At 51.6% G+C, this 67,403-nt stretch overlaps 6 protein-coding genes across 13 annotated transcripts; 4 read left to right on the top strand and 2 right to left on the bottom strand.

Annotated features, from left to right (window-relative positions):
* Positions 1-270: 270 nt before the first annotated feature.
* KDF1 (keratinocyte differentiation factor 1) lies at positions 271-8,369 on the top strand. Of its 3 annotated transcripts, XM_057305334.1 has the most exons (5): positions 271-358; positions 1,529-1,568; positions 5,622-6,689; positions 7,140-7,214; positions 7,768-8,369. In XM_057305334.1, exons 3-5 carry the CDS (start codon positions 5,654-5,656, stop codon positions 7,848-7,850), a joined length of 1,194 nt encoding a protein of 397 aa, XP_057161317.1. In that variant the 5' UTR covers positions 271-358; positions 1,529-1,568; positions 5,622-5,653; the 3' UTR covers positions 7,851-8,369. The 3 variants fall into 3 exon arrangements, with proteins under 3 accessions (XP_057161317.1, XP_026372722.1, XP_057161316.1); XM_026516937.4 differs by lacking the exon at positions 1,529-1,568; XM_057305333.1 differs by lacking the exons at positions 271-358; positions 1,529-1,568 and adding an exon at positions 363-420.
* Positions 8,370-9,667: 1,298 nt separating this feature from the next.
* NUDC (nuclear distribution C, dynein complex regulator) lies at positions 9,668-24,863 on the bottom strand. Of its 2 annotated transcripts, none has more exons than XM_057305335.1 (9): positions 22,884-24,863; positions 20,376-20,453; positions 12,853-13,056; positions 12,691-12,756; positions 11,761-11,880; positions 11,490-11,684; positions 10,543-10,626; positions 10,329-10,447; positions 9,668-9,946 (listed from the first exon to the last, which is right to left on the bottom strand). In XM_057305335.1, exons 1-9 carry the CDS (start codon positions 22,884-22,886, stop codon positions 9,895-9,897), a joined length of 921 nt encoding a protein of 306 aa, XP_057161318.1. In that variant the 5' UTR covers positions 22,887-24,863; the 3' UTR covers positions 9,668-9,894. The 2 variants fall into 2 exon arrangements, with proteins under 2 accessions (XP_057161318.1, XP_026372723.1); XM_026516938.4 differs by lacking the exon at positions 22,884-24,863 and adding an exon at positions 22,573-22,786.
* An 8,882-nt stretch (positions 24,864-33,745) lies between these two features.
* Positions 33,746-40,117, top strand: NR0B2 (nuclear receptor subfamily 0 group B member 2). Of its 2 annotated transcripts, XM_044390588.3 has the most exons (4): positions 33,746-34,323; positions 35,089-35,358; positions 36,053-36,089; positions 36,184-40,117. In XM_044390588.3, exons 1-4 carry the CDS (start codon positions 33,783-33,785, stop codon positions 36,185-36,187), a joined length of 852 nt encoding a protein of 283 aa, XP_044246523.2. In that variant the 5' UTR covers positions 33,746-33,782; the 3' UTR covers positions 36,188-40,117. The 2 variants fall into 2 exon arrangements, with proteins under 2 accessions (XP_044246523.2, XP_026372724.2); XM_026516939.4 differs by lacking the exon at positions 36,053-36,089.
* A 1,045-nt stretch (positions 40,118-41,162) lies between these two features.
* GPATCH3 (G-patch domain containing 3) lies at positions 41,163-49,620 on the top strand. Its single transcript, XM_026516942.4, has 7 exons — positions 41,163-42,919; positions 44,239-44,660; positions 46,435-46,609; positions 46,929-46,988; positions 48,048-48,169; positions 48,285-48,412; positions 48,862-49,620. Exons 1-7 carry the CDS (start codon positions 42,484-42,486, stop codon positions 49,076-49,078), a joined length of 1,560 nt encoding a protein of 519 aa, XP_026372727.1. The 5' UTR covers positions 41,163-42,483; the 3' UTR covers positions 49,079-49,620.
* Positions 49,621-49,810: 190 nt separating this feature from the next.
* Positions 49,811-57,141, top strand: GPN2 (GPN-loop GTPase 2). 4 transcript variants are annotated; one of them, XM_026516943.3, is made up of 5 exons: positions 49,811-50,430; positions 51,004-51,160; positions 53,304-53,464; positions 54,474-54,604; positions 56,301-57,141. In XM_026516943.3, exons 1-5 carry the CDS (start codon positions 50,020-50,022, stop codon positions 56,371-56,373), a joined length of 933 nt encoding a protein of 310 aa, XP_026372728.1. In that variant the 5' UTR covers positions 49,811-50,019; the 3' UTR covers positions 56,374-57,141. The 4 variants fall into 4 exon arrangements, with proteins under 4 accessions (XP_026372728.1, XP_057161300.1, XP_048077924.1 ...); XM_057305317.1 differs by having other exon boundaries at positions 54,474-57,141; XM_048221967.2 differs by lacking the exon at positions 51,004-51,160 and having other exon boundaries at positions 49,825-50,518.
* Positions 57,142-65,518: 8,377 nt separating this feature from the next.
* SFN (stratifin) lies at positions 65,519-66,970 on the bottom strand. The gene has a single exon (XM_026516945.4). It carries the CDS (start codon positions 66,855-66,857, stop codon positions 66,111-66,113), a length of 747 nt encoding a protein of 248 aa, XP_026372730.1. The 5' UTR covers positions 66,858-66,970; the 3' UTR covers positions 65,519-66,110.
* Positions 66,971-67,403: the final 433 nt, after the last annotated feature.

The raw sequence follows: 67,403 nt of genomic DNA, 5'->3' as shown, positions 1-67,403 counted from the left end.
GAGAAGTCGTCCCGGGAGATAAATGCCCTTGGAGCTGCGCCTTTAAGAACTGGCTAGCGCTCCCCAGGTGCACAGAGACCGCTGGGACTACCTGCCCATTGAGCAGAAGAGGAGACTGAACCACCAGCGTCGGTCTACCCTGCCCGCCTCACTTAGCCAGACCAGACTGAGCGCGGTTCCGAGTCCGTAGGCCGAGCGCCCCAGCCGAGCCGCGGTGCCCACCCCCCTCCCTCCCGCGCCCGGGGCGGGGCCTCGGCCCAGGTGCGCGGCGGCCGCGGCGGAGCTTCGCGGAGGCAGGAAGTGTGTCCTCAGCGGCGGCCCGTGCAGCGCTCCCGCGAGACGCTCACCTGCGCTCCAGGTGAGCGGCGAGGGGGGGCGGGGGGAGGGGCCGAGCCGGAGGCGGCTCACCTGGCGGCACAGGTAAGCCCCGCGCGGGCCCATGGGGGCGCGAAGCACGGCGGCACTGGTGTGGAGAGACCCCCGAGGCTACGCCTGGGCGGGGGAGGGTCCCGGGGCCGGTTCCTCGGGCGCCACCCTCCCACTTCCGGGGTGCGCGGGCCGGGCCGGGGAGCGGCCAGAGCGGGCGCCCGGGCTGAGCGGGAGAGTGGGGGGCGGGGGACGCCGTCGCCCTCAGGGCTGCGCTGGCTGGGGGCGGGAGCCGTGCTGGCCCGGGGAGGCAGGGTCGGGAGAGGGCGGGGGGCCGTGCACACCCGGAGGAAAGGTGTCAGGGCGGGAGAGGGGCTGCGTCTGCCCTCGGGCGGGGGCCCCTGCAGCTGGAGAGGTTGGTGCTCGCCCCGAGGGCACTGCTGCGGTAGGAGCTGTGCTGATCCGAGGGGCAGTGCCGGGGTCTGGTTCTCCCTTGCCTCGGGAGTAGGTGCTCCCGGATGCCGGAGGCGCGAGCTGAGCCTTTGGGGCAGGAAATAGAGGGTGCGGGGATGCCGGGTGGGAGAGCAGAAGGCTGTTTCCCGAGCAGGGCTGGGGCGCCCCTCTCGGCTGGGTGTGCAAGACTAGGCTGGGTACGGGGGCGGGGCCTGTCCTGGGGACCTTGTGGGGAGGAGGATGGTACAGAGACGGACCCCTGGGTGTGTGTGTTCTCAGGGACTAGGGGAAGGGGAAGAGCATCAAGAGAAGTTTGGTGAGGGCGGGCTTAGGACCTTCTGACTCTGAGGAAGATCCCTGCAGTGACTTGGGGCGCCCAGTGTCCAAGCCCCTCCCACGAGCCAGGCACCACGCTAAGCAACCTGCACGGAATATCTCATTTAAACCTCACGGTGGCCCAGGAAGACACTGCTGTCTCCCCTTGTTAAAGAGGAGAAAACTGAGGCCCAAAGTCTTGCTCCAGGCCACAATAGGAGCCGGGCCGTCCCCTCACTCAACCAAGTGACAGGGTTCTTAGGTTTCAGGAGGTGGGGGCAGCAGCAGCTAGGGCAAGATAGAGCCTGGAAAAAAGGGGCTGAGTTTGACTTCAGGAGGGTTCTGGACCTAGAGGTGTGGGGGAAACTGAGACAAGCTATTGTCCTTCCTCTAGGTCTTGCTCCCCACGTCCCTCCATCTCACCCGCATTCCAGGTATGTGGCACAAAACAAAGTACGTGGGCTCCAGAGTCTGGTAGACCACAGTACAAACCCCGTTCCCTCCCGTTCCAGCTGGGTGTCTGGGCAAGTCACTTCTGAGCTCAAGCTTCCTGATCTGTAAAGCGGAGATACAATGCTTACAGAGCATTGTGACTGTTAGGTAAAGTGAAAGTCCTCTTGGGCTGGAGCCTGTTTCTGGACCATTCACTGCTGTTTCCCCAGCATTTAGCACGGTGCTGGGCACATAGTAGGTGCTCAGTAAATATTTGGTGGGTGAATTTAATGAATAGTAGCAAATCCTTAAGCCTTGGAGGTAGAGAAGGAGTGACCCAGACCATCATCAGTAACCCTTTGATGTTTTTACAAGCCCCGGGTACCCCAGAGCTCTGTGTGGTTCAAATAGTATAGAGGCACCCAACCTCCTCATCCAAGGCCTGAGCCTGGAAGACTCAGGGCTTCCTATGTGGTCCCTGCATGGGTACAGGCTTGTCCAGGGAGCTGGCAGCTGGCCACTTTGCCCCCTTCCTCCCAAGTAATAGATGGGATGAGGTAGTGGGTAAGAATCTGGGCCAGGCTGCTTGGGTACAAATAGATGTGTGGCTTGAACAACTTATTTAACCTATCTGGGCCTCTTCGTGTATAGTAATAATAATAACAACAACAACAACAATACCTACAAATAAGGTTGTGAGAATCGGTTTAATACAGTCACAGCACATAGAACAATGTAAGCCATCAATAACTCATTCACAAGAATGCAGACTCCTGAGATTAGGGAATTTTGTCTGTCTTATCACTGTAGCCACCACATTTAGAACAGTGTCTGGCATTCAGTATGCCCTCGCTAAATATTTGTTAATTGAGTAAATGAATGAGTCCATACTCAACCCCACATTCCTCAAACCAAGGCAACATTTTTTTGTTTTTGTTTGTTTGTTTTTTAGATTTATTTATTTGACACACAGAGAGAGATCACAAGCAGGGGGAATGGCAGAGGGAGGAGAAGACCAAGGGACCAAGAGCAGGGACCAAGGCAAAGGTTTTTAACCACTTGCCTGTCTGGATCATGAGGGACTTCCAAGTCACCTGTTACAATCTCCGCGTACACACCTTTGAGGAGGGGATTTCATCCTCTTTCCCTGAGCCTGCTGCTGTCCCCACTCTGGTCAGCCCAGAGCCTAAGTCCTTCTTCTTCCTACCCAGTGGTTCTGATTCTACTCTGAGGTCACACAGAATGTGTCAGCCCCCTGCAGCACTTACTGTACCCAACCCTGTTCCGACACTGAGGCAGAAAGGAGTCAGACGCAGTCACTGCCCCTTGAGGTCATGTAGACTTCTCTTCAAACAGTGGGTTCAAGGCCGTCCCAGCTGACAGAGCCCAGCAGAAAGCTGTGGGGAGAGGGGCTCCCATCTGACTTGGGGAGCTGGAGGGGCCTTGGAGAAGGAGCGCTGAATGGGGCTGAGGGGGTGGATTCAGTAATTGCAGGAATAAAGAACTCCTGTATCTTACCAGCAGCAGTGGCTAACATTCCTTCCCTCCCTCCCCTTCTCTCTCGAGACACATGCACCTTCTGATTTTCTTGGGAAACTTGAGATGAGCTTGCTGACATCATGCCCCAGTGTATATATACTTCCTGAGAATAAGAACATAGTCTTATGTAACCATGGTAATCAAATTCAGGAAATTTAACATTGGCATATTACTATTAGATAATACACAGTCTACTTTTAAATTTCACCACTTATCCACATTATCCAGTTTCCCATTTTTCCTCTTGATCCAGGATCCAATCCAGGATCACACATTGCCTTTAGTTGTCATTCCCTTAAGTTGGACTTGTCTGGTGTCTCCTCATGATTACATGCAGGTTCTGCAGTTGGGGCAGAAATACTTCTTACTGATGTAGTGTCCTTCTTAGTGCAGAGTGTCAGGAAGCACATGACGCAGTTCATCCCGTTGTTGATGATGTTAACTTCGATCATTGATGACAGTGGAGTCTGCCAGGTTTCTCGGATTTTTTAAGTTCTCCCTGGCTGCAGCAAGTAGAAGGGAATGGAGGTGGCCAGAATGGGAGCCTTGACAGTACCTGGGTGAGAGATGATCATGGCCCTGTTTAAAGAGGTGGCATTTATTTGTCCAAAGCACATTGTCTGTTAGAGCCAGAACCGGGACTAGGACACGGATACCCTAATCCCCACTCCCAGGGTCCTCACACATCACCAGTTCTAGGACCTCCAGTGCCATTAAATCGGGGATAAAAGGGTAAGGGATCAGTGTTGCAGAAAATCCAGGTTATTGCCTAGCAAACCCCCACATGGGATCGAGGACCTTCCACATATCACTGCATAATGTTCCCTGACTCCGTCAGGCATAGTCGTTCACTCCCATAATGCCTCACATATCCTACATGCTCCATCTTAGGAGCTTTTAAGCATCTGCTTTTCCTACAAAACCATGAGTGAATCACAAGAACAAGGTCTGTAGTTTATTCATCTTTGGTTTTACAGCACCTAACATGGGGCCGGGCTCAGTGATTATGGAATGAATGAAGTCTTCGCTCTGAGCTTGCTAGCCACCAAGTCAAGAAGGGAAAGAAGGTGTATTTTGTGGCTTGGCTTTCTTGTCTAATCAAAGGAAGCAGAAGAGTGCTTGGTGTTAAGTATTGGTAGGACAGCAAATCTGAGCCGGACTGAAACACTGATAGGGAGCTGTCACATTCCCATGACTGATTTGAAGGAAGAGGGGAAGGGAAGGTCGTAATGGTCAGACTCTGTAGCAAGTCACATGGAAAGGCATTTGTTGAGGGCCTCAGAGATTCTGTTGGGTAGGCTTACCAACAGAGGGAATAAACTGGGGGAGACCATTCCCCAGAAAGTGAGATCTCAGGAGACTTTTCTTTTCATGTGGTAAAATATACACTTCATAAAATTTACCATTTTAGTTTTTTATTACCATTTTAACCATACAGTTCGGTGGCATTAAACACATTCACATTGTTGCGTGTTGGGTAACCATCACCACCACCCATCTCCAGAACCTTTTCATCTTCCCAAAGTGGAACTGTACCCATTAAACACTAACTTCCCGTTTCCCCACTGCTCCCAGCCCCTGGTGACCACCATTTTACTTTCTGTCCTAAGAATTGGACTAGTCTAGATATTTCGTATAAGTGGGACCATACAATATGTGTCCTTTGTGTCAGGTTTATTTCACTTAGCGTAATGTCTCAAAGCTCATGTGCTGCGGCACGCATCAGAATCTCATTCCTTCTTAGGGATGAAAAATCCATTGTATGTATACATCATGTCTTTCCACCTTTTGCCTATTGCAAATAATGCTGCTGTGTGGACACTGGTATACAAATGTCTATTTCAGTCCCTGCTTTCCGTCCTTTTGGGGGTATTTACCCAGAATTGGGATTGCGGGGTCACATGGCAGTCCTGTGTAATTTTTGGAGGTGCTGCCGTGCCGTCACAGCGTCCACACCATTCTCCGGGGGCTCCTCCGTCTCCATATCTCCATGCCTGTCATTTTCTGCTTTTTCAATAGTAGCCATCCCACCACATCCCTGGGTGTGAAGTCCCAGGACATTTTTTTCATTTTTTAAAATATTTATTTAAATTCAATTAATTAACATATAATGTATTATTAGTTTCAGAGGTAGAGGTCAGTGATTCATCAGTCTTATATAATACCCAGGACTTTTTTTTTTTTTTAAGATTTATTTATTTATTTATTTATTTATTTATTTGAGAGGGAGAGAGGGGCAGACAGAGGGAGAGAGAGAATCCCAAGCCGACTCTGCACTGGGCATGGAGACCAACGCAGGAATTACTCCCAGGACCCTGAGATCATGACCTGAGCCAAAACCAAGAGTCAGACACTTAACCTACTGAGCCGCCCAGGCACCCTCTCCCGGGAAATTTTGACATGTAGGTTAGACCAGAGAGAGAATTTCTTCTTCGGGGAGGGAGGGACCCTAGGTGAGGGTTCATGGGTATAACTGCACCCTTGAACATGACTCCTTCCTGGCCTCTCCTCTACAGGTGCCTGGCTGCAAGAAACCATGCAATGAGCCATGCCCCGCCCTGGACACCCCCGCCCATCATCTGGGCCCCCACGCTTGGGACCCTGGGAGCGGCCAACAGAACTATGCCTGGAGACTTTTGATGAGCCGCCCCAACCCCCACCAAGCCGCCGCACCCGCAGGCCAGACCCCAAGGACCCTGGCCACCATGGGCCCGAGAGCCTTACCTTCATCTCCGGCTCTGCTGAGTCTGCTGCTGAGCCCCCGGCCTGTTGCCCGCTCTGGCGACCCTGGGTGTGGGACTGGTGCCGGGCCGCCTTCTGCTTCCGCCGCTGCCGGAGTTGCCTCCAGCGTTGCGGGGCCTGCATGCGGGGCTGCAGCCCCTGCTTGTCTGCTGGGGACTCCCCTGAGGGGGCTGCCGAAGCCAGCTGGGCCAAAGAACACAATGGAGTGCCCCCCAGCCCCGACCGAGCACCTCCCAGCCGGCGGGATGGCCAACGGCTCAAGTCAACCATGGGCAGCAGTTTCAGCTACCCTGACGTCAAGCTCAAAGGCATCCCTGTATATCCCTACCGCAGCGCCACCTCCCCAGCCCCTGATGCGGACTCCTGCTGCAAGGAGCCCCTGGCCGAACCCCCGCCTATGCGGCACAGCCTGCCCAGCACCCTTGCCAGCAGCCCCCGTGGCTCCGAAGAGTACTACTCCTTCCACGAGTCGGACCTGGACCTGCCCGAGATAGGAAGCGGCTCCATGTCCAGCCGAGAGATTGATGTGCTCATCTTCAAGAAGCTGACAGAGCTGTTCAGCGTACACCAGATTGACGAGCTGGCCAAGTGCACATCAGACACCGTGTTCCTGGAGAAGACCAGTAAGATCTCGGACCTCATCAGCAGCATCACCCAGGACTACCACCTGGACGAGCAGGACGCCGAGGGCCGCCTGGTTCGCGGCATCATCCGCATCAGTACCCGCAAGAGCCGAGCCCGCCCGCAGACCACGGAGGGGCGCTCCACGCGGGGAGCGGCCCCTGCTGCTGCCCCTGACAGTGGCCACGAGACCATGGTGGGCTCAGGGCTCAGCCAGGATGGTAGGTGGGGCTCCACGTGGCTGAGGGGCAGCGTGGTGGCGGCTCTGGCCAAGGGAGGGCTGCACTGGGTCTGTGGCCACTGGGGGTCCGCCCCTCAGCCAGTCCCTGCTCTCCTTTGTCCTTTTCCTCCCTTTTCTCAATCCTGTGTCCCCCAAAAGGCCCCTCTGTCCCCCGCTACCACCTGCCAGAGCTTGCCTAGCCTGGTTAACAGGACCCAGGAACCTGTATGAATTTGGACCTCGGCCCTGGCCTCATCGAAGCCCCCACCCACCCACCACTGCACAGACACAGACACACACACACACGCACGCGCACATGCACACGCAAGTTATCTTTGTTTTAAGCATTGCTTCTCAAGCCCAGCCCAGGGGTAGGAGCTGGGAGCTGAAGTGGGGGGTAGGGTTAAAAGGATGTGATAATGACCACTGACCCCTCCTGTTCCCTCCCTAGAACTCACAGTGCAGATCTCCCAGGAGACCACTGCAGATGCCATCGCCAGGAAGCTGAGGCCTTATGGAGCCCCAGGTTTGGTCCTGACCTGACGAGTAGAGAGGGGACTGCCCTCAGGCCCCCCTCCCCCCTGCCATGCCCCTCTCCCAGCTTCCTCCGGGGTGGGTGAGGATGGTTTCAGAAGGGGACCAGAAGCCTGAGCAGCCACAGACCCCCACCCTAGTCCTGCAAGCAGGCTTAAAAGGTTCATTTGGGAGACATTCAGGGGACTGCCCCTGAACCAGCAGGGGGCAGGTACCCAGAAGTTACATTTAAGCCCCCCCAGTCACTGGGGAGGACAGTGAAGGGCGGAGGCCATCCACTGGTACTGAAAAGGCACCCTGCGTGCGTTCTTCTGCTGCCTTCTTGGTCTTCCTAAGCCCCCAGGAGTGGGGTCATTACCCTTTAACAGACAGCAAGGCTGGGGCTCAGAGAGGTCAAGCAGCTGAGTGGGTCACCCAGCTAGGATCAGACCAACCCAGGCTTGAGTCCCACTCGGCTCCTTCTCAGCAGGTTTCTCCCTGTCCATGGTACCTGGATGAGCTCCTTCCCCTCTCTGAGCCTCTGCTTCCCCCTCCCTTCCCCTCAGGATACCCAGCCAGCCACGACTCATCCTTCCAGGGCACAGACACAGACTCGTCGGGAGCGCCGCTGCTCCAGGTGTACTGCTAACCTCGACCTGGCCCAGTGGCTGCGACTCCTTCTGGGAGAAGTACACCCCACAACATGAAGAGGGGCAGCAGGACCCCCTTTGGAGGAGGCTGGGCCACCCTGGCTCCTCCCACCTCAGCTGACTGGTTCCTGGACCATGTGCATTTCACTGGGCCATGGTGCCCACATCACCCTGGATCCCTTGCTGGCCTGACCCCTGCCTGGGTCTGTTCCTTTCCACCTGCGGTCTTCACGCAGCCTGGATCAGAGAGAGCAGACTTAGGAGTTACCTTCTGGGATTGAATCCCGGCTCAACCCCTGTAACATACACCCCATAACCAGTCATGCAAACTCTCCCCTCCCCAGGATGAGGGTGGGGGGAGAGGGTGGCAGCTCAAAGCAGCTTATCTTAAATGGACTGGGTTGGGGGCAGGCAGGGCCTCTGTCTGGAATTCTGTGGGCAGTGCCCACGCTCCACATATTCTGTTGGTTCTTAGCCGATGTTGTATATGCTAACATGACCATAGTTTCAAGTACAAAGAGAGTAGATGACTGCCTGGTCATCTCGGCTGTGACACTGCCCTTTCTATCCCATCTGCTTGACTGATAAGCAGAGGAGACAGGATAGAGCACCCGGCTTGCCTTCGTGTTGTGGGGTCAAAGTCAGAAGGCTAAAATGAGAGCAAGAATGTCCACCTCTCAGGTTCACTGTGAGTTCCAGACAAAAAGCCAGTTTCTGTAGTTTCTGTACCTGAGAAAGGTCTGACAAGAGGTTTCTGTTGTGGAGAGGTGGTTCTAGGCAGGCCTACCCGGACTCCTGCTGCCTCGGTTCACCGCCTGCAGGCTGGCCTGCTTTTGGCCACCCCTGCAGTTTCCCCAAATCCTTGTGCACGGGTTAGCCCCCACCCAGCCTCAGACTTGAAGCTCCCTCCACCTCTCCCTGGTTTTGATAGAGCACTTGGTCTACTGGGACCTTCTTGACCTTCCCAACAACCCTGGAGTGGGATCATCCTTTCGTGGACAGGGAGGCTGGGGCTCAGAGGGGTCAAGGAACTTGTCATATAGCTAGTAACTGGCTCTGGACCTGGAAGCTGGCCTCTTGGCAGTTCTGCCCCAAAGCTGGCAAGCTGACCTTGGAGCAGAAGCAGGGTCCTCCTGTTTGGACACAAGCCCAACAAGGGTTCAGAAAGATCTCACTTAGCTACTCCTCATATACAGGAGTGTCTTGTTAGTGCTCTCAGCCGCGAGGACAGAGCAGGCCCACCAGCCTGTCCTTGACTGAACAAATTAGGTGTCCAGGATCCCCACCTCCTCACCTAGAGCCCCCGTCTCACCTTTTTATTGTCCCCACAGGCCCTTTTGGCAAGTGACTACTAGACAAACTGTACTTATCCAGCTCCCCATCAGACACACAGGACGGTCCCCTTGGGGGCTGTGCCCACAAGGCCCCAGTACCAGTGAGAAAACTGGCCCCTTTCCTTCAGCTCTGCTATCTCATTCAGGTCAAGGCCGCTCCAAGACTGAGAATATCCACAGTGAGAAACTGTCTTAAGAGATGAAAATGGAATCAAGTCTAGCTGGTCTTAAATTTTGCTGAGTCATGGGCCCCTTAATATATTCTGGTCCCTGTAACCAGAAAAATTCACCTTTGCTCAGTCACACACAGACTAAAAGCTTAGTTTAATTCTTCCTTTAGGTAATGAAAAACTGCCCCACAGAGCTGTAAGGACTTCCTCTGGATCACATGGTAGAATCTGGGCTAGAAGCCGAGCCCCCAGCAGCAGCAATAAGAGAGGCCTGTCCCCCAAGGAAAGGCCAGAGGGAAGAGAAGACACAGGTGGAGTAAGTAGGTTTAATGTGTAACAGCAGGCCAACTGGGGAAGATAAGACACCCCCCCCCCCCAAGGCCCCAGCCCTTCTCCCATGATGCCCTGGGACCAGTGTGCCTGAGCCAGTCCCACGCCTGCCCCAGCCCTGAGGCCCCCCAAGTCCCAGGGGAGGGTAGGAAAAGAAGGTGGATGGCTGGGGGCTCAGCCCCAAGAGTTCAGGGAAGCAAACACGGGGGCTAGTTGAATTTGGCCTTTGAAAAATCCATCTCTGGATGCTGATCCATGAACCTGGGGAGGGAAAGTAGGAAGGAGATAAAACAGGCTGTTCCCTCTCCCAGACCCCCGATGTCAGGTCTAGTTTCTTGAGAACCCTGAGCAACTTGGAGCCAGGTCAGGCAGCAGTAGGGCCTCAGGGTCTTCCTGTAGGTGGCAATGACTGCTTGTGTTAACCCCTTTCTACCCTGAGGTGCCTTTGCCCTCAAGATGACCTCAGAAAGTGATGAGGGTAGGCAAGCTGAGGCCATAAATCCATAAACTTGGCTGGCTCATCCTGGAAGGGGCAGGGCGACTCCTGTGTCCTGCTCAGTGACCCACTGACCCACTCACTGCTATCACCCAGGTCCAGGCCCAACACCCACCTCCCCCACACCCCCATCTCCGCATTGCTCACTTCTTCAGAATCTCCTGCTTTTTCTGCTCATCCGAGGTGGGCAGCCCCATGGACTTCTGCCTCTGGTCGTACATCATCTTTTCCACCATGCTGCGGGTCTCACTGTCCAGGTCTGACAGCTGAGGGCAGGCGGTTAACAGGGACGGGTAAGGCTCTGGGGCCACAGACACCCTCACCTCCCAGCTGAAGCCCCCCACAACCAGCCAGGGCTCACCTTGGAGTTCTCAGGGTTGATCTTCTTGGTATTGATCTCAGGGTCACTGGACACCAAGCGGCTCCACCACTCCATCTTGTTGATCTGTGAGGAGGGGAAACGCGGGGGATGGGAGGTAGCTCCCTCAGTGCCCCAGGATCCCCCCCCAACCTTTCCAGAACGCAACTCACTCCCACCCACATCCTGCACCGGGTACCCACAAAGACCCGTGCAGGGACCTAGGGTGCACATGGCCAAGGCCTCTGCCCTCCCCAGGAGCTGGGGGAAACGGAGGTGGACAGTTACAAATCAGTGTCATCGGGGCAAAAATAAAGTACAGAGGGAGCTATTCATCCAGGGTGGAGAGCGAGAAGTCAGAGCGGCACCGGGGCTGGCCCTGAGCGACACACAGTCCGCCTGATGAAAAAGCACGGCAGGGATCCCGGCTGGGAGGGAGAGCAAGTACAAGGGCACAGAGAGGTGAGGGGGAGGCAGGTAGGCGAGGACGGGCATGGGTTGCAGGGGAAGCCTTCCCTGGACCCAGGGCACCTTACAGAGCCATTTATTTACATTACATGTGTTGCTCCATCTCTCTGAGGGAGTGAGCGGAGACTTTCTGAGGGCAACTCTACATTTTGTCCACTGCTCTCTCACCAGCACTTAGAAAAATCTCTGGCACGAAGCAGGTATGTACATGTTTGCTGAACTGAATGCATGTACAAACCAAAGGAAGATGCGTTGGTACCAAAGACTTTCGATCTTGATTCCATCCCTACCTAGAGGGAGGAGCCCGGCAAATCCCTGAGTTGCCATTTTCCTGACTCTAAAATGGGACAGACCTACAGTAAAAATCTTGCGCAGATTAAACACGTCTGCTAGACCCCCAGCGATGGTCCCCGAGTGAATGAGCAGACACCCTCCCTCCTTTCTCCATCAAGACGCAGGCCAGGAGGCCAGGCTTCTCGCACCTTCTCCAGATGCACCGTCACCACCTTGCCGTCCTCGATGAGCCACGAGCTCTCCTCCACCTTCACCTCGTTGTAGAGCTCCCCGTCAATGACTGCTGGCTGCCCCTTGAGCCCCACCCGGAGGTGCCGCCGATGGATGTCCACCACCACATCCTTCCCCTTCAGCCGGAAGTTCACGTGGAAAGGCAGTGCCAGCTGCATGGGGCAGGAGAAGTCAGAAGGAGCCCCAGGCTGGCTCCCTAACCTCCTAACGCCAGCCCTGGCCACTTACGTCCAGCTCTGACAAGGTCTGGGTCCAGCGGTAATTGGGCAAGTCGGCCCCATTGCCAAGGTTGGGCTTCAGTTTCCCTTTGTCTTTCTCGTCCTCCTCCTCCTCGTCCTCCTCAGCGTCCTGCTCACAGTTGGGGTGCTCAGCTACTTACCTGACAGGCACAGACTGCACCCCACTGAGCCAGGCCCGGGGCTGGCACTGGGCACACAGCCACGAGATGGAACAGACACGGTCCCTGCCCACTCCATAGCCCACTGGGAGCCAAAGGTTAAAAAATGGTCCTGATTGCTGCCTGAGAGGAGCAGCTTACCATGTGACAAAGGACACAGCTGGGGAACAGTGACAGTCAGAGATGGACCCATAGAACCTAGCTGGGGATCCAAGCCAAGGGACTTGGAAAGACAGTCCAGCACAGAACAGAAGGTCACAAGGTAGCCATGTGCAAGATTGTTCTAAGATAAAACCAGGCTGCCCCACAATCAAGTTTCTTCTGTGTCTGCAGGGCTGAGACCCTAGCGTCAGACCAGAAACTCTGGAAAGCCAAATGAGTGCCCCAAATGAGTGTTTGGAAAGCTGGACCTGAGTCAGAGGGAGGAGCCTGAGGGGCACATCCCCCAGATATACCAGAGTAGCCCACCACACAGGGCCAGGCTGGGCCCACAGACCCCAGCCCACCTGAACGATGCCTGTCCAGGCACTGCCCTCTTTGGCTCTTGGACTTTCCTACCAAGGCTTTAAGGCCAGTGGGTTGTTTTTTTTAAACCCGGTCCTGTGGTCCAATGTCTGTGAGTGGGATCCTGAAGTGTGGGGAGGACCCCCAAAGTTGAGGGAGAGGGCATGGGGGAGGCATTCCAGAGACAGAGAAAGGCTAGAAGGTCCCTGGAAGTTCCCAAGCCCTGACTAGTCTCAGGCACCCCCAGTCCATCTCACCTGCTTCCCCGGTGAGCCAAGGCTGCCATTCTTGAGCTGGGCCTCATGATTCTCTGCGTCCTTTTTCTGTGGTGAAGGGCACAGCAGTTGGCAAGTGCGTCCTCGCTGCCGGTACCAACCGGGATGGCGACAGGGGCGGGGGGGGGGGGGGTCCGCTCTCACCTGGTCAATCTCCAGCTGCAGCCTCTCTGCCTCCTCATCAGTCAGCTCCTTGATCTGGGGCCCAGAGGCCTCGGACTTGGCCTCCTTGGCCAGCCTGGCTGCCCGCTCCGCTTTCTCCCGCCGCTCCGTCTCCTGCCGAGCTCTCTTCTCCCGCCGGGCCTTCTGGGCCAGCTGGTTATGGTGGTTGAAGGTCTGTGTGATGAGCTGGGGAAGGGAGAGGCGGCCATGAGGCACTGGGCCGGTGGCCAGTGTCCCAAGGCCTGGAGTCCAGCCACCTCCACGCGCTGGGCGCCTGCGCGCGGCACTGTACTCAGACCCTCACCTCCTCATCTACGAAACGGGCATCACGCCGCACACACTGATCTCAGACCTATCGTGAGAACACCTGCAAAGTACCCGGCGGGACAAACGGTGGCTATTTAAAAAGCAGTCTAGTGCCTAAAAACACGGACAGCGAAGCCAGACAAGCTGAGCTCTCACCCAGGCTGCCACACACTAGCTACCGTATTTTTGGCAAAGGACCAGCCTGGAAGCGCTTCGGAGCCCTCATCTGTGAGGACGAGTCCCTACGGTGCACAGCGAGGCTGTGCTCGGAGCCCTCCCTACAGAGCAGAGCCAGTAGAAGCCCAACTCCAGCCTCCACGCAAGCGGCCTCTCCTGAGCTCGCAGGCCTGCACTGCCCTGCTCCCGACTCATCTCTTCCTGACACCCGCCTGCAGGACAGCAGAGCGGCCTCGCCGCACCGCACGCAGAACCGCCACATTAGCAGGGAGCCGGACAGAGCTTTCTTGAGGGAAGAGGCTAGACTCCTCTCCTCAGCCTGCAAGCTTTCACCGTCAAATCCCTCCTCTTCCACGGTGCCTCCCCAGGACGCTTCCAACCCACGTCCTGGCGCGGGCCTCCCTGCTGCCCCGGAGCCACCACAATACTGCTGTCCCTGTCACTACCCGGCCGTGTGGCCTTGGACAAGTGAACGACTCTGACACCTTTTAAGCCCTGTTTTCTCACCTGTCATGAGGATCAAACACAACAGACACTTACAGAGGCTGGCACAGTCCTCGCCACATCACAGCTGCATACGAAGTGTTAGCTTCCCAACACCCCTTGCCTGGCTGAGGCTAACCCAGTGGCAGCTGGTGAGGGGTGGGGACAAGTACATTCTCTGCTATAAAAATACAATGGGAGAGATGGCTCACCTGTTTAACCAAAAGGACTCCGAGTGTGGTTCTCCAAGCTCCCCAAGGAGCTACAGCACCAGCATCACCCAGAATTTGCGAGAAATGCTAAACTTCAGCCCCACTCCAGACCTACTGAATCAGACATTCTGGGGTGGGGCTTAGCATCCTGTATTTTTTTTTTTTTAGGATTTATTTATTAATTTGAGAGAGAGAGAGAGAGAGAGAGAGAACATGCATGTGAGCAGGGGGAGAGGTGGCAGAGAGAGAGAATCCGGAAGCAGACTCCCCGCTGAGCACGGAACCCAATGCAGGGCTCCATCCCAGGACCCTGAGATCCTGACCTGAGCCGGAATCAAGAGTCGGCCAGGCCGCTTCACTGCCTAACTGAGCCACCCAGGCACCCCGGCAGTCTGTATTTTTAACAAGCCCTCCTGCCCAATTCTCAAGCAGACTGGAGAGTCACACCTAGATTAGAGTTCCCAGACTACTCTGTCTACCTGTGTGATCCTGAGGTCATCAGTCTGTGCTTCTATTTCATTATTTTCAAAAACAATCTTGCATAAGCTGTTCTTTGCCTAGAACGTCCTTGTCCCTACCCCAGGTCACCTGGCAATCTCCTGCTTATCCTCCAGGACCAGCTCCAGTGTCTCTGGAGCTTCACCTCTTTACCTTCAGCAGGCCCCGAAACACACCCAACTCAGGAAACCCAACCGTGTCCGCCCACACACCTGAAAGAGGCCTTGCGGGGCACTCACCACATGAGCAGTGGTCAATTTACCATCTTCCAAACATCTCTGAGCCAGAGCTGGAGGGACGGAAGGGTCTGCAAGAACTGAGAGGTCTACATGGGGCTCAGGGTCACCAAAGTCACCCATGGGCTCCTAGACCTAGGTTCTGGCAAATGTCCCATGGCTGCTCATTCATTTGATGCCAATTCCTCCTGCTAGCTCGGAAATCCCAACCTCACGACACAGCGCAGCAGTTCCATACTCTACAGGGCTGAAGGGCACCAAAAGCATCCCCTAAACTAAATGGGTTAACAAAATGGGTTGTATGTGAAAGGGAAGTGAGTCACCCGAAGGCCATTCTGCTGTCAATAGAATCAGTCATGAGACAATTACGCCAGCAGAGGCTGTTCCACCATCAGGCCTTGGTCCCAAATCCCTAATCGGGAAGACCTTGAACTCAAGTCATTTGCCAACCAGTGGCCAGGGGGAGGCGGGAGCAGGGCCCTCCTCCCTCCCAGCTCCAGTGAGTCATGTTACATCCCATTTGTCCTGTTCCTTCCTAGCTCCTGGAGGTTAGGTGAGGGCAGAGCTGAACCACCAGACACAGTCAAGGCCAATCACAGCAGCCTCTGACCCCTCCTCCCAATCTCCTCCTTCCAACTTTACCCAGCCCCAGGCAGAGACCCCTGGGAGTAGGGGGTAGCCTACTCTGTGGTGCCAACCAGCAGGCTGTCACAGACCCAAGCATCTGTCACTGGACACATCGTCGGGAACCACATCCCAGCAGAGTGGGAAAGGGATGAGAACAGTTGCTCTAGGTCTAGAAGACAGGTCCCAGACTCGTCAGTGGGCATACCCGAACACAGGCTTTCCCTGACCTAGGCTGGGTGACTGGGCAAAGAGTGGTTCCCACCAGCCTGGCCAGGAGAGACACTGAGAGATACTTAACCTGAACATGGCAGGGGCTGGGGGGGCGGGCAGAGGGGTATAGCCCAACCCATCTCAGAGAGACCACACACTCCTGTTCTAGAATTTCACGTAAGTGAAATCATTCAATAAATACTCTTATGTGTGCGTCTTCCTTTAAAAGGCTGACCAGTACTCCATTAGCTCCGTTATACGTATATATGACACTATTTCCCCCTCCATCAGTGGATGCTCGGACAGCTTCCAGCTTTTGGCTCTCGTGCACAGCGCTGCTGTGAACACGGTGTACGAATCTCTCAAGAACCTGCTTTCAATTCTTTTGCGTGTGTACCCAGAAGTGGGAATGCTGGACCATACAGTAGTTCTATTTTTAATTTTTGAGGAAGTGCCATGCTGTTTCCCACAGCAGCTGCACCATTTTATATTCCCATCAACAAGGCACAAATGTGCCGATTTCTCCGCACACTCGCCAACACTTGGGAGATTTCTGGTGTTTTATGGAAGCCGTCCTAATGGGTGTGAGGTGGGACTTCAACGCGGTTGGATTTGTATTTCTCTGATTAGTGACGTCGAACATCTTTTATAATAAAAAGTGTTTAAAGGGCCACAATCGGGGCGCCTGGGTGGCACAGCGGTTAAGCGCCTGCCTTCGGCTCAGGGCGTGATCCTGGCGTTATGGGATCGAGCCCCACATCAGGCTCCTCCGCTATGAGCCTGCTTCTTCCTCTCCCGCTCCCCCTGCTTGTGTTCCCTCTCTCACTGGCTGTCTCTATCTCTGTCAAATAAATAAATAAAATCTTTAAAAAAAAAAAAATAAATAAAGGGCCACAATCATTTACTTTTATCAGAAATAACTGAAGATTACCCTTTTTCCACATCCCTGTAAGCAATGGGATTTTTGTGGGTGTTTTCTTTTTACACTTTCATCAGTTTGTAGGAAAAAAAGGGCATCTCACTGTTTATTCTCCTGGATTTCCTAGATGACTGCTGAAGTTGGACATCTCTTAATATGCTCTTTGGATAGGCTCTTCTTGGAGCTGCCTGTTTTTCTGTTTATTCTTTTCTTGTCAATTTACAAGCTCCTGCATATTAAATTAGTCATTAAATTTTCTGTCCTCTGCAGCACTGAACATTTTTTTCTAAACCTACGGTCTTTCAGTTAACTTTGTATGTTTCTTTTGCCAGACACACACAGTTTTCAATGTTTGAAGAGGCAAAGAGCTACCTTTTCTTTTATAGCTTCCAGGTTTCTAATCTTGCAAGGCCTCTTCCACGCAAGATCATATGGTTTCCCAGCTTTCCTTACCACACTCGTCTTGGTCTGCAATTTATTTTTACATATGAGTAAAAGAGATGGTATACTTGTGGTTCTTTACAGATAACAGCCAGCTGTAGCAGCAACGAATTACTCAATCAACCATTGTCTACAGAACTGAATTACTACATCAGACACATACTGAATTCTCGTGTGCTAGACTTTGTCTGGGTTCTCTATTCTGCTTCACTGTTCCGTTCGTCTCTTCCTATGTCCATAACACACTGATTTGATCATTATGGCTTTCCTCAAATCCACAGTCCCTTATCCATAATGCCTAGCCCCCGAAGCTATAAAACTGTAAAAGCGTTTTTTGGACTTACAAGTTTGTGGCATGAAGGTATTTATAGTCTTCGTATCTCCCACTCGGTATGAATATTGATATACATTCTCTCCAGAAACACTAACGCTTCATTGCAGGACGCTGCCGACTCGCAGAGCATACATTACACGCATTACGGTGTGTACAGTACATACTTGTTACATACGCACACTGTAGCAAATTTATGTAGAGTACACGCACTGTATCATCTCCTGAAATCCAAAGAATCCAAATCTCAAAACACATCAGGCCCTAAGAAGTTCAAAAAAAGGACCATGGGGGCGCCTGGGTGGCTCAGTTGGTTAAGCACCTGTCTTCAGCTCAGGTCATGATCCCAGGATCCCAGGATCGAACCCCAAATCGGGCTCAGGGAGCCTGCTTCTCCCTCTCCCTGCCACTCCTGCTGCTTGTGCTCTCTCTCCCCTTCTCTGTCAAATAAATAAAATCTTTAAAAAAAAAAAAAAAAGGGCCATGAACTTCAGGCACTTGGGTGGCTTAGCTGGTTGGATGTAGACGCTTGATTACAGCTCAGGTCACGATCTTGGGGTCATGGGATCAAGCGCACTGCATCAGGTTCCCCACTCAGCAGGGAGTCTGCTTCTCTACCTCTTCCCCTCCCTCTGTCCCTCCCCTCGTGTGCTTTCTCTCAAATAAATAATCTTAAAAAACAAAACCAAAAAAATCACCACAAACTTGTATTCTCAAATGCCAGCCATTTCACCTACATGACCTCTTTTTATCCTACAACAGCCCTGTGAGATAACGGTTAAGACCACTTTACAGGTAAGATGAAATGAGGCTCAGAGAAAAAATGATTCACCCAATGCCGCACAGTTGCGGGGGGTGGGGGGGTGGGAAGGACCGGGGACTGGGATTCCAACTCACATAGGCCTGACTCCAGAGCCCACGCTCCTAACCAGTGCACTTGAAAATGACGTCTCTGGGGCCTGTGCACAGTAGGCACTCAATATAAAAGTTACTGTGGGGGCGCCTGGGTGGCTCAGTCGTTAAGCGTTTGCCTTCGACTCAGGGCGTGATCCCGGGGTCCTGGGATCGAGCCCTGTTTCGGGCTCCCCCCTCTCGCTGTCTCTCTGTCCAATAAATAAATAAAATCTTAAAAAAAAAAAAAAAAGTTACTGTGTTCAAATGGAGACCAGATGGGAAGGCTGGACAGGTTTCTGCCTGCCCATGGGTCTGACCAACCTCCTGGGGAAGAGCTTTGTTTCTAAGGAACAAAGAACCAAGGAACATGACAAGGTTTAAGAGGGGATCAGCAGACATCCAATATGTGGCAGCTACCATCACCCCCATACTTGTATGATACCTTTTTTTTAAAGATTTTATTTATTTATGGGGGGGGGGCAGAGGGATAGGGAGACAGAGTATGTCAAGCAGACTCCGAGCTGAGCACGGAGCCTGATATGGACTCAACCTCACAACCCTGAGAGCACGACCCAAGCCAAATGCAAGAGTTGGACACTTAACTGATTGAGCCACCCAGGCGCCCCAATACCACTTCTTTGTATCACTCACCTCCCTCCCTTCATCCAGCTATCTCTTACTCATCCTTCATACTTCCAGCACCACTGCCTCACGAAGTCTCCCTTGAGCCCCCAGCCTAGGTTAGTCCCCATTTAATGCTCCCAAAGCTTCTCCCTAACACCCATGACTTCATTTTTTAGGGGGCAGGGTCAGGGTGCTACACTGTGAGAACCATGAAAATGAAGACCACGTCTGTATTCACCTCTGTAATCCCAAAGGGTCTGGCATAATACCTACCACAAACAAAGCATTAAGTGTTCGCTCAACACTCACTGAACGAATGAATGACTATTACAAGGCAGTCTGGCCCACAGAAAAACAGGAGGTGCTGGTGCTAACGCAGAATATTCGAGCCAGAGGGTCAGTCAGTACATCCACCTTCTTCCATTTCGCAGACACGTAGATTGAAAGAACCAGAGAACTAGTGGGAAATCAACCAAGCCGCACAGCTGGGCCAAGATCCCGGGACGCTCCACTCAGAGGCCAGTGCGTCTATGACGGAGTAGCCTCAGGTCATGGTGGCATGCACGCATAGAGCATTCCAGCTTGGCAGAGCCCTGAAGCCACAGAAAGCAGTTTGCAAAATGTCTCCTTCTTGTTACTACGTCTCTTTAAGTGAAAACAAATATCAAGGTCCTAAAAATCACTGTTCAGTGAGGTAACGTTTTCATGACTTACCAATCTTCAAAAATATAATTACAACCTAAGGAATCAAAAGGAAGTTCAAGGTCTCAAAGCCTGTAACACAAAATCCAATTCCCAAACCAGTGAACTTTGGGTCACAGTGTCTGAGAAGGCTGGGACTGGCTGGCTTTAAGTTTTCCTGTATTTGTTTTCTAAGCTCAATTTCTAACATTTACCCACTCTCATCTCCAGCTAGGTAATTAGATAAAACCTCCTCGATGGAAAAGGAACCAAGACGCGTGGTGTCAGGGGCGGAACGCAGTTTTACAACGGACTCTGGTTCCAACCCTGGCTCTTCTACAACTTAGCTCAGGACTTCGGACAAAGTCCCACTGCCTGGGTGGCGTAGTCGGTTAGGCATCCACTCTTGGTTTCTACCTCAGGATTCTGAGATCGAGCCCAGCGTCAGGCTCCGAGCTCAGCTTGGAGTCTGCTTAAGACTCTCCCTTTCCCTCTGCCCCTCCTCCCTGGCACATGCGTGTGCATGTGTGCACGCTCTCTCTAATAAATCATCCATCTTAAAAAAAAAAAAAAAAAAAAGACTTTGGACAAAGTGCCAAACACTCCGAGCCAACTTCCTCATTTGCAAAATGGGAATAGTAACACCTGCCCTGCTCAAGCTGCTGAAGGATCACGGGAAACGGGCAGATAAAGCACCTGGCAAGGAGAGGGGCTTCAGTACATGAATGCTTGCTTCCTGTCCCCCAACTCTTCGCCCTTGGCATTTTACTTCTGCTGAAGGTTATTATTATGCCAAAGGAAGATCAGACGAACTTTTCTCCTGAAGAAACGCAGGTTCCAAAGGGACAGCAGGCTGCAACACTCACCTTCTCTGCCATCCCCTCTTCTCCTCCAACAAAAAAGTCTGTTTTGCGTCGAAGGAAGCTGAAGAAAGTATTCACAAGCTGAAAGACAGAACGAGACTGAAGCTGTGGAGATGTCGCACTGGGAGCCCCTCAACTGCACAGAAATCATTTTCTAGTCCAGGAGGGAGCTTGAGACGTGACGGTTTCACCCCGAGCCTCTCACCCGAGGAGACGCCTCCCCAACAGGCCCTACCTTAGTCACTCCCCCAGGAAGCCTAACCTAACCTCATTTAGATGCCTAAGAGGCAGATTTCTCATTTCTCCTGTGTATGTGTACATGTGTTTCACACTCCTTGTGGCTCTATAAACAGCCTACGGATATAGGAACACTCCTCTGCATCCAGGGCTTGAAATACCTAGGCCCAGCTTTCCTTCCAGATAGTAAAAAGTCCATCCAGACTGGCACTGGCTGAGTTACCAGGGCAGAGTCAAAAACAGGGGAGCAAATGAAGCCACTTCAAAGGTTAAAACCAACTAACTCTAGCTGGCATACCAAAGTCTCCAAGTGGTTAAGCACATGGGTTTGAGTTATCAGACTGATATATATTAGCTGTCATCCTGGGGAAGTTTCTTAACTCTAACACAGAAATAGCAGCAGGACCTATTTCTAGGGACCTAGTGAGGATCAAATGAGATAATGGAGGTGAGGGCCCTTAGCTGTGTCTGGCCCAGACCAAGAGACCTCCTGCCAGAGTTAACTCCTCACACGCAGGTACCATGAACTGTGGCTTATTCATGCCAATTCATGCTTGGCACGAGATCCAGCTCAGCGTACATCCTCAGTAAACGTCTGTGAATGAAAAGATCTAGTGCTGACCTAGAGTTAGCATATACAAGCCCTTTTATTTGCCCAAATGAGTGGTTCTAAGGCTGATGCTAGAACTTATCTTCATGGTTTTGAGTTTCTACTTCTAGATACTTTTTTGATTCACTCACTCACTCCCAAATACAATTTGGGGTCAACAATTTAGGAGGATGGGGAGGGAACCTTTACACACATGCAAATTAATAACTCTCTTCCCACCTCCAAGGGCCTAGGAGTCCACCGGCACCTGGGTAAAAGAATGGAAAGCTCAAAGAAAACTTGTTCCCAGTGAGACACAGAATCAGTAATGGACTGTGGAAAGCACACAGGCCTAAGGAATCTGGTCCTGTCTAAGCCAGGAACCTGCTGGGTGATTTGGGGCAAGTTCCTTTGGGTTTTTTTCAGAATCAGCGTTCTGGAACTGATCTTGATAGGCTTTCTACTTCTGACTTTCCACACTTTTGGTCCAAAAAACCAACTCCAGAATCTATACCAGTTGGTCTATGTGTTACTGTGTGGTCAGTATGCATGAATCATGCTTTTGAAAAGCTCTTTTTAAGCTCCATCAGGGCAAGGACAGACTTCTGCTCACATCTATATACTCAGGACCCAGTCCGGTGAGTGTCTGGCACACATCACTCAACAAATAGCTGTTGAAAGAACAAACCTGATTATTGAGAATTTCTTACTATCCTTCACTCAAGACACTACTCTCCTCACTGCTCAGAAAATAAGGGACTCGTAGCTCTGCCTCAAAGACAAAGGAACTGAGGCTTCCTGACGTGGAAATGTCCCTTGTTGGTAGGTGGTGGAAACAAATTGTAAACCCAGGCTTCCTAGTCCCCATTCAAGACCTGAAAGGACCACGTGCTAACATCACCCCGCTCCACCTCCACCCCTCCACACACATTCGTCAGCTGGGTCCAGGTCTTGGTAGATGCAAATCCCAAAGTCTGGGATGGTTCATTCAAAGAACTGCCCTTCGGGGGCGGCCATCACAGGGGAAACGAGGCCGGAAGCATGTGTGAGACTGGGGGACTCGCCACGGGCGGGGGCGGGGGGGCGCTGCGGGTTTTCCAGGGCCGCGTTCGGAGACGCACGAGTTGCTAAAAGAGAACTACTGAGCGGCGCCGGGGGCCCGGGACAGAAACGAACGGGCGGCCTGAAGTGCGGAGGGGAGGCCAGACCGGAAGCTGGGGCACGATGAGAATGGAGGGGCATCCCAAGAACCCGCGAGGCCCAGGGGTGGATCTCGGCCCCCGAAGCCAAGTAAGTGGAGTGAGCGTGGCTAGGGCCGCGCGGGTGGGCGAGCGCCGCAGAACCAGGCCAGGCCGACGCCTCGCGGGCCGTTACCTCCTGCACGCCGCCCTCGTGCTGCTGCGCCATGGCCAGCAGCATGCCGTCGAACCGCTCCTCCTCCTGCTCTCCGCCCATCGCGCCTGCCCCTAGCCACGCTCCGAGATCTCAGCTCCTCACTCCCGTCCCGCGCTCTCCCTGCTCCTTCGGGTCGCGCCCGGCCCAACGGCTCCAGTCGTCCGCCTTCCGCAGCGGAGCCGGAAACACGCACGCGCCGCACCGCCCAGGCCCGCCTTCTCGCGCTCTCTTCCCGCCTCCCTCCCGGTCCGCGACCATTGACCGCGCGACAAACAGCCCGCTTCACCGACCATTGGTCAACTCGCTGAGCCAATCGACGAGCGCGTCCAGGAGGCGGTGGGTGGAGCCGAGGGTCCCGGAGTTTGGCGTGAGTTGCTATGGTCACCAGATGCTTTGGAGCCTTCCAGAAAACGTTGAGCTACGGTCTGGCGGGGTTGGTAATTAAAAAGGGACAAACGGCGCCTCCGCCTCGAGAGTGACTTTCAGTTTGTAGAACGGTGGAGCTGAAGATGTCCTTAGTTATCTGCTCCAATGCGTCCATGAGGCAATGGAGGCCCAGAAAGAAGAAGGGGCTTGCCCAAAGGACAGCCTGCTTCCGTCATCATCACATACTCGCCAGGACCAGCTTCTTGGAATTACAAACTGCAGTCGCGCGGGCCTCGGTCTGGGAAGTGCACCGTGCTTAGTTTTAATGTTCTTTTGATGTAGTCCTGAAAATCTTAATTTTTGAACAAGAGACGACACGTTTTCCGCTGGGCTCTGCAAATTATGTAATGGTTGCTGTATTCGACCTTCACTCCTGTTAATGTGGGGAACATGTCCCAGCCATCTAAGGCCAGCCTCTCCACTTTTGCAGTGAATTTCATCATCTTAGTCTTTTTGGGGATTCTACCCTTGTTATTACACTTTTTTTTTTTTTTTTTTATCTCCTGCATCACAAATTTCTTCTGGATCATTCCCTTCAACTTACAAACATGCTCTAATGTCACTTATTTTTTACTATTCTGTGACCCCCTTTTCTCCTACCACCCTAATTTTCAGTTCTCATTTTCAACAAAAGTTGAAAAGATTGCTATACTTGTCTCTTCCCTTTGTTATCTTCCATCTTTCCTCAATTTATTCTAATTAGTCTTTTCTTAAAAGACTCTAGCCAAGGGTACAATGACCTTGTGTTGCCAAAGCCCATGGACCACTCTTATCTTCCTCAACTTCTCAACTGTATTTGACAGAGTTTGCCCCTTCTTCTAGAAACACTTTTATTGGGGCACCTGGGTGGCTCAGTTGGTTAAGCATCTTGGCTTGGGCTCAGGTCATGATCCCAGGGTCCTGGGATTGAGCCCTGTGTCAGGCTCTCTGCTCATCGGGAAGCTTGCTTCTTCCTCCCCCTCTGCCTGGTTCTCCCCCTCCCTCTCCCTCTGCCCACTGCTGCCCCTGCTTGTGAGCTCTCTCTCTCTCTCTCTCTAATAAACAAAATCTTGGAAAAAAAGAAATACTTTTTTTTTTCCTTTAGGCTTCTGATACGGATGGAATTGTGTTCCCAGAAATTCATATGTTGAAGCCCCCAGTGTGACTTTATGGAGAAAGGGCCATTTAAAGAGGTAATTGAAGTTGAATGAATTCATAAGGGTGAGGCCCTATTCCTATTTGAAAGAGTGTCCTTACAAGAAGAGGAAGAGATTCCCGGGAAATCATGGGTACACAGAGGAAAGGCCATGGGTGGCCCCCTTCTGCAAGCCAAAGAGAGGCAGCGGAACAAAGCAAACACCTTGATCTTGGACTTCCAGCCTCCTGAACGGAGAAAATAACGTTTCTGTTGTTTAAGTCACACGGTCTGTGGTATTTTGCGATGGCAGCCCTAGCAAACTAATGAAGCTTCTGTGTCACCACACTGACCTGGTTTTCTTCCCACTGCGCTTTCTCAGTGTCCTCTTCTGCCTAGACTACTAAATGTTTGTGGCCCTGTGCTTTGCTCTCCCCTCTTCCCTCTCTACACTTTCTCCTTAGGTGATCTCGTGATATCTCTGGCCCAGACCTCGCCTGAGCTCCTGGTTCTTCCATCTACCTGCTGGACAACTCCACTTGATGACTGATAGATATCTCAAAATCCACATGGCTTTGGGAAGATGAAAAAGTTCTGGAGATGGATGGGGGTGATGGTCGCACAACAACGTGAATGTATTCAATGCCACTGAACTGTATATTTAAACATAGTTAAAATGGTAAATTTAATGTCATGTATATTTTACTACAATAAAAAATGTATAATTTTATGAGACGATTTGAAATTTGAACTCTGACTAGATATTTGATTATATTGAAGAATTAGTTTTGGGAAAAAAACACGGCCAACATCGATATTCCCCCCCACACACACAAGTTAATTCCTCCCAAAGTCTTCCCCACTGAGTCAAATGGCCTCTTCTAGCACCAATTCGCCAAAGTCCAAAGCTCCACTCATCCACTTATTTGCACAGGCCAGAATCTAGTCTCATCTAATCCACTGGTAGTCTTGTCAGCTCTTCCTCCAAACTATATCCTCTGTCCCCTTCTCACCTTGCTGTGTGAAGCAAGGTGCTGTTGTTACTCTGGTCCAAACCAGCATCATCTCTCACATCCTAGCTTGTCTCCTTACCTCCTTTCTTGTCCCTTTCTGGTCCATCCTCCATCCAGCAGCCAGAGCAATTCTTCTAAACGACAAGCCAGACCTTGTTACTGTTTTGCTTAAAATTAGCTCTTATGGATTGTCACTGCACTCAGCATAAATTCCAAACTCCCAACCATGGCCTCTGAGGAGTGACACCATCATGGCCCTGCCCGCCTCTCCAGACGTCTTTTGTCCCAGGTTCCCCTTCACTCATGAGTCTCCTTCACTGGCTTCTTTCACATCCTCAAATGCTCTGTCCTAGTTCTGAGGCCTTTGCCAGTCAACTCTTTCTATCCATCAGGTCTCAACCGAAATGCCACTTTTTCTGTGAGGCCTTTACTAACCCTGATATACAGATTAAGTCTCTACCTCCATGATTCCTGCTTTCAAAGTACCTTGTGCTCATCGTCTGTAATTACTGACCACATTGAAACATACAATTAAGAAATTTTGATTCATCTCCTCTCACTGAAATATAAACTTCATGAAACATAGCACCTGCTTGATTCATCTGAGTATTCAGCTCAGGACTTCAAACATTGTAGAGCCTCCGTAAATATTCAGGGACTGAATAAGTGGTCTTTGCCTGCTACCATTGAATTTCATTATAAAACTTACAATAAATACTGGTAAAAATCGGGGTGCCTGGGTGGCTTAGTCTTCAGCTCAGGTCATGCTGGGATCGAGCTCAGTGGGGAGTCTGCTTCTCCCTCTCCCACTCCCCCTCTCTCATCGTCTCTATCAAATAAATAAAATCTTTTTTAAAAACTGGTAAAAATTATTGACTTAAGTGCCCAGGGCTGTACTGAACACTTGATAAACGTTATTTGACTTAACGCCCTATGTTATTGTCCCCATTTGGGGGATGAGAAAACAGAGACAGAGAAGTAAAGTCATGTGCTCAAGGTCACACAGCTGAAAGAGTAGAGCCAGGGTTCAAACCCCTGAAGCCAGACTCCAGAGTCTACACACATCTCCCGCTTCACCTCAGAGATCTGCCTCCCTGAATTAGCACTCCGGTTTTATGAATCATTCCCAGATGCTTGTTTGCTATGACTCCTCCCTGAGAAACCAAAACCTGATCTTGGACCCTGGTGAATTCATTGAGAGAATAAACGTTGCCTGGGAAGGCCTCTTGGTGACCGGTCAGCACCACCACTAACAGCACGTAGGTGGGTGACCATACCGCCATGTGCTAAGCACTCTATGAGGGGTGTGGGCTGGGTGACCTGGGAAATCAGAAAGGGAGCAATTTAGTCTTTTTTTTTTTTTAAGATTTTATTTATTTGACAGACAGCCAGCGAGAGAGGGAACACAAGCAGGGGGAGTGGGAGAGGAAGAAGCAGGCTCCCAGCAGAGCAGGGAGCCCGATGTGGGGCTTGATCCCAGGACCCTGGGATCAGGCCCTGAGCCAAAGGCAGACGCTTAACGACTGAGCCACCCAGGCGCCCCGCAATTTAGTCTTCTGAAGAGGTGGAGAGGGAAAGACGTGAAGCCTATGCTAGAGAAATAACACTTGTTCTAAGACCATGAACGGAGGCGGGAGCTGACTACTCAGACAGGGTAAGGGAAAGGTATTCCAGGCGGGGGGAATAGCATGGGCAAAAGCTCCAGGCACAAAGATAGGTGACATGTCCTGGGAATGAAAAGGCGCCTAGTGCTGCCTCTCTGACTCCCAGCTGTAGTCCCTAACCCAGGCCCTCTCTGTCCCAGGATCTGGTGGCTGGCGCCTCAATAGTCTGAGGGCTCTGTACACGACAGGAGCAAACAGGCGCACCCCGGCCACAGGCTTGCAAAGTGTTTTCACATGCTCCTCCTACGGGGTACGCACAAACTTCACAGATGACACACAGCCCGGTGCCTGACACGTAGCAGGTGCTCAATGAGCGTCAGTTGTTATGATTCTTGGGACGATGATGATTGTCGTTCCTGCTGGGGTAGGAACACCTTCATCCCTCATCGCTGGAGGATTCACTGGGATCACTGCAGTGAAAGCACTTTGTAAACTACAGAGATCTGTACAAGGAGAGCATTGGCAGGGACTTTTCCTCCAGAAAGCCTTCCAAATTCAGCTGCTGCTCAGCCCAGCTGCCCCATTTTAGCATCCCCGTCCATCGTTGACGTGGGGGTCCCACATCCCCTGTTGGAACTACTGAAAGCAGGACTGTCTCTCCCTCCTCAGAACGGGGATTCCTCAGGGCTGGCCTGTGTCTCCCCAACAGGCTGAAGACTTCCCCTCGAATGGGGACTCCTGAAGGTTGACTGGTGTCTCTGCCTTCAGACTGAAGAGCGGGCCTGGAAAGAGGGCAGCTGGAGGCCCCCCCCCCCCCCGGCCGCAGAAGCCTCCCACCTCCCTGAATGAATAGCCTGTCATGCCCCAAGCTGAGAGATCCCTGCTGAGGCTGTTCCTTGCCCTCTGGGACCTCCACGACTGACACCTTGGCCTTCAGGCCACACACAGGGCTCAGAAAACAGTTCTCCACGGTGCAAAAAAAAACAAAAACAAAAAAAAAACACAAGAAGAAACCTGGGGGTCCAGCTTTACCATGACACCCCCACCCCCGACCGAGAGATCTCCTCTCTTCTCTGGGTCTCCTCCTCCTCCTCTGCCTCCTCTAGAAAATGGGGGTGACAGCAACAACGACAATACTGACCACTGCCCCTCCTTTACAGAGCACTTGCTGTGTGCCAGGCTCTTTGTCCCTCGGTGTCCTGACAAACACCTAGGAAAGATGCTGTTAGAGGCAGAGTTTCTGTGAAGGTAATGACACTCGAACCTCCAGGCTCTTCACTTGCACATGCGAGGCCTTGAGAGCAGCCCAGCAATGTCTTCTTCTTTTTTTTTAAGATTTTATTTATTCATTCGACAGAGATAGAGACAGCCAGCGAGAGAGGGAACACAAGCAGGGGGAGTGGGAGAGGAAGAAGCAGGCTCATAGCGGAGGAGCCTGATGTGGGGCTCGATCCCATAACACTGGGATCACGCCCTGAGCCGAAGGCAGACGCTCAACCGCTGTGCCACCCAGGCGCCCCCCAGCAATGTCTTCTTACACAGATAGACAGACAGAGATAGAGATAGATTTATTCTTATATATTATATGTAGTATTTTATATATTCTTTTTAATTTGCAAAAATAAAATTTTAAAACTACAATTGCTTTAGACCACTCGTTCTCCCCACTCGATCCCACTTCCCAACATGAATGATTACCAAGACACCTGGGAGTACGCGGCTGGGGGAGGAGAAAGGAGGCTACGTAAAGAGCAAGCAGCAAACCTGTGCAAAATTCTTTCAGTCGTCACTGATTGTCTGTCATTTCATAGCGACACCAACTCAAAAAGGAAGTTCTCTCCTATAAGTAATATGCAGCATGTGCGATTATAAATACTCCATGCGTATCTTTCTTTTTTGATAGTAATTACACAAAGTAGAATTTATCAAAATTCCTACCACACACCTACAAGCACTATTACAGTTATCGGAGATATCTATATGTGGAGTGGCATGCTTACATATCCTGGCTACAAAGAAGAAAACATGTTTTTATTACTAAAAAAGAAAAAAAGAATAAAATATGCTTTTTTAAAAAAGATTATTTATTTATTCATTTATTTGCGAGAGAGAGAGAAAGAGAGAGAGAACGTGCGCGCGGGGAGAAGGGCAGAGGGAGAGGGAGAGAGAATCCACAAGGAGCCTCCCCGCTGAGCGGGGCGCCTGCCACAGGGCTCAATCGCAGGATCCTGACGTCACGACCTGAGCCGAAACCAAGAGTCGACCACTTAACCAACCGAGTCATCCAAGCGCCCCTAAAACATGTTTTTGATCAACCACGCAAGAGGAAAGACAGAATCATCTCTCCCTTGTCATTGGAGAAATTTACTTTTAAAATTCATGGACAGTTCTACTTCTTCACCTTCCTTCTCTTCTTGAAAATTTCAGTCCTGAAACTACTGAGTAGAGCAGAACAGGAGGGAAGCATGTGACTGAGGGGGAGGGAGCCACAGTGGCCCAGACCAAAAGTCAGAGCCCCACCAGGGTGAGGAGGGCGTCCACATGGCATGGGGTCCAGTAAGGTGAAGAAGGTATCCCTGAGTGGGAGGGGGCATCCTGACAGGAGGTATCAGAGCCCAAGTGGAGTGAGGAGGGCATTTCATAGGGGATGGGGTGGTGGCAAAGATGGGAGATTGGTTAGAAACAGGGGCTTGATCCAATAAGCAAATAAATTCAGAATAATGGAAGCCAGATTTCTCAGTGTTGAGGAAGGGAGGTACAAATATAGAAAGGGGGGACTAGAACGAACCCCTGTTACAGTGGATTAGAATTGCAGGTGATGGTCTGAACCCATGTTTTTAAGTATGTATAAATAGATACAGAAATAAATGTAACTGGGGCGCCTGGGTGGCTCAGCTGGTTAAGCGTCTACCTTCGGCTCAGGTCACGATCCCAGGGTCCTGGGATTGAGCCCTGCATCGGGCTCCTTGCTCAGCAGGGATCTTGCTTCTCCCTCTGTCTGCCACTCCCCCTGCTGGTGCTCTCTCTCTTTCACACACACAAATAAAAAAATATTTTTTAAGAAGAAATAAATGGGGGCACCTGGGTGGCTCAGTCGTTAAGTGTCTGCCTTCGGCTCAGGGCCTGATCCCAGGGTGCTGGGATCGAGCCCCACATTGGGCTCCCTGCTCTGCTGGGAGCCTGCTTCTTCCTCCCCCACTCCCCCTGCTTGTGTTCCCTCTCTTGCTGGCTGTCTCTCTCTCTGTCAAATAAATAAATAAATAAAATCTTAAAAAAAGAAGAAGAAGAAGAAAGAAATGTAACTGTAAATGTGTGTGTGTGTGTGTGTGTGTGTGTGTGTGTGTGTGTGTGTGTGTGTACACGCCTTAGCTTGGAAGGGCCTGGGAACAGTGACACCCTCATAACAGTGAGTAGATCTTGGTTTCTAATTATCACCCGGGAACCCAGATCATGGTTTTTAAATACTACACTCCACTGAAAGATTGAGTCAGAGATTCTTGGAGTACTGACTGATTTCAGGGGCTCGAAAAGAGGTATCTTCTTCTATCAGAAAACAAAAGATGTTCAAAGAATGATGGGACATGTCAAAACGACAGACCCCAGCTTAAAGAAGATCCCATTGGGCTAATCTGTGACAATCTGAGCATTAACAAAAAATGATAGTAATAGATTACAAACTACTAAACAAAACAGGAGACCATGAGTTCATAACTAAACACACACATACAGGGGCACCTGGGTGGCTCAGTTGGTTAAGCATCTGCCTTTGGCTCAGGTCGTGATCCTGGGGTCCCAGCATCCAGCTCCATGTCAGGCTCCCTGCTCAGCGGGGAGTCTGCTTCTCCCTCTTCCTCTGCTCCTCCTCCTGCTCGTACTCTCTTGCTCACTCGCTTTCTCAAACAAATAAATAAAACCTTTTAAAAAATAATGAGTAAATAAAAAATAAATACACACATACATACATTCAAACTATGAGGAGGTATATCTATATAGTTTCAAAATACCTCCTCACAAACTACCAATTCCTTAGAAAGGGAAAAGAGTAAGTAAGTGGAGAAGCCTGGCAGACACATCTTAATCAAGTGACCCAAGTGAAACATGGGACAGATGGAAATGTGTGCTACCTAATAAAAAGTATCAAGAAGAACACAACAGTGGGACGCCTGGGTGGCTCATCAGTTGAGAGTCTGACTCTTGATTTCGGCTCAGGTCATGATCTCAGGGTCATGAGATTGAGCCCCACGTTGGGCTCCACACTCAGTGCAGAGTTGGCTTGTCCCTCTCCCTCTGCTCTCCCCCCGCCCCACTTGCTCTCTCTCTCTCTCTCAAATAAATAAAATCTTAAAAAAAAAAATGGGACGCCTGGGTGGCTCTGTCGATTAAGCCTCTGACTCTTGGTTTCGACTCGGGTCATGATCTCATGGGTCGTAAGATCAAGCCCCGTGGCGGGTTCCACACTCAGCAGGAAGTCTGCTTGAAGATTTTCACCCCCTGCCCCCGCCCCCCCAAATAAATAAATCAATCTTAAAAAAAAACCCACACAACATCTTGTCTATGATATTCCTGTTGAAGATATATAATCTGAATCTAATCACAAGGAATTTAGGCAAATCTAAACTGAGAGCCTCACTACAGAATAACTACAACTCTTCAAAAGTGTCAAGGTCGTGAAAGGCAAAGAAAGATTGAGGGACTTTTCCCGAGTAAGACTAAAGAGACATGACAAAGAAATGTAGTGTGAGATTTCGGCCTGAGCCCTGTCGCTGCAACAGTTTCACTGTGAAACTTAAATGGGGTCTGAGAGTAGATGGTAAATGTTCCGTGTTAATTTCCCGATTGTGATGGGTATATTGCGCTTATGTAGAGGGAGGTCCTTGAACGCAGGAGTCACCCACTCAAGTATTCGAGAGCTATGAGCAGCAGGTTGGCAATTCACTCTCGAACGATTCAAGTTAAAAAAAGTTCCCTGTACTGCACTTGCAACCTTTCTGTGTTTGTAATGGTTTCAAAGTAAGTCTCCTGTGAAGAGGCAAAGAATGTGCAGCTAAAACACAGAGGCGAATATTGTCAGTAAATAATCAAAGTATTTTGTTTTTCACTCAGCTTATTTTAGTTTGTGATTGGTCATGATTTTTCTCATTTTATTTATTTTGAAGTTGTTTTTATTCTTAAGTAATCTCTACACCCAACGTGGCGCTCAAACTCACAACCCCTAGATCAAGAGTCAACACGCTCTACCAATGAGCCAGCCAGGCGCTCCTGTTTTCTCATTTTAAATATTCGCTTTCATACCTGATTTTCTACTCCGAAAGAGGGACCTCCAAATTGTATAAGCGTCAGGCCCCATAAAACCACTATCCACTATTGGCCTTTCTTCTACCCTTTAACGATGAGGAAACTAGGGCACAGAAATATAAAGTGACTTGCCCAACCAATGTCACTAAGTGATGAAGCAGGATTTGAACCCAGGCAGTCTGACTCCAGAGTCTCCTTCGAGGGGATGCTGAGGACTCAGTGAGATAAATGGATGTGAGAGGAACTTTACAAATGGAAGGATTAAGATTATTCACAATCAAATGAAAGATGCACCCACACGTTTGTCTGCTGGGGCTTAGTTCCTTCGGCAGAGGAAAAGGAAGAGCAAAGTCCGCCTACTGTAGGCCAGGGATGGCTTGGAACTTCACATCCAGGACCTCACTTTGTTATTGTCCCAGATGAAGCTCCTGAGGCCCGCAGGGATCAGCCCAAGGTCACGCACCTGGAAAATGATAGAGCCGGGAGCCAGTGCCAGAGATGGTGATGGCTGCCCAACAGTGTGCTAGCGGAAGGCTTGCCAGGCTGGGCTTGCCAAGGTCCATGGACATGACACAGCCGAGGACCTTCCCACCCTCTCTCACACCCCCTGCCCCGCCATCCTGAGCCGGATACCCAGGACAGAATTGCCATGTGGCTGGCGGCAGCACAACGATTCTGCCCAGATCATAAGTAGGCAACGTCTGTAGACCAGGTAGCTACAAGGTGGGGCCCCAGGTGGCCACCGGCTCTTGAAAACTTAGGTCACAGAGCTTGGGCTGCACCATTGGGCCAGTGGGTCCAGGGGAATAAGCAAGGACTTTAGAGTCAGACAGATCTGGCTCTTCTTAGTGATGTGACCTTGGGCAAGTCCCTTCACATCTTTGAGTTTCAAAAAGTAAGAATCTTGCCTCATGGGGAAGCTCTGGATATGAGAATGGAAAGTGCCTGGCACATAGTAGGTGCTCAATAAATAGCAGCTATACTTCATGATCGTCCTGCGGGGGCTTCTCAGCTGATACAGCCTTTCAGGAACTTTAGGAATCCAAGCTGAGACGAGAGAGTTCTTAAGGACCTTATTTTTACAGGGCCCTCAAAATCGGAGTCAGCGGAGGGAGGCCTCCTAGCCTGCACAGTGGGCAAAGTCCTCCCAGCCCCCAGGGTCCTGGCTCCCGTCCCCGCAGCCTGTTCCTTACCAACAACAGGAGCAAAGCCCCAAGGTTAGGCAAACAAGTCAGTGATAAGGCACTTCCAGGTTGGGCCTTGCGTTCAAGGCTTGTCCAGCTCTGGGGCTGGCTTCCAGCTTAGTGAGAGTCCTGCAGGCACCAATAGGGACACCTGCAATGGCCACCTGCTGATTGTGCACCTGAGGCCTTGGTGCCCTGGTACAGCCTGGGTTAATGACCCTGTTTATCCACTTGAGTCATCCGATAAGGGGCAGCCGGGCCGGCAGGCAGGCAGCCCTGTGCCCTGCACAGGCTGCTTCATTGACTGAGGTGATATCGGGGCCACGTGGAACTCCCAAAGCCCCCTCCCCCCACCCCCCGCCACTTCCCCACCAATCCTGCTGGTCAGTGCGTGTTTCTTTTTTTTTTCAATGAACATGACTTCTGAAGTCAAGGTTGTCAGGCCATCCCCCCACCCCCACCCACTGTCCCTCCCATTGGGTATATAAATAGCACCCAGAGGGCAGAGCAGAGGGCGGGAGGGCTGGGAGAAAGGAGAAGCAGATCCCCAACCATGAGCTCCAGCCAGCCAGGGACCTGCCCGTGTCAGGGTGCTGCAGGCCGCCCAGCCATTCTGTATGCACTTCTGAGCCCTAGCCTCAGGGCCAGGCCCTCTGTGCCCCCCGTTCGGAGTCGCTGCCTGTGCAGACAGCACCGGCCTGTCCGGCTGTGTGCCCCGCATCGCACCTGCCGGGAAGCCTTGGATGTTCTGGCCAGGACAGTAGGCTTCCTCAGGAACCTGCCGTCCTTCTGTCAGCTGCCCCCTCAGGATCAGCAGCAGCTGCTGCGGGGCTGCTGGGGCCCCCTCTTCCTGCTGGGGTTGGCCCAAGATGCTGTGACTTTCGAGGTGGCCGAGGCACCGGTTCCCAGCATACTCAAGAAGATCTTGCTGGAGGAGCCCAGGAGCAGTGCAGGTAGCGGCCAGCTGCCCGATCGGCCCCAGCCCTCACTGGCTGCAGTACAGTGGCTTCAGTGCTGCCTGGAGTCCTTCTGGAGCCTGAAGCTGGGCCCCAAGGAATATGCCTACCTGAAAGAGACCATCATCTTCAATCCTGGTGAGCTTCCAGACACTCCTGGCACCTTCTAAGGGCTTGACACCCGTTATCTCTTTGGGTCCTCGTCATTACGGAAAGTCACCTCACAAAAGAGGCTCAGAGATGTTAAGTGATTTGCTGAAGGTCACACAGCCTGGTAGGGGCAAAGCAGGGATGGGAACTTAGGTTTATTCACTCCAGAGACTGGTCCTTGCCACTCTGCCTAAGAAACTTGCCCTGACCCTGGGGGAAGGTGGGCAGACGCTGTGCCTCAGTCACAGGTAAAACTCTGTGGGTTCAGAAAGACCCCAAAGAAAAGAATGAAAATGTGAGATGAGAATTCCTCACCAAAAAGCCCTCATGGACTATATACATTATAGTAATTAATTCTAGCGATAGTAACAAACGTTCATATTACATTTACCATATGTTAGGCCCAATTATAAGGGTTTTGCATATATTTGCTGATTTAAACTTCATAACATGCCTAGGAGATAGGTATTACTATCCCTATTTTACAGATGAGGAAACTGAGGCATGGATAGTAACTTATCTGAGGTCATGCAGCTAATAAGTGACAGCGTGGGATTCAAACCCAGGCAGCCTGGCTCTTAACCATAACTCTGGGCTGCCCCATAAATGGATGAATAAATAAAGTGATAAATAAACAAATGGAGGAGGTAGTAATGAGGCCTCAAAGGCCAACCCAGTGACCTCAGGTCTTGGGCCAGTATCGGTGCCTGGGAGTGGGTACTCACCTGCCCTCTTCACCCTCTCTGCCCACAGATGTGCCAGGCCTCCACGCCTCCTCCCGTATTGGACACCTGCAGCAAGAGGCTCGCCATGCGCTGTATGAGGTCCTGGAGCCCGGGCGCCCCGCAGGCCAAGGCCGCGTGGCCCGTGTCCTCCTCACAACTTCCACCCTCAAGTCCATCCCGCCCAGCCTGCTTGGGGACCTCTTCTTCCGCCCTATTATTGGAGACATGGACATCGCTGGCCTCCTTGAGGACATGCTTTTGCTGAGCCAACCTGTTCCAGCCCAGGCAGAGATCAAGTGTAGGTTGGGCAGAGGCTGGCAGCACTGATTTGGCCCAGCGGTTCCCAGGGGTGACCCAGTGCTCCCAGAGGGGGAGGTCTGTACAGGCAGGACTCAGCTCCCCTGCAGCAAGCTGGTCATGGCCCAACAAGATGGGCTACGGGGCTACTCATTCACCGCAGCCCCCGCCCCCCGGCCTTTCTTGGTTTGACATGGTGCTCCAGCTGTCTGGCCATCCCTTAGTGGTCCTCACAGCCTCTGGGCCAAGACTCCCAAACCCTCCTGAGATGGGGATGGAAGCTTAGATTGCTCATTGGGACAAGAGTCCTACTGACTTTGTACAGAACTGATTTAAGTTATTGGTTTTTGTAATAAAAGGCATGACACCCTTGGAGCCTGACCCTGTAAATTTGTACACGTGGAAAGGACGGTCCCACCTCCAGGGCCCACCCTACCCCTATCAGAAGGAGTTCGAGAGGAAGGAACCATAAGGAGTGCTGGAGCCAGGCCTCAGGGAACTGGGATATTAGTTTTTCAGGGTGGGATGATTATTTCATTTTGGGGGAGGAGATTTATTTTGCACAGGTGTGAATACAGGGGATAGGCTCCGTTCAGGTCTCCTGACTTCCTTGCCTTTATCTTTGGGGTTGGGGGTGTCTCTTCCCTATCCCCAAGTCCCCCACTGACCCCTCCCTTGGCTTCTGACCCCTACAGGCTCTTTCTCACCTCAACGAGAGTCAGATCACAGCCAGTAAGGAATATGAAGCTGCCCATTCCCAAACTGAAACAGGCAAGGTCACTGGAATTTCTGCAGTTTGGGATCATTCACTTCCCCATTTCTGCAGGTGACAGAAGAGGACAGTCCACTGCTGTCCCAAAGGGAGGAGCGAGGGCACCTAGGGCTGGCCTGGCGCAGCTGCATGGAGGCCAAGGCCAGCTGAGATTTAGCTGCCACCCCAGCCGTTGAAGTCCGAGATTCTTCCGTGGAAGTTGATTCACAGCTACAGCCCTGAGCCCCTCCTGAATTCCCTTCCATGGCCCTTCCGTCCCAGCCCTTCTCTTGGAATCCATTCTCCTTGGCCAGCAACCAGAGAGGCTGAGCCTGGCATAGCCGCAGCCTCTAGGACTGCTCCATTCAGTGCGTGGCTTGTGTCTGTTCTGATTGGTCAATGTCTGTGCCTCACTGTTGGTTAAAGATTTTGAATACCACCCAAGTTAGGGTGACTGACCTGCAGGCAGGAGGGAATGATAACAGTACACATGCCTATAGGACCCCCTTGCAGGCCTCCCCCATTCTTTAGCAATAAGGCCCTGCCCTTACCAGTCCCACCCCCCTTTCCACCAGTTTGGATTCTCTTCATGGGGCCAAGTTAATTATTGCTCAATGAGAGGTCATTCACTCAGGGACAACAGTCAAAGAATTTTCATTCAGGCCTCTCCTGAAGGCCCCCAGGATAGGACCGGAGTTGAACTAGCCATATACCCATTATGGGCACCCAGTGCCAGCAGCAAGGGCACCCCTGTCCCTTACCCAATCACCCACTCACTATTCAGACACCCAGAGTGACAGAAACACACAGCTCACACCCCACAACAGAGACACAACTCAGACCTACAACTCTTTCTCTCTTACACACACACACACACACACACACACACACACACACACACACGCCTACGTGCTAAGACATACAAGTCAGACACACCTACACAGACCCATAAAACAGACCCACCATCTACCCACACCCAGCATGGAAACGCACAGTCAAGATACACTCACTCGGTGACACAGAGCAGACCCAAACACATGACAGTAGACACATGCACCAGAGCCAGATGTTCACACGTCCATCCCTAAGGGCGGGGCACACAATACAGAGACACCCTCACACTGGGGCATGTTCTCCTTTCTCTGTATGTCGCAAGAGAGGGAAAAGTGGCCCCAAAGTGCAGACCTATGTCTGCACATCTGTCGGTCTACCCGGAGACTGCTAATCCAGGCTAACTGTTCTGTTTGGCATTTGGGGCCTCAGCTAACCCATCACCCCCATTCCCCATGGTTACCCCAACGTCTACCCTTCTCTCACACAGGCCCCCAAGCTACTCAACAGCTCCCCCAAGCCAGGACCTAATCAAATTCCCAAATAGAAGCATCCTTTAGAGCACAGAGCAGGCCTTGCAATCCTCCAGCAGAACTCCCAGACTCAGAGCTCAGGCCCCCAGGCACCTCTCCCTGCCTGCCCTTCCCAGCACGCGGACACACATCCCCCATCTCACCATGCAGATGCAGGAGGGAAGTCTTCCAAAAGCAGATGCCTTGTCTCTCCAGAGGAGCCAAATCCAGAGGATTCGGGGATCTCAGGTCATTCTATCTTTTATGTTCCGTCACTAAGTGCCCCCATTAGTTTATTGTTGCACCTCTCTGGACCTGCAGGCTGAATCCTCCTGCCCCTCACCCCTTCCCTCCTCCAACCTTGAACAGCCACTAGAAAGTCCTCCTCTCCACTACCCACCCAGCCTTTCCCGTCAACTTATCCATCATCCAAATAGCTTCCCTGATTAGCACTACCTTGCTCCTTTGCAAACTTCTTCCCTGTCCCCTCCACATGGTTGGGGAGCTCCACTTCTGTTTCTCATCTGTATCTCCTGTCATTCCCTGTGCCCTATCCAAACCTTCTGCAAGGAAGATCAAGACCAGTCTAGCAAAACCAAAGTGAGAATTATAATACAGTAAGAGCAACTAATGCTTTCTCCATGAGACAAAGGTGGGGGACTGTGTCTCCATTATCAGCAGCCTAGAAGTGGGAACTGTGCCTCAACAACCAGAGAGGGTCGAGGAGGAAACAGGCTCAGACAGGGTATGTAACTTACTCAATGTCTGGACTGATCACTATCTGTGCTGAGATTTGAACTCAGGCCTGTGTGACTGTGGAGGCCAGGCTCCCCAGCACAGGCTGGCATGAGTCATGGCCAGGATCAGGCTGTCTGGAGCCAGCTCAGCCACTGTTTACTGACCATCTACCCTCTCAGCCACGATCCCTGTCCTCAGGCCCAGCGAGGGATGACTCACTAGGAATCAGGAGAGGGCTCAGCCTTGGGTATCATTTTATTATCACCATTATCTCAACCTTCATTAGCCTAATCATTGACTGCTTAATAAGCAGTCAGGCGCTGTGCCTTGGCCGACACACCCTGCCTTTGGGTATCCTAGAACCTATGATGCCAGCAAAAAGCCAACACCCACCATCCATCCACCCATTCGAGCCATCATTCAACATCTCTCTTGATGACCACTTGTACCAGACCCTGTGCTAGATGCTAAGGGGCACGAAATTCATAAAATATAGCTCTTGCCTTCACTGAACATCCTGTCTGTGGCAGAGAGAGACACAGAAGTAACTGCAACCCAGAGCGATCTGAACTGTGATAGAGGGATGTTCAGAGAGCGGCAGGAGCTCAGAAGAGGGAGTGATTAAATCTGTCTGGAGGTGGGAAGAATGCTTCAGCCCCGTGGTGACTGCTCTGAGCTAAAGGGAATGAATAGGGGTTTGCCAGGCAACCAAGGGATGGGCATTGCAGATAGAGGGAATGAGAGGTGCAAAAACACCGAAGTGAGAGAGCAAGGGTGTTCAGCCTATTGCAAATGGTCTGGGGCAACTTGGGCCCAGGGCAGCAAAAGATGGCCTGGGAAGGTGGGCAGGGGCCATGTCCCAGAACAAGGCAGCAGAGAAAGGCAATCCCAGTGAAACCACTGGAGGCAACAAGGCTAAGGTCTCAGGGAAATCAGGGTTAACAAGGGGAATCACTCAGTCCTGGTGGGTCATTCCGGGGGGCTACTACACAATAGCCAGCTAACATTTATCGAGAGCTGTGCTCTAAGCACGTTACGTTACTTCCGTTATTTAATTCTCACAATAACTGTACTGGAATTACCATCCTTACCTCCATTTTATAAATGAGGAAACCGAGGCACAGAGAGGTTAAGTGACTCCCTCAAAGTCACACGACTAGTCAATAAGTAGTAGAATCAGTGTTTGAACTCAGGTGGTCTAAATTTAGGGCCTAGGCTCTTAAGCACTATGCTGTCTTGTGTCTGTAAAGGCCGGGGACGGTCAGCTGGAGAATACGCAACAGTATCTGGACCCCTTCCCTTCCCCTCCACACTACAAGGTGGAACGAGAGGGAAAATGTAGTCTTGGTTACTTTTGGGTTTAAGTTTTTGATGAGAAATCTGGCCTGTGTGTTCCCGGGAAGTGGCCCTACTTTCCCTGAAGACAGTCCCCAACCACACCCAATGGCACATCCCCACATTAGTGCCAGGAATAGTCATTCAATCAGTGGCGGTTTACTGAGTCTATCTACTACATATCAAGCATCATGCAGGGTTCTGGAAATTTAGGCCCACAAATGGCAATTGCGTGGAACCCTAAGTGCATAACTTCTTGGGTCAGCTAACAGCTTTTCCAGAGCACACATCTTGTGTGCTGTAAAGCACTTATTTTCCTATTCTCAGATTTTTCAAAAGAGTTTTAATTCAACCTTTTCTGTGTAATGTACAGAAAAGTACACAGATCATACATGCACAGTTTGATGAGTTATCACAAAATGAACACCTCACTGTAACCACCACCCAGCTCAAGCAAGAGAGCTTTAACAATACCCCAGAAACCCTCCCCATCGCCTCACTCTTTCCTCCTTAAATGGCTTCACTATCCCTGATTTCCAACATAAGTGAGACTATTTGTCTTAAACTTTATATAAATGGAATCATACAGCATGTACTCTTTTGTGTTTGTCTTTCACTTAACGTTATGTCAGATTCATTCTGACCCATTCATTTTCATTGTTGTAAAGTATCCCGTTACACTACAATTCATTTATCCAAGACACTGCTGATGACCATTTGGTTCATCAAATAACATTGCTAGGGTTTTTTTTTTTTTAAGATTTTATTTATTTATGTGACAGACAGTGAGAGAGGGAACAGAGCAGGGGAGTGGGAGAGGAAGAAGCAGGCTCCCAGCGGAGGAGCCCAATGTGGGACTCGATCCCGGAACGCCAGGATCACGCCCTGAGCCGAAGGCAGACGCTTAACGACTGCGCTACCCAGGCGCCCCATTGCTAGGATTATTCCTGAACATCTTTTGGTGCACAGATGTTTCCAGATATGTTGTTATATAACAAGAACTGGAACTACCAAGCCATAGAAGGTATGCTCGACTTAAGTAGATCTTGCCAAATTTTCCAAAGTGGTTGTACCAATTTTCACTTCCATCAGCAGATTTTAAAATCCAGGTATGTATAACGATCCTATCTGCAAATACCCAGACTTTCATCAGAACTGTTTTTATTTTTTTCTTTCTCAAATAGGTGTCTATAAGTGATCAACACCAAGAAAACACTTGCTTCATTGCTTTTTGAAATGAGTTATTTTCCTTTTTAAGATGTTTCATTAGAATTAAGACAAAATAGCATTCATAAAATATATTAAGTGTAAAGAACAGTACAATGAACCCTCACCACATCCCATCATCTTAGAAATCCCTTTCTCAATCTATCACCTCCCCTCAAACCCTGAATTTGGGGTTAAACATTTCCTTACTTTTCTTTATGATTTCAATGCATACTTACTTATGTATCCCTAAGAAATATTTTTGTTTGTATTTTTGAACTTTTTATATAAATAATTGTTTTCTGACTTATTTCCGCTCAACATCACATACCTGCTTAATAGTACACAATGCCAATTTTTTGCCCTTGCAAACACTGCAGACTTGAATATTCATATATATTGTCAAATAAAAAACAAATCTGGCCTCAGTAAAGGGAGACTTCATTTTAAATGATTACTGCAAGAGAGGAAAGGAACTATTCCAAGGGAGAAAGAAGCTATTGCAATGGGACCATGAGATCTACCCGAACCTTCAAGGGTTAGGCAAAAAGAGTCCATCATTCACAGGGAAGAGTAAACAAGGCTAGAAAGAACTGAGTGGAATGACCAGGAGTGGCATGATGGGACAGTAGATCAGAAAATGTTTTACCCTGAAGCCAGCCTATTCTCAGGAGGGGTTGTGTGCTGGCTCAAACTTGGGGGGAGGGGAGGTAAAGTTCAGGGACCTGGGGGAAGGAGAGAAGCTTAACCAAAGTTTGGTTAACAAGCATTTTGCTCTGATTGATCAGTGAGGACAAGCAGTTCATCTAAGCGCTTACAAGGCAAAGACTGGAATTTGGAGCCTGTTGCTAGCCTTGACATAGGTAAACAAGGGGGCACCCATGAGTTTTATCTAAGTCATATAAGGAAGCGTGTTTCTTTGCAGTAAGCTGTGTTCCAGAACACAAGAGGGTGGGATGGCGTTTCTTAACCTTCGCTCTTTTCCAGGATCACAGGGCTGGGTGAAGTTTAACACTGTCATTACAGGGACATATGGAAGAATTTCTTTTAAGTATATATAGCCGTGGAATTGCTGGGTCAAAGGATATGGGTAGCTTTGCTTCTTCTGGATAATACGAAATTGTTTTCCAGAGTGGTTGTACTAGTTTACACTCCACAACAGTGAGTGGGAGATCCAGTTGTTCTACACTGGCACTGACACTTGAGGATTTAAAAATGTTCGCCAGTCTCATAGATGTTAAGTGGGTCTCACCGCATTTCCTTGATTATCAATGAGATTGAGGCTCTTTCATTGTTAATTCGATGTTTCTTTTCCGTGAAGTGTCTTCAGTCCACTTTTCAACTGGATTATCTTTTTCCTTAGACATTTGTGGGAGGGCATGAATATGCTTTGGAAGAGTAAGTGGATGCACAACTGAAAAGGCTCTGAACGGAGAAAGCTGAGATTAGGCGTGGGAAATCCCCAACAACCAAAAATCTTTAAAACTGCCCCTCCCGCAGGCTTCTAATTTTATCATCACTAAAGTCTTATGAAAGACATCTGTAAACCCATTTCACAGGTGAGTGTTCTCGTCGTCGTCTGCTTCTCTCTGAGTGAGAGAGATGCGAGCAACTCACCCCGAACCTTCTCAGCTACTCAACCACAACCCGCTCAGCTAAACACCGGTTACTCCACAGTGCAGAGCAGAGATCTCGGCGCCGTTTGCTATATTCTCGCGAGAGTTGGTTCTCGCCGATCATGTGACAATCCAAGATGGCGGTGCCCAGCGAGGTGGAGGAGGAGGCGACAGTCTACTTAATAGTGAGCGGTATCCCCGCGGGTTTGCGCTCGGCCCAGCTCCGGAGCTACTTTAGCCAGTTCCGGGAACAGAGCGGCTACGGCTTCCTGTGTTTCCACTACCGGCATCGGCCTGAGCGGGCTCCTTCCCAGGCTGCTCCCGACTCTGCCCTAACTCCTGTGGGCCAGGTCCTCGCCCAGACTTCTGTCACCGATGCCCACACTCTCTCCACTCCAGACTCTGCTCCCGCCCAGACCCGCACCTGCTGCTGCGTCATCTCGGTACGGGGGGCAGCTCAAGCTCAGCAGCTTCTTCGCATGTACTCGGGCCGCCGGTGGCTGGATTCTCAGGGGACTTGGTTGCCCGGTCGTTGTTTCATCCGCAGACTACGGCTACCTACTGAGGCATCAGGTACGGTTGGGAAAGATAATAGACTGAGCCTACCGGTCTTGGAACAGAGACACCTTTCCTGAAAGATGACGGGGATAAGTCAAGTCTCTGCTTATCAGACTCTTTAAGAGTTTAGTTCAGTTCTGGACAGAGCTTTAGGCTCAACTGCATGTTAGTCTAACTTAGAGGAGAAAGAACGGAAAGAGGCCTAATGGGATGATCCTTCATTTTTCAATTTATTAGATTCCTTCTGAGACCCTTTTCTCAGAGAGGTTGATATTCCACTGACACAGAAAGAAAAGAAGGAAATGAGGTTTCTCATCCTCTTATTGTCTGTATTGCATTCTTCGTTGCTTCTTATCCAGCCCTGTCTTGGCAAGATGCAAATCAAAAGACAACCTCTTTTCTCTGGACAGCTCCCATTTTCATGGGAAATCACTTTGATGGGGGAACAGGAAACACTGCAGAGTCCTCTAATTCATTCAACAAATCGAGCTTATATGCTACACTTTGTGTGACTCTAGCAGCTGCTCAGAGAAAAGTTAGACACAGTCTGAGCTCAGGATTCAGAGAGGAAGACAGATTTGTAAAAAGGTAATTGTCACAGAGATGCCCTTCTAATTGTTAACATCTACTGAGCACTTCCTGTGTACTTACTAGGCACTGTTCTAAGCCTTTCATTTTCTTACTGACTCCTTGCAACAATCCTTTAAGGTAGGAGCTATTGTCACCCATTTTATAGGTGAGGATACTGAGGGATACAGAAGTTATGTCACCTGCCTAAGATTACAGAGCTAAGAAGTGGCAGGGTCACAGTACAAACCCAGGCATATTGCCCCAGAGCCTATGCTCTTTATTACCAAGTGTTGTGAGATGACAGGGGAGGGAGACACTGATTTCCCAGAGGGATCAGGAAATGTGGCTTTTCATCTGGATCTGAAAGAGAAACAGGAGTTTGTAGGAAGGAACGGTGTTCAAAGTAAATGGCATTTGCAGACACAGACAGATGTGAAAGCCCATGGAACTTTCAGGGCATGTTAAATTGTTTGGTGTGGTTGAAGCACATGGTATGAGGATGTGCAGGGAGTGGGCATTGGTGGCAGTTGAGAATCAAAAAGTCAGCAGGAACCAGATCTGAAAGAAACTCATGTGCTCAGCCGAGGTGATGAGAAATGGCATGAAATTATTAGGTGGTTCTGGTCAGGGAATGGAGGAAGTTACTCTGGAGAAGTTTGAAAGGGAGAAACAGCATTAGGCTAAAAGATTTGAACCGATTTCTGGCTCAAGTGTTGCTGGAGGCTTCTAGGTTTCAAGAGCCATTCTTTCCTCTGCTTTCCAAGGTTTGGGCTCTTTTCCTTTCAAAACCCGGAAGGAGCTGCAGAGTCGGAAAGCTGAGAGTGAAGCCTTCACTCTGGCCGACCTGAGGCAACTGCCAGAGCTGAACCCACCAGTGCTGATGCCCAACGGGAACGTAGGGACTCCTCTGCGGGTCTTTTTGGAGTTGATCCGGGCCTGCCGCCTACCCCCTCGGATCATCACCCAGCTGCAGCTCCAGTTCCCCAAGACAGGTTCTTCCCGGCGCTATGGCAATGTACCGTTCAAGTACGAGGACTCAGAGACTGTGGAGCAGGAAGAGCTTGTGTATACGGCTGAAGGCGAAGAAATACCCCAAGGAGCCTGCCCAGCAGACACACCAGCCGGTTCCCGTGCAGAGCCGGAGGAGGCAGGGGAAAAGGAGGAGGAAGAGTCACACTCAGATGATGTGAGTACGGTGAGCTACCCTGCCTTAGCTGGCAGCTTAGAGAGGCTAAAGCATTAATACTGTCACTCTTCAGTTGTCTATTACAGTAGTTCTTTTTTTTTTTTTTTTTAAAGATTTTATTTATTTATTCGACAGAGATAGAGACAGCCAGCGAAAGAGGGAACACAAGCAGGGGGAGTGGGAGAGGAAGAAGCAGGCTCATAGCAGAAGAGCCTGATATGGGGCTCGATCCCATAACGCCGGGATCACGCCCTGAGCCGAAGGCAGACGCTTAACCGCTATGCCACCCAGGCGCCCCTATTACAGTAGTTCTAAACGTGTGGGCTTCTCAGGCCGGTTCCGAAGAGTTAGAACTCCCTAACATTGCATATAAAACTGCATTTGCATGTGCAAATATGCACTTCTTTGAGGAGAGGGGCCAGAGTTTTTATCGGAAGATTCTCAGAGGGGTCTTCTTTGCATTCTCTTAGAAGGAATGTGAGGAGGGTCCTTTTCATAGATGAAAATGTACCGTCCAACAGATAAAAATCATGTCAGGAAGCAGAGGTAGAGCCGGGATGGGAACTGGGTCCCCTCTGCTGCTCGTCTAACCTGCGTGTACTTTCATTATGTGGCTGAGAAGTCACCTCTATTTCTCTGACCTTGAGTTTGTGGCTAAGACAATAGCCTCCACTCTAATTTTATCAATGCAATAGACATTTCTTCTAGCTCTTTCTCCAAATTCGGTTGTTTGTCCATAAAATCAGGAAAAATGTGATTTTTGGGGAAATTTGTCTGCGTGTGCCTACTCTGGGTAAAAAATAATTCATCTGCATCTTCCCAGTTGCCAGCCCAGAGCTGCTAACATCTGTACCAGAGCCTTAGTACAGTACCGTCTGGACTGTTCCCCAGCACCTGTTCTGCAGCAGTGATTCCTGAGGCCTCTTGGGAGTTTAACTAGGAAGGGACCCCCAAGATTTCAAGCCAGGAGTCATCCTATCATTCTGCAAGTCTAGACAAGCAGTTGTACACACGGGCTAGTGAAGGAATCCAGAGACATTCCAAGATCCATTTCTTGCCTGGAAAGAGCCTTAAATCTCCCTGAAGAGAGAGAAGCAGCATCTGGCAAGGCCGTATAGTCTGGCAGCCTGGGTTTGAACGCTGGCTCGGCCACTCTCTTGGTGTACTGTCGTGGGCAAATCACTTTACTCCTCTGAACCCAGGTCTCCTCATTTGTAGAACGGGAATGATGATACTCACCTCACAGCGTTGTGGGGGTGATCAAAGGAGCTAAGTTATGAGAAGGGGCTGACACATAGCAGACAATAGGTATTAGTTGTTATCCCCTCTTTCTTTATGATGTAACGTATAGAGGCCTAAACAGTGTTACCTCCAAACTGAGGAGTTTGGAGACCAGCGAGAGTGCTGTGGGCCTCCGTGCGGGGGCTTCGTGTAGGACGGTAGAACTCGAAAGACGAGGATTTACCAGGGGAAGAAGAGAAAGTGGTGGGAGAGGAGGGCAGATATTTCCAGCAGGGGGAACAACATGGCCAAAAGCTTAGAGGTTAAGAGGAGTGGGGCTTCGGGGAAGGCGCCAGGTATGTTGAGACATGAGGGATGGAGAGATGTGTTGGGCAAGGCCTCAAGGGCCAAATATGGGCTGTTTCTAAGAGAAATTTGGAATAATGGAGCTGAGGGCCTGTCTCACCGGCTTCCTGGGCCCTGAGCTGCCCTCCTGGCAGGCATGAGGTCAGGAGGCTAGACAGGCAGGTCACCTCTCCCCATCTTCTCTAAGGATGACGACCGGGGTGAGGAGTGGGAGCGTCATGAAGCACTGCATGAGGATGTGACCGGGCAGGAGCGTACCACTGAGCGGCTCTTTGAGGAGGAGATCGAGCTCAAGTGGGAGAAGGGCGGCTCCGGCCTGGTGTTCTACACGGACGCCCAGTTCTGGCAGGAGGAAGAAGGAGGTAATGCTGGCACCCAGGCCAGGGCAGGAGTGATCCCTGGTGCATTCGGGCAGGGTTCTCCATTCCACATGGTGGGTTCTGTGGCAGTGAAGCCAAACAAAGGGCTAGGGAAGAGGCTTACCTTGATGGTGTGAGAGACCAGTCATCCTTTTTAGGGGTGGGGGTCAGTGGAGTGGAGAAAAAATGACCCCCCCCAGAGGAAAGATTTAAAAATACAACGAAAAGCCCCAAGTTCTAGAACATAGGTGTACGTTTAGATTTAACTCTCAACAGAACTGTGAGTCCTTCTCGTACTGTGTTTGATTCTTTTTATCTGCAGACTTTGATGAACAGACAGCCGATGACTGGGACGTGGACATGAGTGTGTACTACGACGCAGGTACTGGGCCAGGGGTTGCAGTACGGGGAGGGGGGACTGGTGCCTTGGCCTTGCAGTGACACTTTACTAGGCCTGCTTAGCTGAGGCTGAGATGGGACCAGTTCCCTTGGTTAGCCTACTGAGAGGGTTTCTCTCTTCAAACATTTCCAGTTGTGTGCATTAAGTCTTGGTTAGGGGCAGAGCCTTTTTCCTTTGTGTGTGTGTGTGTGTGTGTGTGTGTGTGTGTGTGTGTAGCCAGCCTCAGGGGGCTCTGGTTCTGATGGGCAGGCCCTGGTAGAATGGGAGGGTCAGGAGCTCAGGCTCTGGTTAAGAGTTTAGATTCTGGGGGCGCCTGGGTGGCACAGCGGTTAAGCGTCTGCCTTCGGCTCAGGGCGTGATCCCGGCGTTCTGGGATCGAGCCCCACATCAGGCTCTTCCGCTATGAGCCTGCTTCTTCCTCTCCCACTCCCCCTGCTTGTGTTCCCTCTCTCGCTGGCTGTCTCTATCTCTGTTGAATAAATAAATAAAATCTTTAAAAAAAAAAAAAAAGAAGAAGTACAAAAAAAAAAAAAAAGAGTTTAGATTCTGAAGTAAAAAATGACCCGATGGGGGGTGTTGTGGGGGTGGGAGGGGAAGACCTGGGTTCTAATTCCACTTCTCATCTTTTGGTTTTATGACTTTTCTGTACCAGTTTCCTCATCTGTAAGATGGGAAAGCCAGGGTTCCTGCTCTTAGTGAGCTCCCAGTCTAATGAGAGAAATAATAATAAAGTAATAAAACACCAGGGGCTCCTGGGTGGCTCAGTCATTTGAGCATCTGCCTTCAGCTCAGGTCGTGATCCTGGCTGGGGTCCTGGGATTGCGGGGGAGGGGGGGGGCTCCTGCTCAGTGGGGAGTCTTTTTGTCCCTCTTCCTCTACCCCTCCTCCCTGCTCATGCTCTCTCTCTTAAATAAAAAAATTTTTAAGTAATAAAACACCCTAAAGATGAATATGTAAATGTTGTGAGGAGGTCCTAGAAACCTGATTTTTTTCCCTTCTGCTGAGAGAGACCCTTCTACAAACTGAGCTCTGCTTCCTCAGATGGTGGAGACAAGGATGCCCGAGACTCTGTCCAAATGCGTCTGGAACGGAGACTCCGTGATGGCCAGGAGGACGGTTCTGTGATCAAATGCCAAGTGGGCACCTTTGAGCGCCACACCAAGGTAAGCACTGTGCCTAGCCCATTGACCCCTCTCTTTTCCATCTTTATCCCCATTTCTTCTTCCCCCCACCCCCACAAGGAGCCCCATACTCGAGTCTTCTCTCTTCCCCGCACAGGGCATTGGACGGAAGGTGATGGAGCGGCAGGGCTGGGCTGAGGGCCAGGGTCTGGGCAGCCAGTGTTCAGGGGTGCCTGAGGCCCTGGATAGTGATGGCCAGCACCCTAGATGCAAGCGTGGATTGGGGTGAGTATGACCAAGGGACTTCCCTGGGACCCTAGTTTCCCCCTTCCCTCTGGTTTTGGGATGGGTGCTGGAGACTCCCAAGGGATGAACTTCAAAGCAGAATTAGAAGGAAAACTTTTTTTTTTTTTTAGACCAAGTCTTAAGGCTTGACAGGATCAGTAATCTCCTGGGGGAGTCATACCCCCTGATCTGAGGAGTTTGGACTTTATGATTGCCATTAGGGAGTGCTTATAAGTCACAGAACGGTACTATTTAAAATGAAAGCAGTATGTGAGACCCCAGGTTGCTTGGCACTGTCAGTGAATAAATAGAGAATGAAGAGCAAAGATCCAGATTTAAAGGTTCTGTCTTTGGGACAAACCAGACATGGAAGAGCTGCTTCTCTGTCCTTTCCCAACCTATTAAGAGTTTGAGAGCAGTCCTCTCACTGTGAGCCCTTTTTAATGCAGGTACCATGGTGAGAAGCTACAGCCATTTGGGCAACTGAAGAGGCCCAGGGGAACTGGCTTAGGGCTCATCTCCACCATCTATGATGAACCCCTACCTCAAGACCAGGGAGAGTCGCTGCTCCGACGCCAGCCACCCACCAGCATGAAGTTTCGACCAGACATGGCCTTTGTGAGGAGTTCCAGCAGTGCCTTGGACAGCCCCTCAGAGCCTGAGTGACAGTTTCGGGGCCTTCTGTAGTATCACTCATAACTGCACAGTGGCAGCCCTCTGCCTTGGCCTTACCTCCTACCACAACCTAATGAACTCTGGGAGCAGCATCTGTGCAGCTTGTCCAGGGTGCTCTGTTCTGAATTTGCCTTCTGGCTCTCTACCTCAAGGGCATTTTCCCCCAAAGCCCCCTATTCTCCTCTTTTAATATTAGGGCTTAGTGACCTCTCATTGGTTTCCTAACCCCAGTCCCTGTTTGGGCTTGCCCATGTTGCCTCCCCCTCCACCTCCCGCCGTACCTTGAACAACTGTACTGACTGAAGTTCTCAGCACAACCTCCGTTGGCGGGGGGCGGGAGGATCACTATAAAGGTTAGAAAGAGGGGAATGGACCTGGAAGAGGAGAGCACTCTCGTGGTGCTTAGAAGAGACGATCTTGGGCCGGGCGCCCCACCGCCTCCTCCCTTAACTGGCTGGGACCGGCAGCGGCAACGCCGCGGGAGGTGGGTCGGCCTGAGACGTAACGGGAGAATAAAGAAGTTTACTACCGGATTTTTCTTTTTATCTTCTAATTTGGCCCGGAGGACGGTCGGGAAAATCTGGGTTAAAGTCTCCCACCCAACCCCGCGTACCGCACGCAGATTCCAACCCCCGGCCTGGGTAGAAACTCTCCGCGTCGACACGCCCCCCGACGCCAGGCCACGCCCTCATCTTGGGGGCGGGACTTCCTCCCAGGGCCCCCGTCGTTTCCGACGTCGTCCGGAAGTAGGGTGCTGGTCCGGTTAGTACGGGGCCGTTTGGTCCCCTTGCACCGGCCGGGTACCTGCCCTTCCTCCGGGGACGCCCGGGCATCGCCGCCGGCCCCCAACGAAGTGCACGACAGGGATCCCGTCGCCCTCGGCTCGTGTCTCTGCCGAGTTTATCTGCCCCGCACGGGCCCGCGTGCAGCCCATGGCGGGGGCCGCCCCAACCACGGCCTTTGGGCAGGCGGTGATCGGCCCGCCCGGCTCGGGGAAGACCACGTACTGCCTGGGCATGAGTGAGTTCCTGCGCGCGCTGGGCCGGCGCGTGGCAGTGGTGAACCTGGACCCGGCCAACGAGGGGCTGCCGTACGAGTGCGCCGTGGACGTGAGCGAGCTGGTGGGGCTGGGTGACGTGATGGACGCGCTGAGGCTGGGGCCCAACGGCGGCCTGCTCTACTGCATGGAGTACCTGGAGGCCAACCTGGACTGGCTGCGTGCCAAGCTAGAGCCCCTCCGCGGCCACTACTTCCTCTTCGACTGCCCGGGCCAGGTGGAGCTCTGCACCCACCATGGCGCCCTGCGCAGCATCTTCTCCCAGATGGCGCAGTGGGACCTCAGGGTGCGTCTTGGGTCGAGCAGGCTCCTTTTGCAGATGGAGGAACTGAGACAGGGAGGACAGATGCCACGCCCCCATGTTACACAGCGAGGTAGGGGCCGAGTTGCTTTGAAGTAAAACTGGTGCGAGTTCGAGTTCAGGCTCTGCCACTGACTCGCTGTGTGGGCCTGGGTAAGTCAGTTTCTCTGAACCTCAGTTTTCTCATCTGCAGAATGGATGTGTTAGTACCCAGTTTGGGATTATTGGAAGTATGGAAGGGGTTCTGTAGAAAGTGGTATGGTGATCGTTGTTGTGACTTGCTGGGCAAAAGTAAATGAAACAGAGTCAGATGCAATCAGAATTGAGCCAGTTGCCCACTGGGAGGCACAGTGCAGGGCATCTTGTAAAGAAAGATGCTCCATATCTCCTGGCTGAAGGAAATGAGTGTCGCTATTAGAATGAAGCAGAAGCAGGAGAACAGTAATGGGGAAGGCTTGCACTCTGTCCTCAGGAGTCCCCAGTCTTTAGGGAAAGACATAGGCCCTGATGTTTCCTGCCTCCCCAGGCCACTCACCCTGTCTCTTCCTCCCCTTGCAGCTGACTGCTGTCCACCTGGTAGATTCTCATTACTGCACAGACCCGGCCAAGTTCATTTCCGTACTGTGTACCTCTCTGGCCACCATGCTGCATGTGGAGCTGCCCCATGTCAACCTCCTCTCCAAGATGGACCTCATTGAGCACTATGGGAAGCTGGGTGAGAGCTCCTGTTCTCGGCAGGCAAGGAGTCAGGAGTGAAACAGATCTCAGCTGAAGGGAGCTGCCTCCAGGGACCATGCATGGCTTGGTGATCAGAGCCACAGGCAGGTCCTGATTCCTGCCTGTTTATTTTGTGCCTCTCTGGGCCAGATACTGTTCTGGGCTTTGGGGACAAAGGAGCTATATAGTTGGTGACACGTCCTGCAAAGGAATTAAAACGAGTGGTTGGGAGTGAGCAGGGCTACCTGAGCTGCGACCTGAGTGGTGAGAAGGAGCCAGCCGAGGCGGGACTGTTTCAGGTGGGGGACCAGTAGGAGGGAAGGCCCTTAGGGAAAGAGCTGTTTGTGTGAAAGGAAAAAGTGGGGGCCAGGGGTGGGTTGAAGCCCAGGGTAGCTGAGGTAGTAGTCAGGGGAAGCATGGTAGGAAAGGAGTTCAGAGAGGTGGGCAGGGGCCTCTAGAACCTGTACTGTTGAAACACCAGGGAAAACCATTGACGAATATTAAGCAAGGAAATAGCATGAATTAAGAACGTCATTGCGGCTGTTTTGTGGAGAATGAATTGAAACGGGCAAGAATGCAGAGATCCTTGAGGAGGTTTTTGCAGCGGTCCACGCAATGGTAGTGGGAATGGAGAGAAGCAGATCGATCCAAAACTCACTCAAGAAATAGGGTTTGCTGGTGGGTTGGACATGGAGACCAAGGAGTTAAGGATGACTCTCAGGTTTCTGTCTGAGCCAGTGGACAGGTGGAGGTGCCTTTGTCAGGGTGGGAAAGATTGAGGGAGAAGCAGGAGGCAGGGGAGTTGCCTAGGGGTCTCATGGCCAGCACTTCTTTCCTGCAAAATTAGTGCGCTGAGCTGGGGGCATCAGTTCCCTAAAACAGCATCTCCAGCCACAAAGGAACCTGGAGAAGAAAAGCTGAAATGACCAACAGTGAACAGGAAGAAAGGCTGTGAGGCTCACGATGGGTCAGGGCGTTGTCCGAGGAGGCCTGCTGGCTGTCAGGACATGGAGGGATGTCAGCCCCTTGGAGGGGCTGCCTCAGCCCAGAGTTCTGGTCCATCTCTTGGTAAGCCCAGAAAGCCCATTTTATCTGTGGCCAGATTTTCAGTCTTCCCAAGCCCCTCTCCCACCTTCGTGGCCTCCAGCCTAGATGGCTACACGGTGGTCCTTGACCTTTCTAGCTCTGACTCTTGCCAGTCGTCCTTACAAGAGACTGATGTGTAAACCAGATGAGGCCATGGAGGCCCAGAGACATTACATGAATAGCCCAAGGTCAGTCGCACAGCTAGTTGTTAGCTGAGATGAAATCCACACCCAGGTGCAACTGGCTCCAGTTGCTTAAGTCCTGGGGAAGAATGTCCCTGTCAGGCAGTCCAAGACATTTGTAGGAATGCCTGGGACATTATTCCTCTCAGGGAGAGCCATGACAGTTTCTGATGAGAAGACGGCGAGGGGGGGGGCCCTGGCTGGCTCAGTTGGAGGAGCATGTGACTCTTGATCTTGGGGTTGTGAGTTTGAGCCCTACATTGGGTGTAGGGAGTGAGTCAGTGCAACAGCCTGATTGCCTCGGCTCGCTTTGGGATGGACCAGTTGAGCAACCCGAGTGCTCGAGTTTTCCGGCAGAAATGGACAGTGCAGGGAGGCCTGCTTTCCTTCTCTTAGAGGAAGTTTGCATTCCTAGAATTGGAGTCATCTAGTCTGGTATCCTTATTTACATTCAGAAGGAGCCGGCCCGGAAAGGGAAAGTGATTTATACGAGAAGCGCCCTGCTAGAGTTCTTACAGTGCATGTGCCGGGTCCTGGGGTGCGATTACGTGACCGTGAGCTTCATGCGGCAGGGACCAAGCACATTCGCTCTTGTTATGTATCACCATGGAACAAGTGCCGGTGTGTACCAGACACTGGGACTTAGAGCATTTAAGCCTCACAGCAGTCCCATCCAGCTAGTAAATGGCAGAGCCAGTGGGTAAAACGAAGTCTTTTTTTTGAGTAAGTTCTTTTCACTGCCTCAACAAATATTTGTTGAATGAATGAATGAATGAATGAAGACAAAAGGAAGAGAGGAAGGAAATATGGTCCCTGTACTCAGATCTTTTAGCCTCATGTCAGCTGCTCGTAAACACCAATTTCTCTCCTTAGCTTTCAACCTGGACTACTACACGGAGGTCCTGGACCTGTCCTACCTGCTCGACCACCTGGCTTCTGACCCTTTCTTCCGCCACTACCGTCAGCTCAATGAGAAACTGGTGCAGCTCATTGAAGACTACAGTCTGGTCTCCTTCATCCCTCTCAACATTCAGGTACTGGGGACTAAGAGGCCTAGCCCTTGCGTAGGCTCTGACGGTGCCTGGGGTCTCACCAAGCCAACGGTACAGGCGGCTTTGAGGGGTCAAACAGCGGCCTTTGTCCTGGGTCTGACTATCATTCAGTCCCCTTGGTTTTAGGACAAATGGCTTTCACGGGCAGGATTCCAATAAAGAGGGTGCCTGTCTATTCTGTATTGCTGGGTTCTCTCTACACATGTTTCCTCATCAGTGCAAAAATGGGTGATTTCAGAAAGTCGTCAGCCAGGGACGTGACCAAGGCCACAGACAGGTCTCTCGGCCTCCTTCAGGAGACGCAACTGCCTGTTGACTTGGCAAAGTAGTACCGAGCCCCTGGGTGTGGACTTGAGCGAACTTGTCTCTTCCCGATTTAATGCCACAGTTTTCTCCTTTAAAATGAGAAAGTGAAGCCTACAATAGTAATGATAACAACTACCACTTACTGAGCACTTTCCGTGGTAGGCATTGTGCTGAGGACTTGTACATGCGTTATTTTGATTTCTCCTCCCACCATGTGATGTGTAGACTACTCTTATCACTGTTCTGAGAATGAGCAAATAGATTATAGACATATTTATTGGGTGTCTGCTGTTAGCTAAGGACTGTGCCAGGCACTGAGGATTTCCTCAGCAGATAAGTCCCTGACCTCATGAGCACAAAGTCAAACAGGGGAGGCAGATAAGTTAGTAACTTGCCAATAGTAAGCTGCTAGGATCAGAGCTATAATCGAATAGCCCTGGGGGACCATGGGAGTACATAGAGAGCTTATCTGTTCCGATTTGGGTGGGTTGGTGGACAGGAAGGCTACGATGTAGCCAGGCCTCTGAGGACACATACAACGACTCCAGCCGCAGAAGCTGCATGTCCAGAGGCTTCGTGAGGCAAGGTCGAGGCAGATGTTTGGAGACTGCAGGCAGTTCGGTACGGCCTCAATTCCACACACCTCTCTTTCACTCACAAAGCTGTCTCTGTCTTCCCTGCCCAGGACAAGGAGAGTATCCAGCGGGTCCTGCAGGCTGTGGATAAAGCCAATGGCTACTGCTTCGGGGTCCAAGAACAGCGAAGCCTGGAGGCCATGATGTCTGCTGCCATGGGAGCTGACTTCCATTTCTCCTCGTATCCTTGCTCTCTCGCGTCTTGGCCACAGCCAAGGGGGAGACGTGGGGCTCAGGAATGGCCACATCTACCTTGTAGATGACTGATTCCGATGACCAGTTGGATCCCTGGTGACTGTCTCAGGTCCGAGGCTGGTCCCTGAGAAGGCTTCAGAACGGCTTGTTCCTGCGGACGAGGGAGGCCGTACGGACCCGAAGGAGCAGCAGACACAGCTGCTGAGGAGTGAAGGGGCGGTGGTCATGTGGGAGAGATGCAAGGGCCTCAGTTCGCTCGGCGGCCTGACTGGGAAAGGGAGGGGAGGTGTAGGGGTGAGGGGCAGGAGAGGGCTGGCATCGGGGGGCTTGCGTGCCCTGCTAAGGCGTGTGGACCTCAGCTCGTGGGTGGGCAGTGGGAGCCAGCATCGAATGGTGTGCAGGGTGTGACACGATCGGGCGTACACTTTTTAAAAGCCCCTCCAAGTGCAGAAATTGCATTTAAGGGGTGTGAGTGGGGGCGGGAGAGCGTTTACAGTCTGTAGATGAGAAGAGATGAAGCGCGAGGAGTGAGAATGAAAGGAAGGGTGTGAATTGGATAAGAGGAGGTGGACTGTCGCCGACCCGGTGGTGATGGGCTGCCTGGAGGCGGAGCAGAAGTTTGACTCCCAGGTTTCTGGCTAAACAGTGGTAGGGGTGGTTGTGTTGGTCACTGAGGCAAGAAGAGGAAGAGGAGAGGGCAAGTTTGTCACGTGGGTGGAAGGGACGGGCCCTGGCAGATGTGCTGTTTGGAGGGGACCATGGAGCCCGCCAAAGCTGTCTGGGAGGCACAGCTGGGCCTTCAGAACTGGAGCTGGGTTTGTGACTGTTGGGGCGGAGCTGAGGTCACGTGTAGGTGTCTGTCAGGTCACAGAGGCCACGTGTGAGGCGGGACAGGGAAATGCAGGCCCGCTAGGATAGTTTCAGGTATGTGACATCTACACAGCATGCTGGGGACAAGGGGGTCCAGAGTCCTTGGCGTGGAGAGCATTCCAGCCAGTACTACGATGTGTGTCAGGCCCTTTCACGGGTGGGAAACCACCTCCCAGGGAAACGGCCACGTCATCAATGGTGGCAGTAGAGCGCGCCGTGCGCGTCCTCAGCAGTACTACAGTCTTTTCCGTGTGATTCGGATTTGTGTCCTTCCCGCTCCACCTCCCTGCTGGCCTGGAGAGAGGTGGAAGGCACCCAGTAGGCCAGGCGGGAATTCGGTGTTATCTTTGCGCCCCCCCGAGCTCCCCCCCACGGCGGAAGAGGAGCCGGAAACCCTTGCCGAGCACGTGCTGTGTGCCAGGTGCCGCACTAGGCGCCTTGTATCCGTTGCCTCATTTGATCCTCATAACGGCTCCGTTTTACAGACGAGAAGAAAGGAGGTGGCAGAATCAGGAGTTAAGTCCCCAGCGGTCTGGCTGGAGAGCATGTGCCCCAGCACAGCCGGAGGGTTCGCGCTCTCCGGTCCGTTGAGCCTCAGCAGTGTGGGGAAGAGGCAAATGCAGGAGCATTCGGGTCCGGATGTTTTGAGGGGCTTCTCAGACCCAGACTGGAGCTTATCGTGGTGAGAAGGGGGGGGGGATGGGAGCCATCTGCCAGACATGGTTGTAGAGCCGGCATCCGTAGAGGTCGGGTCCCGCCCCTGCCAGTGCCCATCCTTGCCTGTGCTACCAGCCTTGACGCAGCCCCCTCAGTACCCTGGGCGTCCAGGAGAAGTACCTGGCTCCCTCAGACCAGTCAGTGGAGCAGGAAGCCATGCAGCTGTAGCAGCAAGCTGGGGAACGAGAGGCATAACCCAGCACCGGAGCACGTGGCAGCCCCCAGTGACAGCGGCCAGCTCAGCGGACTGCGGACCCAAGAGCAGGCTTCCCAGCCAGAGCGGAGCACCCACCGCCCGCTCAGCGGTCATGAGCTCCAGGTGCTGGTGCCAGGCATTGGGTGCGGGCGCCACTTGGGCTATGATGGAATACGCTACAAATACAGGAGTTTATTTTCTACTTTTTATGACTTCTAAACTTTCTCCAGCCATCCAGGCCCAGAGAGTTGAGGCAGAACAAGGGAATGTCGCCTTTCCTCAGAAGAGTCCTGTTTCCTGACACGGGCACTGTGTCCTCCAAAGCAGGGACTGTGCCGGAGGACTGACAGTCTCCGGTTGTCGATTTTGTTTTGCTGATTGTCGGTTTTAGCAGTGAGAGTCAGGCTCGAGCTTTCACGGGCAACACTTCCTAGCAGATCTGAACGTTTTAGTTTCATGGTATTTATTTTACAGTTTTATTCCTTTTTGGTAAGTGTTAACTAGTTTTCCATTTATACGAGTGATTAAAAGTTTACGTTGCGGGGCGCCTGGGTGGCACAGCGGTTAAGCGTCTGCCTTCGGCTCAGGGCGTGATCCCGGCGTTATGGGATCGAGCCCCACATCAGGCTCTTCCGCTATGAGCCTGCTGCTTCCTCTCCCACTCCCCCTGCTTGTGTTCCCTCTCTCGCTGGCTGTCTCTCTGTCAAATAAATAAATAAAATCTTTAAAAAAAAAAAAAAGTTTACGTTGCAACTGTTTATAAAATGTGATCTATTTAAAAAAATATTAGGTATATAACATGACGTCATGAGTGAGGCAAGAATGAAGATGGCTTGAAGTTGGGAGAGGTGTTTGCTCTCGCTCTTCTTGCAGCCGGTTGGATGCAATTCATATTTTCGACCAGTAGGTGGCATCCCAGGCCTTTTTTTTTTTTTTTTTTTTCCTCTGCAGCCACAGCCTGGAGGCAGCAGGGGACAGATGGCAGTTGTGCCAGAAGTCTTATTTGCAGACAGTTGGTCCTGTTAACACACGAGAAGGGCTTGGCATTTTACGAAGTGCTTCCACACACATGCTTCTCATGTGGCTCTCACAGCAACTCCTGGAGATTGAGACACGACAATATTATGAAGCCTCATTTTACACTGAGGAAACAGATGAGTTCGAACTTTGGTCAGCCTGTCTCATTGTTCACTTTGCTGACTTCTTAATTGTGAATTCTTAGTGATGAAAAGTCACAGCCCTTCTCCCACAGGATCTGTAGCCCATCAGGAGAAAGAATTTAAACACTTGTGTAGTATGACTGACTCATCAACCAAGGGGACCATAGGTCACTGGTGGTTTGGGCAATTGGAGAATTCAGCTTCGGAAAACCTGTGCTGAGGTGGCATTGAGATGGGGGCGATGGAGCTTTGCCTGCCAGTTCGGGGAGTCAGAGCAGAAGGCAGAAGAGTGAGGGCGATGAGGAGGCTCCTCCAGCCGGGTAAGTATGAAAGCAGCGGCTGCACTCCCACGCCTGGCTGTCCAGGGGATAATAACCAGGTGCTGCTTCCCCAGCCTCTTTCATCTGAGAAGTTCAAAGCACCACACCCCTATTAACACCCTACAGTAGGTGGGGAGTATCAACAGAGCAAGCCAGGGAAACTGAGGCCAGGAGGCACAGCCGGGGGACGGCTGAGTCACCAGTGGGGCCTGGAGCCCAGGAATCCTGACGCCCAGGTTGTTGGACAAATCCCACATCAGGGTGGGAGGTTGGGTGCTGTTTTTGAACTTAGTCCCAATAGCTGTGGTCAGGGTTTCTGACGCTCACCCGGTCACCCTGGCTCTCACCAAAGCAAATCAGCTGGAAGGAAGGTGTCATTTGAACTTTATGTTCTCGTATCCAAGCCCTCTCAGCATGTTATGGAGTGAGGGAAGATGGAAGTCATCCAAAACTTAATTTCCAGGCCTTGGTGTGACAGCAAGGGTGTTTTCTCCTCCAGTAAATGGAGCTCTGTTCACCTACTGATGGCAAAATGATTCTCTGTTGCCCTGCAGGGGTGGGGCGGGGACAGCACAATGCAGAAAAGAAGAGACACCTGGGTCTGTCCGTTCAGCATGAAACGTGGGGTATGAGAAAGCCCATTCTCCGATTTGGCTGGCATGTGGCAACCATTCTTGAGATTTCTTTTTTCTTTTTTTTTTTCTTTCCTGATAGAAAAGTAAAAAATTTGGAAAACGAAAAGAAGTCACCCATAATCCCATAACATATGAATAATCAAAAATATTTGTAATCTACAATAAATTTTCTATTCAAATACTTAGTATATTTTGTGTTTTTCTTTCAGTCTTATTTTTCTGTATGTGCAGAGGGATAGCAATAGCATTTGTATGAGTGGAATATGTTCTAGTTGCTTTGTTACCTGCTTTTTTTTAGTTAACCCTATTTCACGCAGTTAAAAACATAAAGACCCTTTAAAGGTCTACATGATAATATTCCATGGTAAGGCTATGACATTGTTTACCTGTCCAGACTCCCATGGTTAGCCTAAGTCATTACCAATTTTTTGCTCTTGTTAATAGTGCTGTGATTACAACTCTGTACTCAAATCTTTGTCTGAGTCTCTGATTTTTAACGTATGGTTAAGTCCTAGAAATGAAACAGCTGATGTTTCCCAGGTTCTGGATTCATAACGGCAAAATGCCTTCCAGAAAAGTGGCACTTCGCATCTCCCGGCACCCTCTGAAAGCGCTCTTCTCACTTCCAGACCTCACTTGGCAATCATGACCAACTTCTGGAGGGAGGAAACCACCTCTGAGTGCCTTAAAAGGGACCTTCTTGGTCCTCTCCACTAACCACTGGTATTGCGATATGTGCCTTTCCTGGCTCTGAAGTGGGGACCCCCCCAAAAAAAGATTGGAAGGTACTGTTTGGAATTTATCAGCGGCCACAGCTAATTGGACAGGCTTCCAGCCCAGACAAAGAGGCTTAGGAGTGAGAGTGACGCCCTAAAACCCACAGAGCTGAAGCACAGCCAGTCTGCTCTCAGCTGTTTCTGAATTAGCAAAATGCTCACCCACAGTTGGCTGAGGAAGGAAGCCTGAGCCCATCAGAGTCTGTGGGAAGGTCTGTCTCAGAGATTCTCTCTCCTTTCCCAGGGCTGCTGAGAAGGGAAGGGGAGTGATGGCAGACCCATCCCAGCACTACTAAGATCCACCCTGTTTTTGACATTTTTGAAAGCAATAAGGAGGCCCAGCTACCCCAGAATCCTGGAGGGAAATTCTCTAACAAGCTGAGTAGCCCCCTACTCCTCTCCCTTCACTTTTCTTCTCTCTCATTCCTGGCTATTGAGCCCTCACCCAGCCTTTAGAAGGAAGAGTCTGGATTAGTGCGTACTTTGATGGCGTCAGGCCTGCTGAGGGAAGGGGAAAGCCATACGCCTTATTTTAGCCCATCGTGTCCTTCATTTCCAGCCAAGGATCCAACTTCAGACAGCCCCAGATGTCCAGGTGGCCTAAGATTGAGGAGCTATGAGGGGATGGGCTGGGGATTTGGAGCCCAAATAAGGAGAGAAAATTTGAGTATTGGTAAAATCCTCTGAACCAGAATATATAGCCAAGTTTAAAGTTTTTTTCCCCCATCCAAAACCTTGAAGCAGTTGAGGGAAATGAGAGGCCCCTTCAAAGCCATCCTAAATAAACCTGCAGCTTCAAGAATCTGAAATCTACTTCAAGAATCTGAAATCAGGGGCGCCTGGGTGGCTCAGTCGTTAAGCGCCTGCCTTCGGCTCAGGGCGTGATCCCCGCGTTCTGGGATCGAGCCCCACATCAGGCTTCTCCACTAGGAGCCTGCTTCTTCCTCTCCCACTCCCCCTGCTTGTGTTCCCTCTCTCGCTGGCTTTCTCTCTCTGTCAAATAAATAAATAAAATCTTAAAAAAAAAAAAGAATCGGAAATCAGGTTTTCCCCAAAACGCACTGGACATTTGGACATTTGAGGGTGTGTGTGTGTGTGTGTGTGTGTATGTGGGGGGGGGGGGTATCTGCTTGCTGTGCAAGGACAGCATCAAGCAGTGTACCCTCGCACTTCCTGTCACACTGGATTGCCGCCTCTTCCAGTACATTAATCCTGAAGCCTTCACGGTCCTTGTGGAATGATCAAAACAGCGGAGAAGGAATACTGGAACATGGGTAAGATTGCTCCCAAATTTTTTTTTTTAAGATTTTATTTATTTACTTGAGAGAAAGAGAGCACAAATGGGGTGGGGGGCAGAGGGAGAGGGAGAAGCAGACTCCCCTCTGAGCAGGGACCCTGAGACCATGACCTGAGCCCAAGGCAGATGCTTAACCAACTGAGCCCCGCAGGAGCCCCTCTCCCAACTCTGAAGTCATTCCCGTATTCACATAGCACGTCAGGCCCCTCTACAGTCAGACAAGGATATTTCAGGTTAACTTTATTTGGGGGAACAAAGTGGGAGGATGTGTCTTCCTTCTCTTTTAACAAATACTCCTTGAATGCCATAATCTGATGTGTTCAATATTATACCTGGCCACAGACTGAAGGCTCCATCATGCTTTTCAGAGTCCGGAATTTCTTCTTTTATCTCTAGACAGATAATGAGTTAAATTTCCCAGAGAGCAGTAAGGAGAAGATTGGGAGGAGATGAGAGATGAATCAGCCTCTGACACCCCCAGGGTGACATACCTGTCTGCTGCCCCCACACACATTCCTGGCTCCTGACTCAGTGGGCAGGTGGGGCTAGGGGGTTCTGAGAGGAGCGGCACCTACCCTGCAGAAACCTGCCTCCCTCCCCCCACCTCGCCCACAGCAGGGATAGGGGCTGGGGGGGCCCTGTGAACAGGGTGAAGAACTGAAAAGGAACAAAGGAAGTAACCAGGGTAAGGCAAGTTTAACTTGGTGAACGTGCCAGGAAATTGGCCCACCACACAGTCTTTTCTCATGAAGACAATTCCTTTCTGTGGGGCCCTGGGGTGGCGTTAGATGAAGAAGTCTGTCTTGATTCTTAGAAAGTCCAAGATGCAAGCAGGGCAGCATAACATCATGCGGTTCTTTTCAAACTTATTTTTAACTCATGAAACTCCAGTATACAAAACAGACATATGTGTGGCTATTTTAGCCCATGTGTGTGGGAACAGGGGAAACCCAGACTGCTGGGCTCCTGCCCTATGGCAGTTTATGGGGAACCCTCCGAACACAATTTGGAAACAGCTGTTGTAGTTTAAAAATCATGGGCCTTGGAGTTAGACCCGTTCCACCCCCCAGACACATAAGTAATTGTATAACCTTGGCTATCAGGTCATTTAGCTGCTCTGAGCCTCAGTCTCTTCATACACAGAACGGAGGTGATGATATGGATGGCTGTGAGGACCAAGGTATGAAAGTGGCTGGCACATGGCAGCCATGCCAGCTGCTATTATTACTGGACTCTGTTCTCTAGGAAGAAGAAGTGGGGCAGTGCTGGTCAGATGGGCAGTCTTGGTGCAAGCACCCAAAATTAGGTTTTCTCAAAAGGCACTGGACATTCGGACACTGGACATGTGTGTGTAGAAGTATCTTCCCTTTCCGGAAGGAGCCACAGTGGCCTGCCTGACCCCAGTGACTTGGCTTCCCCAGGGGCCAGTTTAGTTCAAAGCCTTGCCGTTTATCTCCTACCCCTGCGGTCTACACAGCCCATTTGCATTTTGCTCTCTGAAGTAACTACATATGTGAGAAGAGTAGATACCTTCTTTAGAAAATTTTAGGTTGTAGATTTTTCCCATACCCCTCAAATTCTTGGGAGGGGAGATCTTTGCAAGCCCTTAGCCTCCATTTCCTGGGGGGGGGGTACCCTGGCAGTACAGGAAGGGTAGGGCTGGGGTTATTGAATCTTTGTGAGCCCCATCTCTGTCTAGACAGCCCTGCCTCATCCCAGAACCAGCTGTATTTCCATTTCTGCAATAGGCCTGGCACTAACCCTGGTTTCCAGGCATTTGGGAGGACGGGTTTAAAACTAAGTTCTGAGGGGCGCCTGGCTGGCTCAGTCGGCAGAGCATGCGACTCTTGATCTCAGGATTTTAAGTTCTAGCCCCACATTGGGTGTAGAGATTACTTAAAAAACAACAAGAAAAATATTTAATAAGTAAATAAAACTAAGTTCTGAGCACCGTCCTGTACAAAAACCTTGCTGGAGGCACTGTAGGAAGAAAGGAAAAATAATGAAACAAAGTTACCATTTTTAGGAAGCTGTCTGATGAGATAAGAAATAGACCCAGGACATAGCTGCAAACCCAGAGGTAGAGTCAAGAAGATAAGAAATCATAACTGAATAAATGTCCCTATATAAATGAGAGTTGGTAGGATAACATATCCAAAGCTCTGCATAAGTGTTAAAGGGAGAGGGGAGGCAGCTAGTCATGTTCTGACCTGAAGATGGGCTTTGAAATTTGGAAAACTAGGGGAGAAAACACTTAACTGAGATAAAATGCATATGCCACAAAATTCATCCTTCTCAAAAGACAAATACCACATGACTTCACTCATACGTAAAATTTAAGAAACAAAACGGCTGAACATAGGGGAAGGAAAGCAAAAATAATATAAAAACAGAGAGGGAGGCAAACCATAAAAGACTTGACTTTAGGAAACCAACTGAGGGTAAGTGGAGGGGAGGTGGGTGGGGGGATGGGATAATTGGGTGATGGGCCTGAAGGAGGGTGCTTGATCTAATGAGCACTGGGTGTTATATGCAACCGATGAGTCACTAAATTCTACCCCTGAAACTAATAATACAGTCTATGTTAACTAAATTGAATTAAAAAAAGAATTCATCCTCCTCAAGAGTACAGGTTAGTGGTTTTTAGTATATTCACAAAGTTGTGCAAATATCAACACTTGGGGTTTAAGTTTTTATTTATTATTTATTTAAGTAATCTCTACACACCACGTGGGGCTCGAACTCACAGCTCCGAGATCAAGAGTCGCAGGCTCTTCGGACTGAGCCAGCCAGGTGTCCCAATATCAACAGTATTTGAAGCTGGAACATTGCATCACCCCAAAAGAAATTCCATACCCATTAGCGGTAGGACTGAAAATTTTTAAATGTCAAATTTAGGTCAAGAAGAGATGGCAAGAGATGATCATTGAGACTCCACCCTGGTAAGAAAGCTTTAGAGAGATTATGTCATAAACAAAAGGGTCTGGGACTCTCATGGTCAGAAGCTGGTGCCTAAGCCGGCTCACACCCAGCCATCTGATTTGGTGATATTCCAACCCACGGTAACTGCTTGCCAACACATTGCCTTAGGGTAGCTCATTGCTTTCCCCATATAGGACAACCATGAATGGTATAGGACAGACAAATTTCAGAGATGGAGCTTAAAGAAAGAAGTTCCTTTCCCAGGACCTACCCCATTAAGAGAAAGTCACCAGACCTGTCTGGTAAGAGAAACTGGGTCACTTCCAGAGCTGAGGGAGAGTCACTTGCCCTAGCCCAGTCTCTACGTGCTTTAGAACCTTGAAAACCAACACCCTTCCAGGAAAGAAGAGGAGAAAACCGGGCACTCAGAAGGCAGCAGAGTGGTCCTGCCAGCTTCCCAGTAGAATTAGTAGCTCTGATAAGAGCCCTTCAATTTCCAGTCCCATGGGTGTGACCAAACCTGGATTCTGGGGAACCTGAGGAGGCTGAACTGAGTTCCCCGCATCTTGCCAGGTGGAGGAGTGACCACTTGATGTCCGGACAGTATCCTCAGGTGGCCCAGTGAGCATGCGGGTCAGCTCTGGCAATAAAGCTACTCCTCGGGACCCGGCCTGCTAATCGGCACCGAAACGGATAAACCTTAGACTATTGGTGCTGGAAGGTTTAATTAATAATAGCTAACATGTATTAAACATGCTCTATGGACTACTTTACGTGCATGTACTTTCTCAAACTTCATAGCAACTCTTAAGGTACTGTTTTTTAATGCCCACTTTACAAACGAGGGCACAAACGAAAAGCAAAGAGCTTTGGCCAAGGAGGGCTGGGATTCAAACCCAGGCAGTTTTGACACCGCAGTTGTCGTCAGACTTTCGTCCAAACCCTTTGATACTGAAGGGGAAACTGAGACCCAGGGAAGCATAATGGCTTTTCCAAGATCGCACGGCCAGTCGGAGACACAATCCAAGCCTATCGGTTCAGGGCTGCCTGGATCCTGGAGGGCAGTGGGGACGCCTTGGTGGCCGGGCAGCCGACGCTGCCCACCTGGCCAGGCCGGGCAACGCCAGTAGGGCGGATGACTCAAAGGGCGGGGACTCCTTTTGCCGCACGGCCCCGCCCCGTGCCGCTGCTCCGAGGATGCGGAGCTCTCGGGCTGGGCGGGTGGCAACTTGTCTGAGTGAAACCGGGAAAGCGGGGCCCCTGGCGCTTGGCGGATGGCGGGCCCTCACTCCGGCTGCGCGTCGCGACGCCGGCTGGCCAGGGCGGTTGGAGGGAAGACGCCCCGCGCGCGTTCCGCCGCGCCCTCCCCCATTGGCCCGTCGGGCTCCGGGGGCGGTACCCTGAGCAGCTCTCTCCCGAGATTGGACGACATCGGCCTCGGGCCCGCCTCCAGCCCCGGGCTGTGAAGGCGGGAGCGAGCGAGGCGGCCGCAGGTCCCGGCGTGTCGGAGCTGGCCCTGAGACGACGAGCTGGGCTGGCCTGGGCGGGCCTCCGCTCCCCGCGGCCCTTCCCACTTAGCTCGCGGCTCCTCCTCGCCTGCCCATTTCATTTGGTCCCGGTGTCGGAACCCTGGGGGCGGGGGCATTCCCCCCTCCTCAGATACGGGCTTTTGATGGCGGCGTCACGCCCCTGTCCAAATGGTGCTCCCCTCGTCTCAGATTTGAGCACTTGATGGGACTTTTCCTCGCTTTCTAATCCGGGATGCTCCCTGCCGCTCGCTTGCAGCGCGGACCTCGGGCCTCACACCCCGGCCTCCCTGCTTTCCTGTCCCCTCAGAGCTGAGCTCTTCAGCCTCCCGCCTGCGGCCCCTTCAGAGCAGCCTCAGAGCGGCCTTTGCGCTCTCCGGAGCCTCCGGGGACCAGCCCAGTTTGTTGGGGGCCACCCTGATGCAGAGCTGGGCCCGCACGCCCGAGCCTCGCACCCGGAGTCACCGGCTCCAAAGTCTGGCCTGGGGGTCACTGAGCCAGCCCCTTGGGAGGCCCGGGCCCTATCGGAAGCAAGAGTCCGGGTCTCCGTAAATCATCCGCCAATCCCTGTCCCATCCCTCCACGAATCACTGGAAGAGACCGGAGGAGTGTCACAGGGGAGCTTTATTGAGAGGAAGCAGGGTCACACCCAGCAGACATGCTTTCCCTGTCGTCCCGGGTCCTACGCGCTCTCACTCGCTCGCACTCTCTCTCGGTCTCTCACACACTCCAGACTCGGCCACACAGTCCAGCTCTCAGCCGCAAGGGTGGGACACTCCTCAATTCCTAAGATTCAGAGGCGACGGGGCGGGAGGGAGCCAGGAGGGGGAGAGTGGCCCGGTCGGCGGTGGGGTTCGGAGGGGTGCGGAGAGCAGGGGCGGGTGGGCTGGCCCCTGGCGAGGAGCACCGACTCCAGCGGGCTTCGGCTCTGCCGGTCCGGCCCGTCGGGGCCTTCGCGAGCGGGGGGCAGAGCGCTCGGGGAGCGGGGGCGGGCGCCCCGCCGCGTACTAGTCCTCTCTGCCGCGGGCGGGCGGGGGGCGGGGCGGGGCGCGGCAGGGAGGGGCGGGCGCGGCTCAGCTCTGCGGCTCCTCGGGAGCCTCGCCCGCCTCTTCCCCGGCGTTGTCGGCGGTCCACAGCGTCAGGTTGTCTCGCAGCAGCTGCATGATGAGGGTGCTGTCTTTGTAGGAGTCCTCGCTGAGGGTGTGCAGGTCAGCCATGGCCTCGTCGAAGGTGGTCTTGGCCAGCGAGATGGCCTCCTCGGGGCTGTTGGCGATCTCGTAGTGGAAGACGGAAAAGTTCAGGGCCAGCCCCAGGCGGATGGGGTTGGTGGGTGGCATCTCCTTCTTGCTGATGTCCATGGCCTCCTGGTAGGCCGACCGGGCTGAGTCAATGATGCGCTTCTTGTCGTCCCCAGTGGCCACCTCAGCCAGGTAGCGGTAGTAGTCGCCCTTCATTTTCAGGTAGAAGACCCGACTTTCGGCATCACCGGCCTCCTTGATGAGGTGGGTGTCCAGCAGGCCCAGCACCGTGTCACACACGCCCCGGAGCTCGGTCTCCACCTTCTCCCGGTACTCTCGCACCTCGGGGCCCTTCTCTTCCGAGCTCTCTTCGTTGCCTTTCTGCTCGATGCTGGACAGGACCCTCCAGGCAGCCCTCTGGCCCCCCACCACGTTCTTGTAGGCCACCGAGAGCAGGTTTCGCTCTTCGCAGGATAGCTCCTCACCCTTTTCCACGGCACTCTTCATGAAGGCTGCCATGTCCTCATAGCGTTCAGCCTGCTCTGCCAGCTTGGCCTTCTGGATCAGACTGGCTCTCTCCATGGCTCTGGTGACAGACAGGCGGCGGGCGGACTGGCTGCCTCGAAACCAATGCTGGATTCTGTGCCTCTCCAGCTCTCTGCCTGCCTTTTGGCTGCATGGCCAGGCCCCAGAGGAGGGTGGGGAGGGACAGAGGGCGGGGCTGGGGCCCAGGACCTGCCTCCCTCTCCTCTTCTGCCCACACCCTTTCCGGCTCTTCCTTAAAGGTAGAAGGCTGGGATATGAAGTGAGTCATCGGGGCAGGCAGCGGGAGAAATCCGGCGGGGCGTTGGCCCCACCTGCACAGACACCTTTCCAGGCTCCAGGCTGCCCCCTCTTGTTCAGGGCTTCCATTACATGATTGCCCACACAGCTGCCCCAGTTTCTCAAATCAGATCCTCCTTCATGGTGTCCTTCCAGGGGTCAAGGATGGCTTCAACCAACTGGCTGCTTCAGCCTAGCTAGAGCCCATGAAGACAGGTATTCCCAGGAGGACGGGGTTCTTAATCCTACCACGTGCATTTCCCACCTTGGTTCAGGTGAGATAATTATGTTTAGGTAGGGCTGTAG

Source organism: Ursus arctos, unplaced genomic scaffold, assembly GCF_023065955.2.
Source record: "Ursus arctos isolate Adak ecotype North America unplaced genomic scaffold, UrsArc2.0 scaffold_32, whole genome shotgun sequence".
Taxonomy (NCBI): Eukaryota; Metazoa; Chordata; class Mammalia; order Carnivora; family Ursidae; genus Ursus; species Ursus arctos.
Note: the sequence above shows the minus strand (reverse complement) of the source record. Positions and strands in the feature narration are given on the sequence as shown.

Excerpts from the sequence above, each read along its gene's own strand:
- GPATCH3 (XM_026516942.4), top strand. The coding sequence starts at position 42,484 with ATGGCGGTGCCCAGCGAGGTGGAGGAGGAGGCGACAGTCTACTTAATA. Across the intron at positions 44,661-46,434 it reads AAGAGTCACACTCAGATGAT|GATGACGACCGGGGTGAGGA; the intron begins GTGAGTACGGTG and ends ATCTTCTCTAAG. Across the intron at positions 46,610-46,928 it reads CTGGCAGGAGGAAGAAGGAG|ACTTTGATGAACAGACAGCC; the intron begins GTAATGCTGGCA and ends TTTTATCTGCAG.
- GPN2 (XM_057305317.1), top strand. The coding sequence starts at position 50,020 with ATGGCGGGGGCCGCCCCAACCACGGCCTTTGGGCAGGCGGTGATCGGC. Across the intron at positions 50,431-51,003 it reads TGGCGCAGTGGGACCTCAGG|CTGACTGCTGTCCACCTGGT; the intron begins GTGCGTCTTGGG and ends CTCCCCTTGCAG. Across the intron at positions 53,465-54,473 it reads TCATCCCTCTCAACATTCAG|GACAAGGAGAGTATCCAGCG; the intron begins GTACTGGGGACT and ends TTCCCTGCCCAG.
- KDF1 (XM_026516937.4), top strand. The coding sequence starts at position 5,654 with ATGCCCCGCCCTGGACACCCCCGCCCATCATCTGGGCCCCCACGCTTG. Across the intron at positions 6,690-7,139 it reads CTCAGGGCTCAGCCAGGATG|AACTCACAGTGCAGATCTCC; the intron begins GTAGGTGGGGCT and ends TTCCCTCCCTAG. Across the intron at positions 7,215-7,767 it reads GAGGCCTTATGGAGCCCCAG|GATACCCAGCCAGCCACGAC; the intron begins GTTTGGTCCTGA and ends CCTTCCCCTCAG.
- NUDC (XM_026516938.4), bottom strand. The coding sequence starts at position 22,653 with ATGGGCGGAGAGCAGGAGGAGGAGCGGTTCGACGGCATGCTGCTGGCC. Across the intron at positions 12,757-12,852 it reads TGCAGCTGGAGATTGACCAG|AAAAAGGACGCAGAGAATCA; the intron begins GTGAGAGCGGAC and ends CCTTCACCACAG. Across the intron at positions 10,448-10,542 it reads TCAACCCTGAGAACTCCAAG|CTGTCAGACCTGGACAGTGA; the intron begins GTGAGCCCTGGC and ends GCCTGCCCTCAG.
- SFN (XM_026516945.4), bottom strand. The coding sequence starts at position 66,857 with ATGGAGAGAGCCAGTCTGATCCAGAAGGCCAAGCTGGCAGAGCAGGCT.
- NR0B2 (XM_026516939.4), top strand. The coding sequence starts at position 33,783 with ATGAGCTCCAGCCAGCCAGGGACCTGCCCGTGTCAGGGTGCTGCAGGC. Across the intron at positions 34,324-35,088 it reads GACCATCATCTTCAATCCTG|ATGTGCCAGGCCTCCACGCC; the intron begins GTGAGCTTCCAG and ends CTCTGCCCACAG. Across the intron at positions 35,359-36,183 it reads AGCCCAGGCAGAGATCAAGT|GTGACAGAAGAGGACAGTCC; the intron begins GTAGGTTGGGCA and ends CCATTTCTGCAG.